The sequence below is a fragment of the Perissodus microlepis genome, chromosome 16 (genome assembly GCF_051167445.1).
Source record: "Perissodus microlepis isolate ML-2025 ecotype Zambia chromosome 16, ASM5116744v1, whole genome shotgun sequence".
Classification (NCBI taxonomy): Eukaryota; Metazoa; Chordata; class Actinopteri; order Cichliformes; family Cichlidae; genus Perissodus; species Perissodus microlepis.
In genome coordinates, this window is record NC_140476.1 from 35,349,712 (window position 1) to 35,421,800 (window position 72,089).

General features: G+C 42.8%; 1 protein-coding gene and 3 pseudogenes across 1 annotated transcript; all 4 read left to right on the plus strand.

The window, feature by feature from the left end:
* Window positions 1-5,096: 5,096 nt before the first annotated feature.
* LOC146371319 (uncharacterized) lies at window positions 5,097-7,792 on the plus strand (annotated as a pseudogene).
* A 10,549-nt stretch (window positions 7,793-18,341) lies between these two features.
* Window positions 18,342-21,037, plus strand: LOC146371320 (uncharacterized; annotated as a pseudogene).
* Window positions 21,038-31,596: 10,559 nt separating this feature from the next.
* Window positions 31,597-34,292, plus strand: LOC146371321 (uncharacterized; annotated as a pseudogene).
* Window positions 34,293-45,368: 11,076 nt separating this feature from the next.
* On the plus strand, window positions 45,369-52,428 carry LOC146371322 (heat shock 70 kDa protein 12A-like). Its single transcript, XM_084907811.1, has 4 exons — window positions 45,369-45,671; window positions 49,985-50,209; window positions 50,310-50,481; window positions 50,618-52,428. Exons 1-4 carry the CDS (start codon window positions 45,390-45,392, stop codon window positions 51,652-51,654), a joined length of 1,716 nt encoding a protein of 571 aa, XP_084763937.1. The 5' UTR covers window positions 45,369-45,389; the 3' UTR covers window positions 51,655-52,428.
* The last annotated feature ends 19,661 nt before the right edge of the window (window positions 52,429-72,089 follow it).

The window sequence follows — 72,089 nt, forward strand, 5'->3', positions numbered from 1 at the left end:
TGGGAATCCTCTTCACCATGAAGGAGGCTTACAATGACTGTGTCATCTGCGTATTTGATGAAATGCCTGTTGGCCTGTGTACTGCGACAGTCATTAGTGTACAAAATATACAGTAGAGGAGAGAGACAACAACCTTGTGGTGAGCCAGTAGAAGAGTTCAGCTGTTTGGAAAAACAACCGTTTACTCTCACACACTGAGATCTGTCAGTTAAAAAGTCTAAAACCCAACCAACGAGATTAAGATCAAGTTTAAACTGGTTAAGAAGCTTATCAACTAAAAGATGTGGCTGGATAGTATTAAAAGCTGAAGAAAAATCAATAAATAAGAGCCGAGCATGAGCTTTGGCGCCATCAAGATGGCGATAAAGGAAGTTCAACAGAGTGACCACTGCATCATCCACACCTCTACAAGGCCTGTATGCAAATTGTAGTGGATCTATAAGCTTCTCTACTTGCTGCAGGATCTCCTTCCTGACAAGTTTTTCAAAGGACTTCATCACTAAGGATGTTAGAGCGACAGGCCTAAAATCATTTAATGATGTAGGTTTTGTGGTCTTAGCAACTGGAGAAATAATTGATTTTTTCCATACCTCTGGAACCTTCTGTTGCTGAAGAGATAAAAGAAAGATGTAATAAAAAATACTGCATAATTGCTCAGCGCATGTTCTAAGCACCTGGCCACATATATTATCAGGGCCTGGACTTTTATTAGTCTTACTCATTTTAAAAAGATTTCCCACCCTTCTTTCATCAAAGAACAAAGCTGGGGGCCTCTGGTGCTCTCTATTAAGAAATCAAGTGTATTCCTTGGATTATAATTATCATTAAATCTCAAATAAAATCTATTCAGCTCATTGGCTAACTGAGAGTCTGAACTAAAACCAGGAAGACTTATCTTATTACAGTCACTGTAACAGTGACCAGTCATGTGTTTCATGCCTGCCCAGGCCACCCTTAAGTTATTGCTACCCATCTCCGCCTCTACCTTATCCTTGTATTTTATTTTGGCTTTTTTAATTTCTGATCTGATCTCCTTCCTAATTTCTCTAACTTTCAAGATATTCCCTTCAATAAAAGCTTTTTTCCTTTCGTGAATCAGCCTCATAAGAGCTTTTGAAGACCATGGTTTGTTATTAGGGAAAAAATGCACAACCTTTGAGGGGATAATCATGTCTCTGCAAAAGGAGATATAGCTGCAGACAACGTCAGTGAGTTCATTAATGTCTCTACATGATTCTGTAAACACCGACCAGTCTGTACAGTCAAAGCAGCCCTGCAGGGCTAAAGAGGCGTCGTCACTCCAAACCTTTATGCGGTGTTTCCTCACTTTCTCTCTTCTCAGTACAGTCTTGTAAACTGGCAGAAGATGCACCGTGTTGTGATCCGAGGATCCGAGGGCGGGGCCAGCCACAGATGTATACGCACCTTTTATGGAACCGTAACGTAGATCCAGAGTCTTATTGAAGCGTGTGGGACAGTTCACATACTGATAAAAACTGCTCAGTGTTTTCTTCAAGTCGCAGCGATTAAAGTCCCCAAGAACAATATTAGGGGCTTCAGGAGAGAGAGATTGTAGTGAGTGGATGACGTTGGAGATGGTGTCAGTCGCATTCTTAGGATTCGCTTTAGGGTGGATGTAAACGACGGTGACGTTGATCTGTGGGAATTCCCTCGGCAGATAAAACGGCCTCAAAGACACAGAAAGGAGCTCAATGTCAGGCAGACACACTTGTCTACGAACGGTCACGTTTTTACATCATTTCTGATTTATATACAAACACTTGAGATTTCTGGGTAGCTCCGGGGTCTCGATCCAAACGTATGGGAAACCCGAAGCCATTTAGTTCCAGAGAACAATCAGGGTCAGAATCCTTGAGCCAAGTCTCTGTGAATGCCATTAGACATGTATCCCTGTAGTCACGTAAATGTGCGACATTCAAATGCAGTTCATCCAATTTACTCCTCAGAGACTGCACATTAGCCAGGATTATTGATGGTAAAGGAATACGATTGTATCGTATTTGCTTCCGCAATCGCTGACGTCGGCCTCCCTTCTTGCCCCGCTTCCTTGCTTTGACTCTGTTAAAAACAAAAGTGCCCCTGTGGTTACTGGATAATCCAGAGCTGGAAAACACTGGAGGGTGAAAAGAGTCCAGAGACGGGCCTTTCCACCGAAGATCCAGAAGAAACTCCCGTGAGTATGTAATTGTTTGAGAGTAGCAATGACTCCAAACAACCGTCAGGATTGCCAATAAAACCATGCGAAATAAAAAACCCATCTTCATTAAAAGAAGTTCCACAAAGCACAAGCCGATGCTATAGGATTTCCTCAGGCAAAAAAATAAGATAAAATAAAATAAAGGAATAAAAGAATGAAATAAAATAAGTTAAAACACTGACACTGACAGACAGAGACAACCTGCTGGTCGCCGCAAGAGCAGCGCCCTAAAGCCCTTGGTGAAAATTTGTCTACTGTGATAATCTGAAATAAACAACAACCTCCAAATGAATAGAGCAGGGGAGACAAGTCTTAGTGGCAAAAAAGGGTGTTTTTGAGTACCTATCTATCAGAAAGTTGTTTAAAAAATAAACCAAAAAACCCGCTGTATGAAATATGCCTACTGGTAGGCTAGGTGGATGAGTGTCCTTGTCAGGAGCTGCTGTTGCACTTGCACTAAAGCCCATGAATGTGTACCAGCACACACAGTCCTCTTTATTGCAGATTAAATCTGATGCCAAAACAGAAGATGACGGTAGCTGGAAAGCCTTAAAGTGAAAAAAATCCATAACCTTATAGAAATTACCCTTAATATATCTTGTCATGTAGCTAATAGCTTTATTAATGTCTTGATGCATGCTCAATCATCCAGGTTAGGAAATCCCAAAAAGTTGATTCTGTTCATCTGGACTTAGTGTTTTCAGTGGGAGAAAATTTTTGTCCCTCATCCAAGTGGCTTATGCAGTCTCAGCTGACTGCAGGTTTCCCCAGTCTTATAAACAGTATATTTGCATAATGACTGAAACTAGCACCACTGGAGGAACAATGGGTGACCACTGATCAATGGCCATGAGCACCATTCACAGAGAGTTGGGAAATGGCTGCAATCGCAGCATTGTAAGATGGCGAAAGATGTACCTTTTGGCCCCCTCCTCAATTCAGAGATGGTCTTTCCCTTTTCACGTAAATGGCCTCCTTGACTCCGTGCTCAAACCGGCATTCCTCCCTGTCCAGGATGTGTACATCATCATCATTGAAACAGTGTCCACTGGCCTGTAGGTGTAAAATAGACTGCAGAGTCCTGGCCTGATGAGGTGGCTCTTCTGTGTTGTGCCATCCTCTTAGCCAGAGGTTGTTTGGTTTCCCCGATGTATAAATCCTTGCAATCCTTCTGGCACATATCAGTGTACACTATATTACTCTGTTTGTGTTGAGGCACACGGTCCAGCGTGTTTTGGGGTTTAAAAGCCACAGAGACGCAGTGTTAAAAAAAAAATGTGTCTCAGCTGTTCCGATACTCCAGACATGTACAGGATCACTACAGGTTTTCGCTTAGGCAGCTGTTGTCCTTCTCTCCTGGATCGGCTGAAGCTTTCTTTTGGTCCCTTTCCAGCTTTGACAAAGTCCAGCTAGGATAACCACATTTACTCAGGGCCTTCTTGATGTGATGTTCTTCTGCTTCTCTGGCTGCTGTGTCTGTGGGGATGGTGTTCTGTCACGGCGAGTGAAAAGAGCCGTGTGGAAAAGGAAAAGGAGGATCCAAACGCAGGCAGTCGTGAAGGTGTAAGGGTGATTTATTGAACACAAAATAAATATGGACAAACAGCAAATGGAGCACGAACTAAACTAGACTGGAAACAACTAAACTACAGAGCACAAACCTGGACAAGAATGAGAACGAGCAGAGGAGATTGACGATGGACAGCAGGGAGAACACACGGGTGAGACATGGTGGATACACAGACGGACCAGCAACTACAATGACAGAGGACACGACTTAAATACACACAGAAACACAGGGGAATTACACACAGGTGGTGGACACAGCTGGGAATAATCAACAAGACGAGACAGAGGTAAAACTGAACACACTCACATGAGACGCAGACCTTCACAATAAAACAGGAACAAGAAACCATCACACTAAGACGCAGACTCGACATAGAGAGACAGACAGAAAATGACACATGAAACTAAACCCACACAAAACATGAGAACACAAATCTTAAACCCAAATAAACAGAAACATGGAACTCTAATAATAATAATCATCATCGCACCCAAAACCACAACAATCATTCAAAAAATAAACTAACAATCAAAACTCAAAATACTGGTTCGAAACTGACCCAGAACCGTGACATGTTCGCTCTGTGTTGTAGCGTCCTGATGACACCCAGTTTGTGCTCCAGTGGATGATGAGAGTCAAACCTTAAATACTGATCTGTATGCATAGGTTTACGGCTTTTACATCAGCTTTTAGATGTCCCCCATTACTGATGAAAATCTCCCAGTCTAAGAAGGCTAACCTGCCACTTTTCATATCCACCCTGGTGAATTTGATGTGTTGATCCACCGAGTTAATGTGATCCGTGAATCCACTTCTTCCATGTAAAAATTAGCCACAATGGGTGAAACTGGGGAACCCAAGGCACACCCATGTGTACGTCTTACACTGATTTCTTTTCTGATTTCTCAGACTTTTTATCTGATTTAGTTCTGAGCTCAGATAAAAGAATTATTGTGGGTGATTTTAACATCCATGTAGATGCTAAAAATGACAGCCTCAACATCGCATTTAAGCTGTTATTAGAGTCAATTGGCTTCTCTCAAAATGTAAAAGAACCCACCCACCACTTTAATCACACTCTAGATCTTGTTTTAACATATGACATAGAAACTGAACAATTAACAGTGTTTCCTGAAAACCCTCTCCTGTCTGAACATTTCATGATAACATTTACAATAATTAATTACACAGCAGTGGAGAGTAGACTTTATCACAGTAGATGTCTTTCTGAAAACGCTCCTCCCCCTTTGTGAGTGTGGACGCTTCATCTCTTTGCTCGCTTCTTTTATTGATTTTTATTGATTTTTATGCTGATTTTTTTCCCTTTTTTCCATATGAGCTTACCTGCGATAGCTTCTGGACACTTATAGATCATTACGACTAAAGTGTTCTTAACAGAAACAGCAACATTTTTATAGTTACCTTATCCTCAGCGCTCCGTGTGTCTGTGGCCTAGACACAGCTGAAGCCTGATTACAGCGTCTGGGCACCGAGCAGCCTCAATAGCCTGGAAAGGTGCTAACCGCTAGGCTAACTAGCAACAAGATGCCTTCCCTCTCCACAGATGACTACCACAGCCTCCTGCAGAAGATTGCAGTACTGGAGACAAAAATTCATCGCTTAGAAGTAAACGTGGAGGTAAATGGACTGTGTGGAAATGAAACAACCTTGCCTTTGATTCAAAACAATGGCGATGAGCAAGCTAGTACACAGCTAAGGAGCACAGATAACATGACCAAGAAAGTAGACTTTGTGCACTATTATGAATCCTCAAGCGATAATCCCCCCTTGGACTGTCTTGGTGCAAAACCAAGACATAAATCATGTCTCCTAGAAGAGGGAGGACGTATCACAGGCAGGGCACAGCGAGCTGAAATCTCTGAAACCGACTGGCCTTCACTTCCTACGAGACAGAGAAGCTCTCCTACCCCTGTATACGAGAGGAAACAGGACTGGACAACCGTGAATAGGAAGGTTAACAACAAACCTTCAAAACAACTGATTGTGAAACTGCACAACAGATTTGCTCCACTATCAAAGGACCCTGGATCTATACCGGACAACCATCCATCTAAAAGTAGCGAAGTAAGGTCCGAAAATCTTTTGAAAAGTAAAAGGCCACAGGGAAAGCTAAAGGCTAGGCCTGAAACTCTGATTGTGGGTGACTCTGCCGTAAAGGATGTACAAAGGATGTGCGGTAAGAACACTAAAGTCCTCTGCTTTCCTAACGATATGGTCAACAACCTGAAGGAGAAAATTCTTCAAATTGCAGATGAATATCCAACTGTGACAAACATTGTTCTGCATACAGGGTCAAACGATGTGTCCAAACAACAGTCGGAGGTTCTGAAACGGGACTTTACTGGATTATTAAATACTGTAAACTCTCTGAATGCAGCTGTATTCATCAGTGGACCTGTACCGCCGGTCAGAGGAGGAGACGAGAGATTCAGCAGGTTGTTTACACTGAATAAATGGCTTATATCAGCATGTACTGACCACTCAGTGCATTTTATCAACAACTTTAATATTTTTTGGGAACGCAGGCATCTGTTTAAAGCAAATGGATTTAATTTTAACAAGTCAGGGGTGAAACCGTTCACCTCCAACTTGTTTTATTCCATACGTCATCCATCTGTGCTTGGTGCCAAGGCTGAGATAAACGAGGAGTTATCTCATAAAGAGGAACAAACAGTACTCCAAGAACAGACAAAGCCCAGCAGAAACCTTGAGGAGGAGCCTCATCTGCCCCCACCCGGGAAAAGCCTCAGAAAGGAGAGACATCTGAGGCAAGAAGAGGGGTCCCTATTTGCCTCCAACTCTCTCAACAACACCAACGACCAGGACCAGGACCAGGGACCACGATCTTCCCCAGTCCCCCAAACCCCTGACAGGCCATCACCCTCCTCCCCCTCCCTTTCTCCCTCCTCCCCACACCTGAAATTCACTGAGGAGATGATGGAGCGGGTCAATGCTGGGCTCAGATCTACCCCCCGGCCCAATCCCTTTTTGTCCCCCATAAACGCCCCACCAGAGCAGCCAAAGGTTCGCCACCGAGCCCCACCCTCAACAGAGCAATCGAAGTTACATTGCCCAGCCCCGCCCCCCCTTAGTTCCTCCTTACCACCTCCATGCTCTGTCTCCGCAGTCTGATGTGTGATGTGTGGAGGGTCCGGGCTGCGAGGATTATGGCAGTGGTGACTTTTCCCAGAAGAAGCTGGGACCCTGTTTACTAGAAGGTTTTAAAATCTCTGTACTTTCAGGTGACAGAAGGAGACATGTGGCCTGGTCAAAACACAGAGAGCTGCACTCTAAAAGATCTTTAAACATAGTAAACATACCTTGTGTGCCACAGACTGCTCCCAAACACGAGGGGACAAGTAATGCCTCTAAAACACTTAAGTTGGCTTTATTAAACGTTAGATCTTTAGCTGGGAAAACATTTTTAATTAATGATTTAATCACTGAGCACAGCCTTGATTTTATGTTTCTAACTGAAACTTGGTTGGACCAAAGTAACAGTGGAGCTGTTCTCATCGAGACGACCCCTCCTACAGTTTTATCAGTGAGGCCAGGGTGAGCAGGAGAGGAGGAGGGTTTGCTGTCTTATTTAATGAATCATTTCAATGTAAGCAGCTATCTCCTGGAAGTTTTCAGTCTTTTGAATATGTGGCTTTACAGCTGAAGGCCCCATCCAAAGTTGTGTTTCTTAATGTTTACAGGCCTCCCAAATACTGCACAGACTTTTTTAATGACCTCAGTGAACTGCTGTCTGTGATCTGTGTTGATTTCGACTGTGTAATTATTGTTGGGGATTTTAACATCCATGTGGACAACCCTCAGGACAAAGGGACTAAAGACCTGAGTAACACTCTGGGCAACTTTGGGCTGACTCAGCATGTAACAGAGGCCACACATAATAGAGGACACACTCTTGACCTACTGATCTCCAAGGGCCTGAGCATTTCAAAGGTTACTGTGTCTGATGTGGGCCTGTCTGATCATTACTGGGTTTTCTTTGAAAGTAAAATCTCAGCCCACACAAATATATCAACAGCAGTGATCACAAAACGGTGTATAACTGAAGACAGTAGTGAGATCTTTAACCAGGTCTTCCCATTAACACCTGACCTGTCCAGAGGTTCAGTCAATGAGCTCGTCAATAGCTTCAATGCAAAAATGTTAAATGTAATGGATACAATTGCTCCCATTAAGGTGAAGGTTATCTCTGGAAGGAAAAAGTCTCCATGGAGAAACTCCACACTGGTGAAAAATGAAAAAAGAGAGTGTAGGAAAGCTGAGCGCAGATGGAGAAAAACAAACCTCCAGGTTCACTATGACATCTATAAAGAGAAACTTCACAATTATAATTTACAACTGAGGAGTGCAAGGAGGTCCTACTTCTCTGACATCATCACTAAAAACAGTCATAATGCTCGGGTCTTATTTTCTACAGTTGACAGGCTAACAAACCCTCCTGTGTCAGTGGCAGCTGAACTTCATTCAACCATGGCCTGCAATGACTTCGCCAAATTCTTCACAGAAAAAATCCAAAAGATTAGACAAGCAATTGGTACATCAACAGCAGATCCAGACTATGTACTGTGTCCACCGAAAAACTGTTTAAACACCATAAAACAGTTTCACCCTATTAACAGCAAAGACCTGGAGGACATCTTAGGTCAACTGAACTCCTCCTCTTGCTGTTTAGATGTCCTGCCAACAAGTTTCTTCAAAAAGGTCTCAAAGACTTTAGAGTCAGACCTGTTACAGATCGTCAACTTTTCTTTAATGTCAGGTGTGTTTCCAGAACCACTAAAAACTGCTGTAATAAAACCTATACTGAAAAAGGACAATCTTGACAGGACACAAATGAACAACTACAAGCCGATCTCAAATCTCCCATTTTTAAGTAAGATCATTGAAAAAGCAGTTTCTCAACAGCTCAATTACTTCTTAAAACAGAATAACTGCTATGATGCCTTCCAGTCAGGTTTTAGACAGAACCACAGCACTGAAACTGCTCTGACCAAAGTGTTTAATGACACATGTCTGAACACAGACAGTGGAAAAATGTCAGTCTTAGTTTTACTGGATCTCAGTGCAGCATTTGATACAGTTGACCACAACATATTACTCAAACGACTGGAGAACTGGGCAGGTCTTTCAGGAACTGTACTAAACTGGTTCAAAACATACTTAGAAAACAGGAAATACTTTGTATCAATAGGTAACTTCACATCTGAGCAGACAAGTATCACATGTGGAGTTCCCCAAGGTTCCATCTTGGGACCCCTTCTGTTTAACATTTACATGCTCCCACTGGCACAGATTATAAAGAACAACAAAATAAACTATCACAGCTATGCAGATGACACACAAATATATATCACAATGTCACCAGGAGACCGAGGCCCTGTACAGGCTCTTGGTAAATGCATTGAGGAAATTAATGACTGGTTGTGCCACAATTTTCTCCAGCTAAACAAAAACAAAACTGAAGTAATAGTCTTTGGCGCCAAAGAAAAACGATTACAGGTCACCAGAGAACTTCAATCTATACACCTAAAAACCACAAACCAGGAGAGAAATTTGGGTGTAGTGATGGATGCAGACCTAAACTTAGAAAAACACATTAAGACAATAACAAAATCAGCTTACTATCACCTCAAGAATATTTCAAGGATAAAAGATCTGATGTCTCAACAGGACCTGGAAAAACTAGTCCATGCATTCATCTTTAGCAGGCTTGATTACTGTAAAGCATCTTTACAGGTCTACCTAAAAAATCAGTCAGACAACTACAGCTCATTCAGAACCCTGCTGCTCGAGTCCTCACTAAGACCAAAAAAGTGGACCACATCAGTCCAGCTCTGAGGTCTTTACACTGGCTGCCTGTCTGTCAGAGGATAGACTTTAAAGTTCTGATGCTGGTCTATAAAGCTCTGAATGGTTTAGGACCAAAATATATGAGTGACCTCCTGACCCAGTATGAACCTTCCAGGTCCCTCAGGTCATCTGGATCCGGTCTTTTATCAGTTCCCAGAGTCAGAACCAGACACGGAGAAGCTGCATTCAGCTTTTATGCTCCATATATCTGGAACAAACTCCCAGAAAGCCTCAGATCAGCTGAAACACTCAGTTTATTTAAATCCAGGTTGAAGACTCACCTGTTCTCAGCTGCATTTGAATAAAGCACCAAATCCACACTTTTAAGCTTAAATTTCAAAACGTACATTTTAACTACTGATTTTATCTATTGTTCTGATTTTATCTGTTTTGATTTTATATACTGTTTTGTTTGTTTGTTTGTTAATTAGTTTGTTTGTCTGCTTGTTTTAATCAATTTTAAATCATGCTTTTTATTTGTTTTTGTTTCTAATGTCTCTGTAAAGCACTTTGAATCACCTTGTTGTTGAATTGTGCTATACAAATAAACTTGCCTTGCCTTGTAACTAAGTTTAACAATATAATCCACCCACTGTTATCATCTTCAATGCCCTGTACCAACACAGAGCAGAGCAGCTATCTGAACACTACTCCAACAGAGGTCAATTGTCTTGTTAATAATTTTACCTCCTCACTACGTACGACTCTGGATACTGTAGCTCCTGTGAAAACTAAGGTCTCTAATCAGAAGTACCTGCCTCCGTGGTATAATTCTCAAACACGTAGCCTAAAGCAGATAACTCGTAAGCTGGAGAGGAAATGGCGTGTCACAAATTTAGAGGATCATCATTTAGCCTGGAGAAATAGTTTGCTGCTTTATAAGAAAGCCCTCCGCAAAGCCAGAACATCTTACTATTCATCACTGATTGAAGAAAATAAGAACAACCCCAGGTTTCTCTTCAGCTCTGTAGCCAGGCTGACAAACAGTCAGAGCTCTGTTGAGCCAACCATCCCTTTAACGTTAACTAGTAATGACTTCATGAACTTCTTCACAAATAAAATTCTTATCATTAGAGAAAAAATTACCAGTAATCATCCCACAGATGTAATATTATCTACAGCTACTCTTAGTACCATTGATGTTAAGTTAGACTCTTTTTCTCCAATTGATCTTTCTGAGTTAACTTCAATAATTACTTCCTCCAAACCATCAACGTGTCTTTTAGACCCCATTCCTACAAAACTGCTCAAAGAAGTCCTGCCATTGATTAATTCTTCGATCTTAAATATGATCAACCTATCTCTAATAATCAGCTATGTACCACAGGCCTTCAAGCTGGCTGTAGTTAAACCATTACTTACGTTTCAGTCAGGTTTCAGAGCTCATCACAGCACAGAAACAGCTTTAGTGAAGGTTGCAAATGATCTTCTTATGGCCTCTGACAGTGGCCTCTGTTGGCATAGCGTTCAGATAGCTGCTCTGCTCTGTGTTGGCACAGGGCATTGAAGATGATAACAGTGGGTGGATTATATTCTTAAACTTAGTTACAGCGCTTTCAGAGAGACATCTACTGTGATAAAGTCTACTCCCCACTGCTGTGTAATCCATCCATCCATGCATCCACTTCCGCTTCTCCTTTTCAGGGTCGCGGGGGGCGCTGGAGCCCATCCCAGCTGTCATAGGGCGAGAGGCGGGGTACACCCTGGACAGGTCGCCAGTCTGTCGCAGGGCCAACACACAGGGACAGACAACCATTCGCGCTCACATTCACTCGCACATTCACACCTAATGGCAATTTGGATTTTCCAATTAACCTATCCCCACAAGCTGCATGTCTTTGGGAGGAAGCCGGAGTACCCGGAGGGAACCCACACAAACACGTGTAATCAATTATTGTAAATGTAAATGCTATCGGGAAATGATCAGACAGGAGAGGGTTTTCAGGAAACACTGTTAATTGTTCAGTTTCTATGTCATATGTTAAAACAAGATCTAGAGTGTGATTAAAGTGGTGGGTGGGTTCTTTAACATTTTGAGAGAAGCCAATTGAGTCTAATAACAGATTAAATGCCACGTTGAGGCTGTCATTTTTAGCATCTACATATATGTTCAAATCACCCACAATAATTATTTTATTTGAGCTGAGCACTAAATCAGATAAAAAGTCTGAGAAATCAGACAGAAACTCTGTGTAAGGCTCAGGTGGACGATAGATGATAACAAGTAAGACTGGTTTCTGAGTTTCACAGCTGGGGTGAACAAGGCTAAGCATCAGGCTTTCAAATGAGTTAAAAGTCTGTTGTAACCGGGTGTCATTACTGCCGATGTGAATTATGATTTACTGTATTTACGTTTACCCGTAGTCAGCAGTTTTAAATTTCCTTCAATGTCGCCTGCTCTGGCCCCTGACTATGGTTGCCAGTGTCTCTAGCTTCACATGTCTGAGAACAGAATCACCAATTACCAGAGTCTGACCCCGGCGGGTGTGTCGCCGAGTGGGGAAAAACGGTTAGACACATGAACGGGTTGGTGGTGTACCTGGGGCTTCTGTTTAAGACTATGCTTCCTCCTCACCGTCACCCAGCCGCCCGCTTTCCCCAGCTGCTTGGGGTCTGCCGGGGAAAAGCTAACGGGGCCTATGCTATCTTCGGCTGCACCAGCTACAGGGGCCTGGCTAGCTACGGGTGAATGAAGGGTGCGAAGCCAAGTCTCCAATTCAGTAATTCTGGCCTCCAGAGCTGCAAATATGCTACATTTGTTACAAGTATCATTACTGCTAAAGGAGGCCGAGGAGTAACTAAACATCTGACATAGGGCTGAGTGATATGACCCAAAATTCATATCTCGATATTTTTTAGCTGGATGGCGATATAAGATATATATCTCGATATTTTTTAAGCCATAAAGTAAGAACAAAAAGAGAGTTCTTAGTTAAAGCTGTTTCCCAGATGTCACACAGGCACTTTTATTAACATACAGCACAGATGTACATGAAAAAATTACTCAAAAATAAATTGAGCATTTATTAATTGCCTGCACTGTTTACATTCCGCCTCACGCGGACTCGGACACTGCCTTATGTGAGCTACATGAGGCTCTCACACATCAACAAACACTTCACCAAGATGCCGCTGTCACGGTTCTGGGTCAGTTTCGAACCAGTATTTTGAGTTTTGATTGTTAGTTTATTTTTGAATGATTGTTGTGGTTTTGGGTGCTGTGAGTATTATTATTATGATAATGATTATTATTATTAGAGTTCTATATTTCTGTTTATTTGTGTTTAGGATTTGTGTTCTCATGTTTTGTGTGGGTTTAGTTCCATGTGTCATTTTCTGTCTGTCTCTCAGTGTCGAGTCTGCGTCTTTGTGTAGTGTTCTTGTTTCCTGTTTTATTGTGAAGGTCTGCGTCTCATGTTCAGTCAGCCACTCCACCATCTATTATGCCTCCACTACAACCGTCTCCGCTACCGGTAGGTCAGTCTGTAGCCGCTTCGCTGCCTATAGCTCTGTTGCCACCAGTTCAGCTGTCTGCCCACTCATTTACCCAGCCACCATCCTCACCTTCTCATTCAAAGCAGGGAACACACTTCACCACAATATCTGCTGGTTCTCTTAAGCTGGCCATCTCAGAGACAGTTGCTCCCTCTAGGGCCTCCCCAGAGGCTGGGTGTCAGTCACCAGCCAACTCTGGACCCCTAGAGGTCAAGACGCCAGCGCCAGCAGCTCACCCAGAGAACTCACCAGAACAGTCTCGGCTCTCAGCACCCCCTGAGAGTTCAAGTGAGTTCACTCGTCCGCCTCCGTCCTCTGCTGAGTGTATTGGGGAACTCTTACAGCCCTCCAAGGACTGCAACCCACTGTTGCTGCCTGACTCAAGCCACTGTGCTGCTCAGCCCCAGCCAGTGTCCACACTGCCAGAGGTCTCCTTACCTGCTGCTTCAGTGTCTGTCTCCACTGGAGGGCCTGAGGAGCCCGTCCAGCCTCAGGTCTCGTCAGCTGGGGGTTCGGGAGAACCCAGCCAGCCTCAAGTCTTGTTAGCTGGAGGTTCCGAGGAGCCCGTCCAGCCTCATGTCACGTCTGCTGGAGGGCCCGAGGAGCCCGTCCAGCCTCAAGCCAAGTTCGCTGGAGGGCCCGAGTCGCCCGTCCAGCCTCAAGTCATGTCTGCTGGAGGGCCCGAGTCACCCCTCCAGCCTCATGCCACGTCTTGTGTTTTTGGACTGATTTGGACTCTTGTGCTCCTTGTTTTTTGTTTCGGACCCTCCTTCCTTGACCCCCTCCGCCTGCCCTGGTCTGGTGTGCTGTTTTGTTGCGCTGTTTTTTCTTGTTTAGGGCTGTCAGGAGCCAGCCCTTGGGGGGGTACTGTCACGGTTCTGGGGTTCTGGGTCAGTTTTGAACCAGTATTTTGAGTTTTGATTGTTAGTTTATTTTTGAATGATTGTTGTGGTTTTGGGTGCTATGAGTATTATTATTATGATGATGATTATTATTATTAGAGTTCTATGTTTCTGTTTATTTGTGTCGCAGACACAAATAAATTGAGACGCAGACCTCACACTCACATGAGGTCTGCGTCTCATGTGAGTGTGTTCAGTTTTACCTCTGTCTTGTCTTGTTGATTACTCCCAGCTGTGTTCTCCACCTATGTGTAATCTCCCTGTGTTTGCCTGTGTGTATTTAAGTCGCGTCTTCTGTCTTTGTAGTTGCTGGTCCGTCTGTGTATCCACCCTGCTTCATCTGTGTGTTTCCCTGCTGTCTACCGGCATCTGTTTCTGCTCGCTCGCATTCATGTTCAGGTTCATGTTCCATAGTCAGTTTGTTCCCAGTATAGTTTAGTCTTTGTTCCGTTCGCCATTTGTCCATTTTTATTGTGTGTCTAATAAACCACCCTCACAACACAAAAGTGGACGAAAGTACAATTCTAATTATAACGTAACATATACTATATCGATATAAACGATATTGTCACACCTTAAATCTCGTATAAAGATATATCGATATTTTTAAAAAACTCGATATATTGCCCAGCCCTAATCTGACACAATGACCAGGAAAGTGCAGGAGGGATAGGTGAAGAGGCCATCGTGCTAGCGAGTCGGCTACGAGCTAAGCTAGCGAAACAGTACAGACACAGTGAGTGAATACTTTGGCTATAAATTAGGTAGTGAGTACAAAGAAAGTGTGCTTCGGATGAAGCACGTGAAGATTATACTATGAAAGAAGAATGTATTTAAAAGCTTTTAATTAAATTGCTAAGCAGATAAGCTACTCAGAAACACCACTATTTTTGAGCACGAACAAGAAGTGATACTCTACCACAGAGTGAGCGAACACCAAGTGACAGCGCCACCTCACTAACTTTGTGTTAATAGACCTCTCTTCATTGAATCATACCTGTTATTAATCACTTTCTCTCATCCACAGCATGTCTTTATCCTTTTTTCCTTCTCTCCTCCCAACCAGTCACAGCAGATGGCCCCGCCCCTCCCTGAGCCTGGTTCTGCTGGAGGTTTCTTCCTGTTAAAAGGGAGTTTTTCCTTCCCACTGTCACCAAAGTGCTTGCTCATAGGAGATCATATGATTTTTGGGGTTTTGTCTGTATCTATTATTGCACGATCTACTGTACAATATAAAGCGCCTTGAGGCGACTGTTGTTGTGATTTGGTTCTATATCAATAAAATTGAATTGAACTGAATTTGTCTTTCTGACTCATGCTGTGGGAGCACTGTGTCTATTGATTAACTGATCAAATAGCTACATTTGCATGCCTCACACAGGTTTAACCATGCCTGTTTTAAAAAGACTGTGTGGCATCTAACAGCCTCAAAAATGCCTTCAGTTATATCCTCATTCTTCTTTGGCATGTTTTTAGCCTCCAGAGAACGTCTTGTCTTAACAAAGTAAAAGAGAAGTCTGGGGCCAGGGATGTGCTGTGCTTTAAAAAATACTATCTCTGCTTCCTCCTTTTGAAACGGGTTCTCCCTGTGTTTGCAGAGGTTACTTCCTCCTAGAGTTTAAGGTCATAGCTGTGAATTGCTGTCTCTGTGTGTTAGCTACTGTGAAAATCTGAAATAAACAACAACCTCCAAATGAATGGAGCAGGGGAGACAAGTCTTAGTGGCAAAAAAGGGTGTTTTTGAGTACCTATCTATCAGAAAGTTGTTTAAAAAATAAACCAAAAAACCCGCTGTATGAAATATGCCTACTGGTAGGCTAGGTGGATGAGTGTCCTTGTCAGGAGCTGCTGTTGCACTTGCACTAAAGCCCATGAATGTGTACCAGCACACACAGTCCTCTTTATTGCAGATTAAATCTGATGCCAAAACAGAAGATGACGGTAGCTGGAAAGCCTTAAAGTGAAAAAAATCCATAACCTTATAGAAATTACCCTTAATATATCTTGTCATGTAGCTAATAGCTTTATTAATGTCTTGATGCATGCTCAATCATCCAGGTTAGGAAATCCCAAAAAGTTGATTCTGTTCATCTGGACTTAGTGTTTTCAGTGGGAGAAAATTTTTGTCCCTCATCCAAGTGGCTTATGCAGTCTCAGCTGACTGCAGGTTTCCCCAGTCTTATAAACAGTATATTTGCATAATGACTGAAACTAGCACCACTGGAGGAACAATGGGTGACCACTGATCAATGGCCATGAGCACCATTCACAGAGAGTTGGGAAATGGCTGCAATCGCAGCATTGTAAGATGGCGAAAGATGTACCTTTTGGCCCCCTCCTCAATTCAGAGATGGTCTTTCCCTTTTCACGTAAATGGCCTCCTTGACTCCGTGCTCAAACCGGCGTTCCTCCCTGTCCAGGATGTGTACATCATCATCATTGAAACAGTGTCCACTGGCCTGTAGGTGTAAAATAGACTGCAGAGTCCTGGCCTGATGAGGTGGCTCTTCTGTGTTGTGCCATCCTCTTAGCCAGAGGTTGTTTGGTTTCCCCGAAGTATAAATCCTTGCAATCCTTCTGGCACATATCAGTGTACACTATATTACTCTGTTTGTGTTGAGGCACACGGTCCAGCGTGTTTTGGGGTTTAAAAGCCACAGAGACGCAGTGTTAAAAAAAAAATGTGTCTCAGCTGTTCCGATACTCCAGACATGTACAGGATCACTACAGGTTTTCGCTTAGGCAGCTGTTGTCCTTCTCTCCTGGATCGGCTGAAGCTTTCTTTTGGTCCCTTTCCAGCTTTGACAAAGTCCAGCTAGGATAACCACATTTACTCAGGGCCTTCTTGATGTGATGTTCTTCTGCTTCTCTGGCTGCTGTGTCTGTGGGGATGGTGTTCTGTCACGGCGAGTGAAAAGAGCCGTGTGGAAAAGGAAAAGGAGGATCCAAACGCAGGCAGTCGTGAAGGTGTAAGGGTGATTTATTGAACACAAAATAAATATGGACAAACAGCAAATGGAGCACGAACTAAACTAGACTGGAAACAACTAAACTACAGAGCACAAACCTGGACAAGAATGAGAACGAGCAGAGGAGATTGACGATGGACAGCAGGGAGAACACACGGGTGAGACATGGTGGATACACAGACGACAGAGGACACGACTTAAATACACACAGAAACACAGGGGAATTACACACAGGTGGTGGACACAGCTGGGAATAATCAACAAGACGAGACAGAGGTAAAACTGAACACACTCACATGAGACGCAGACCTTCACAATAAAACAGGAACAAGAAACCATCACACTAAGACGCAGACTCGACATAGAGAGACAGACAGAAAATGACACATGAAACTAAACCCACACAAAACATGAGAACACAAATCTTAAACCCAAATAAACAGAAACATGGAACTCTAATAATAATAATCATCATCGCACCCAAAACCACAACAATCATTCAAAAAATAAACTAACAATCAAAACTCAAAATACTGGTTCGAAACTGACCCAGAACCGTGACATGTTCGCTCTGTGTTGTAGCGTCCTGATGACACCCAGTTTGTGCTCCAGTGGATGATGAGAGTCAAACCTTAAATACTGATCTGTATGCATAGGTTTACGGCTTTTACATCAGCTTTTAGATGTCCCCCATTACTGATGAAAATCTCCCAGTCTAAGAAGGCTAACCTGCCACTTTTCATATCCACCCTGGTGAATTTGATGTGTTGATCCACCGAGTTAATGTGATCCGTGAATCCACTTCTTCCATGTAAAAATTAGCCACAATGGGTGAAACTGGGGAACCCAAGGCACACCCATGTGTACGTCTTACACTGATTTCTTTTCTGATTTCTCAGACTTTTTATCTGATTTAGTTCTGAGCTCAGATAAAAGAATTATTGTGGGTGATTTTAACATCCATGTAGATGCTAAAAATGACAGCCTCAACATCGCATTTAAGCTGTTATTAGAGTCAATTGGCTTCTCTCAAAATGTAAAAGAACCCACCCACCACTTTAATCACACTCTAGATCTTGTTTTAACATATGACATAGAAACTGAACAATTAACAGTGTTTCCTGAAAACCCTCTCCTGTCTGAACATTTCATGATAACATTTACAATAATTAATTACACAGCAGTGGAGAGTAGACTTTATCACAGTAGATGTCTTTCTGAAAACGCTCCTCCCCCTTTGTGAGTGTGGACGCTTCATCTCTTTGCTCGCTTCTTTTATTGATTTTTATTGATTTTTATGCTGATTTTTTTCCCTTTTTTCCATATGAGCTTACCTGCGATAGCTTCTGGACACTTATAGATCATTACGACTAAAGTGTTCTTAACAGAAACAGCAACATTTTTATAGTTACCTTATCCTCAGCGCTCCGTGTGTCTGTGGCCTAGACACAGCTGAAGCCTGATTACAGCGTCTGGGCACCGAGCAGCCTCAATAGCCTGGAAAGGTGCTAACCGCTAGGCTAACTAGCAACAAGATGCCTTCCCTCTCCACAGATGACTACCACAGCCTCCTGCAGAAGATTGCAGTACTGGAGACAAAAATTCATCGCTTAGAAGTAAACGTGGAGGTAAATGGACTGTGTGGAAATGAAACAACCTTGCCTTTGATTCAAAACAATGGCGATGAGCAAGCTAGTACACAGCTAAGGAGCACAGATAACATGACCAAGAAAGTAGACTTTGTGCACTATTATGAATCCTCAAGCGATAATCCCCCCTTGGACTGTCTTGGTGCAAAACCAAGACATAAATCATGTCTCCTAGAAGAGGGAGGACGTATCACAGGCAGGGCACAGCGAGCTGAAATCTCTGAAACCGACTGGCCTTCACTTCCTACGAGACAGAGAAGCTCTCCTACCCCTGTATACGAGAGGAAACAGGACTGGACAACCGTGAATAGGAAGGTTAACAACAAACCTTCAAAACAACTGATTGTGAAACTGCACAACAGATTTGCTCCACTATCAAAGGACCCTGGATCTATACCGGACAACCATCCATCTAAAAGTAGCGAAGTAAGGTCCGAAAATCTTTTGAAAAGTAAAAGGCCACAGGGAAAGCTAAAGGCTAGGCCTGAAACTCTGATTGTGGGTGACTCTGCCGTAAAGGATGTACAAAGGATGTGCGGTAAGAACACTAAAGTCCTCTGCTTTCCTAACGATATGGTCAACAACCTGAAGGAGAAAATTCTTCAAATTGCAGATGAATATCCAACTGTGACAAACATTGTTCTGCATACAGGGTCAAACGATGTGTCCAAACAACAGTCGGAGGTTCTGAAACGGGACTTTACTGGATTATTAAATACTGTAAACTCTCTGAATGCAGCTGTATTCATCAGTGGACCTGTACCGCCGGTCAGAGGAGGAGACGAGAGATTCAGCAGGTTGTTTACACTGAATAAATGGCTTATATCAGCATGTACTGACCACTCAGTGCATTTTATCAACAACTTTAATATTTTTTGGGAACGCAGGCATCTGTTTAAAGCAAATGGATTTAATTTTAACAAGTCAGGGGTGAAACCGTTCACCTCCAACTTGTTTTATTCCATACGTCATCCATCTGTGCTTGGTGCCAAGGCTGAGATAAACGAGGAGTTATCTCATAAAGAGGAACAAACAGTACTCCAAGAACAGACAAAGCCCAGCAGAAACCTTGAGGAGGAGCCTCATCTGCCCCCACCCGGGAAAAGCCTCAGAAAGGAGAGACATCTGAGGCAAGAAGAGGGGTCCCTATTTGCCTCCAACTCTCTCAACAACACCAACGACCAGGACCAGGACCAGGGACCACGATCTTCCCCAGTCCCCCAAACCCCTGACAGGCCATCACCCTCCTCCCCCTCCCTTTCTCCCTCCTCCCCACACCTGAAATTCACTGAGGAGATGATGGAGCGGGTCAATGCTGGGCTCAGATCTACCCCCCGGCCCAATCCCTTTTTGTCCCCCATAAACGCCCCACCAGAGCAGCCAAAGGTTCGCCACCGAGCCCCACCCTCAACAGAGCAATCGAAGTTACATTGCCCAGCCCCGCCCCCCCTTAGTTCCTCCTTACCACCTCCATGCTCTGTCTCCGCAGTCTGATGTGTGATGTGTGGAGGGTCCGGGCTGCGAGGATTATGGCAGTGGTGACTTTTCCCAGAAGAAGCTGGGACCCTGTTTACTAGAAGGTTTTAAAATCTCTGTACTTTCAGGTGACAGAAGGAGACATGTGGCCTGGTCAAAACACAGAGAGCTGCACTCTAAAAGATCTTTAAACATAGTAAACATACCTTGTGTGCCACAGACTGCTCCCAAACACGAGGGGACAAGTAATGCCTCTAAAACACTTAAGTTGGCTTTATTAAACGTTAGATCTTTAGCTGGGAAAACATTTTTAATTAATGATTTAATCACTGAGCACAGCCTTGATTTTATGTTTCTAACTGAAACTTGGTTGGACCAAAGTAACAGTGGAGCTGTTCTCATCGAGACGACCCCTCCTACAGTTTTATCAGTGAGGCCAGGGTGAGCAGGAGAGGAGGAGGGTTTGCTGTCTTATTTAATGAATCATTTCAATGTAAGCAGCTATCTCCTGGAAGTTTTCAGTCTTTTGAATATGTGGCTTTACAGCTGAAGGCCCCATCCAAAGTTGTGTTTCTTAATGTTTACAGGCCTCCCAAATACTGCACAGACTTTTTTAATGACCTCAGTGAACTGCTGTCTGTGATCTGTGTTGATTTCGACTGTGTAATTATTGTTGGGGATTTTAACATCCATGTGGACAACCCTCAGGACAAAGGGACTAAAGACCTGAGTAACACTCTGGGCAACTTTGGGCTGACTCAGCATGTAACAGAGGCCACACATAATAGAGGACACACTCTTGACCTACTGATCTCCAAGGGCCTGAGCATTTCAAAGGTTACTGTGTCTGATGTGGGCCTGTCTGATCATTACTGGGTTTTCTTTGAAAGTAAAATCTCAGCCCACACAAATATATCAACAGCAGTGATCACAAAACGGTGTATAACTGAAGACAGTAGTGAGATCTTTAACCAGGTCTTCCCATTAACACCTGACCTGTCCAGAGGTTCAGTCAATGAGCTCGTCAATAGCTTCAATGCAAAAATGTTAAATGTAATGGATACAATTGCTCCCATTAAGGTGAAGGTTATCTCTGGAAGGAAAAAGTCTCCATGGAGAAACTCCACACTGGTGAAAAATGAAAAAAGAGAGTGTAGGAAAGCTGAGCGCAGATGGAGAAAAACAAACCTCCAGGTTCACTATGACATCTATAAAGAGAAACTTCACAATTATAATTTACAACTGAGGAGTGCAAGGAGGTCCTACTTCTCTGACATCATCACTAAAAACAGTCATAATGCTCGGGTCTTATTTTCTACAGTTGACAGGCTAACAAACCCTCCTGTGTCAGTGGCAGCTGAACTTCATTCAACCATGGCCTGCAATGACTTCGCCAAATTCTTCACAGAAAAAATCCAAAAGATTAGACAAGCAATTGGTACATCAACAGCAGATCCAGACTATGTACTGTGTCCACCGAAAAACTGTTTAAACACCATAAAACAGTTTCACCCTATTAACAGCAAAGACCTGGAGGACATCTTAGGTCAACTGAACTCCTCCTCTTGCTGTTTAGATGTCCTGCCAACAAGTTTCTTCAAAAAGGTCTCAAAGACTTTAGAGTCAGACCTGTTACAGATCGTCAACTTTTCTTTAATGTCAGGTGTGTTTCCAGAACCACTAAAAACTGCTGTAATAAAACCTATACTGAAAAAGGACAATCTTGACAAGATACAAATGAACAACTGCAGGCCGATCTCAAATCTCCCATTTTTAAGTAAGATCATTGAAAAAGCAGTTTCTCAACAGCTCAATTACTTCTTAAAACAGAATAACTGCTATGATGCCTTCCAGTCAGGTTTTAGACAGAACCACAGCACTGAAACTGCTCTGACCAAAGTGTTTAATGACACATGTCTGAACACAGACAGTGGAAAAATGTCAGTCTTAGTTTTACTGGATCTCAGTGCAGCATTTGATACAGTTGACCACAACATATTACTCAAACGACTGGAGAACTGGGCAGGTCTTTCAGGAACTGTACTAAACTGGTTCAAAACATACTTAGAAAACAGGAAATACTTTGTATCAATAGGTAACTTCACATCTGAGCAGACAAGTATCACATGTGGAGTTCCCCAAGGTTCCATCTTGGGACCCCTTCTGTTTAACATTTACATGCTCCCACTGGCACAGATTATAAAGAACAACAAAATAAACTATCACAGCTATGCAGATGACACACAAATATATATCACAATGTCACCAGGAGACCGAGGCCCTGTACAGGCTCTTGGTAAATGCATTGAGGAAATTAATGACTGGTTGTGCCACAATTTTCTCCAGCTAAACAAAAACAAAACTGAAGTAATAGTCTTTGGCGCCAAAGAAAAACGATTACAGGTCACCAGAGAACTTCAATCTATACACCTAAAAACCACAAACCAGGAGAGAAATTTGGGTGTAGTGATGGATGCAGACCTAAACTTAGAAAAACACATTAAGACAATAACAAAATCAGCTTACTATCACCTCAAGAATATTTCAAGGATAAAAGATCTGATGTCTCAACAGGACCTGGAAAAACTAGTCCATGCATTCATCTTTAGCAGGCTTGATTACTGTAAAGCATCTTTACAGGTCTACCTAAAAAATCAGTCAGACAACTACAGCTCATTCAGAACCCTGCTGCTCGAGTCCTCACTAAGACCAAAAAAGTGGACCACATCAGTCCAGCTCTGAGGTCTTTACACTGGCTGCCTGTCTGTCAGAGGATAGACTTTAAAGTTCTGATGCTGGTCTATAAAGCTCTGAATGGTTTAGGACCAAAATATATGAGTGACCTCCTGACCCAGTATGAACCTTCCAGGTCCCTCAGGTCATCTGGATCCGGTCTTTTATCAGTTCCCAGAGTCAGAACCAGACACGGAGAAGCTGCATTCAGCTTTTATGCTCCATATATCTGGAACAAACTCCCAGAAAGCCTCAGATCAGCTGAAACACTCAGTTTATTTAAATCCAGGTTGAAGACTCACCTGTTCTCAGCTGCATTTGAATAATGCACCAAATCCACACTTTTAAGCTTAAATTTCAAAACGTACATTTTAACTACTGATTTTATCTATTGTTCTGATTTTATCTGTTTTGATTTTATATACTGTTTTGTTTGTTTGTTTGTTAATTAGTTTGTTTGTCTGCTTGTTTTAATCAATTTTAAATCATGCTTTTTATTTGTTTTTGTTTCTAATGTCTCTGTAAAGCACTTTGAATCACCTTGTTGTTGAATTGTGCTATACAAATAAACTTGCCTTGCCTTGTAACTAAGTTTAACAATATAATCCACCCACTGTTATCATCTTCAATGCCCTGTACCAACACAGAGCAGAGCAGCTATCTGAACACTACTCCAACAGAGGTCAATTGTCTTGTTAATAATTTTACCTCCTCACTACGTACGACTCTGGATACTGTAGCTCCTGTGAAAACTAAGGTCTCTAATCAGAAGTACCTGCCTCCGTGGTATAATTCTCAAACACGTAGCCTAAAGCAGATAACTCGTAAGCTGGAGAGGAAATGGCGTGTCACAAATTTAGAGGATCATCATTTAGCCTGGAGAAATAGTTTGCTGCTTTATAAGAAAGCCCTCCGCAAAGCCAGAACATCTTACTATTCATCACTGATTGAAGAAAATAAGAACAACCCCAGGTTTCTCTTCAGCTCTGTAGCCAGGCTGACAAACAGTCAGAGCTCTGTTGAGCCAACCATCCCTTTAACGTTAACTAGTAATGACTTCATGAACTTCTTCACAAATAAAATTCTTATCATTAGAGAAAAAATTACCAGTAATCATCCCACAGATGTAATATTATCTACAGCTACTCTTAGTACCATTGATGTTAAGTTAGACTCTTTTTCTCCAATTGATCTTTCTTAGTTAACTTCAATAATTACTTCCTCCAAACCATCAACGTGTCTTTTAGACCCCATTCCTACAAAACTGCTCAAAGAAGTCCTGCCATTAATTAATGCTTCAATCTTAAATATGATCAACCTATCTCTAATAATCAGCTATGTCCTACAGGCCTTCAAGCTGGCTGTAGTTAAACCATTACTTACGTTTCAGTCAGGTTTCAGAGCTCATCACAGCACAGAAACAGCTTTAGTGAAGGTTGCAAATGATCTTCTTATGGCCTCTGACAGTGGCCTCTGTTGGCATAGCGTTCAGATAGCTGCTCTGCTCTGTGTTGGCACAGGGCATTGAAGATGATAACAGTGGGTGGATTATATTCTTAAACTTAGTTACAGCGCTTTCAGAGAGACATCTACTGTGATAAAGTCTACTCCCCACTGCTGTGTAATCCATCCATCCATGCATCCACTTCCGCTTCTCCTTTTCAGGGTCGCGGGGGGCGCTGGAGCCCATCCCAGCTGTCATAGGGCGAGAGGCGGGGTACACCCTGGACAGGTCGCCAGTCTGTCGCAGGGCCAACACACAGGGACAGACAACCATTCGCGCTCACATTCACTCGCACATTCACACCTAATGGCAATTTGGATTTTCCAATTAACCTATCCCCACAAGCTGCATGTCTTTGGGAGGAAGCCGGAGTACCCGGAGGGAACCCACACAAACACGTGTAATCAATTATTGTAAATGTAAATGCTATCGGGAAATGATCAGACAGGAGAGGGTTTTCAGGAAACACTGTTAATTGTTCAGTTTCTATGTCATATGTTAAAACAAGATCTAGAGTGTGATTAAAGTGGTGGGTGGGTTCTTTAACATTTTGAGAGAAGCCAATTGAGTCTAATAACAGATTAAATGCCACGTTGAGGCTGTCATTTTTAGCATCTACATATATGTTCAAATCACCCACAATAATTATTTTATTTGAGCTGAGCACTAAATCAGATAAAAAGTCTGAGAAATCAGACAGAAACTCTGTGTAAGGCTCAGGTGGACGATAGATGATAACAAGTAAGACTGGTTTCTGAGTTTCACAGCTGGGGTGAACAAGGCTAAGCATCAGGCTTTCAAATGAGTTAAAGTCTGTTGTAACCGGGTGTCATTACTGCCGATGTGAATTATGATTTACTGTATTTACGTTTACCCGTAGTCAGCAGTTTTAAATTTCCTTCAATGTCGCCTGCTCTGGCCCCTGGAAGACAATTGACTATGGTTGCCAGTGTCTCTAGCTTCACATGTCTGAGAACAGAATCACCAATTACCAGAGTCTGACCCCGGCGGGTGTGTCGCCGAGTGGGGAAAAACGGTTAGACACATGAACGGGTTGGTGGTGTACCTGGGGCTTCTGTTTAAGACTATGCTTCCTCCTCACCGTCACCCAGCCGCCCTCTTTCCCCAGCTGCTTGGGGTCTGCCGGGGAAAAGCTAACGGGGCCTATGCTATCTTCGGCTGCACCAGCTACAGGGGCCTGGCTAGCTACGGGTGAATGAAGGGTGCGAAGCCAAGTCTCCAATTCAGTAATTCTGGCCTCCAGAGCTGCAAATATGCTACATTTGTTACAAGTATCATTACTGCTAAAGGAGGCCGAGGAGTAACTAAACATCTGACATAGGGCTGAGCGATATGACCCAAAATTCATATCTCGATATTTTTTAGCTGGATGGCGATATAAGATATATATCTCGATATTTTTTAAGCCATAAAGTAAGAACAAAAAGAGAGTTCTTAGTTAAAGCTGTTTCCCAGATGTCACACAGGCACTTTTATTAACATACAGCACAGATGTACATGAAAAAATTACTCAAAAATAAATTGAGCATTTATTAATTGCCTGCACTGTTTACATTCCGCCTCACGCGGACTCGGACACTGCCTTATGTGAGCTACATGAGGCTCTCACACATCAACAAACACTTCACCAAGATGCCGCTGTCACGGTTCTGGGTCAGTTTCGAACCAGTATTTTGAGTTTTGATTGTTAGTTTATTTTTGAATGATTGTTGTGGTTTTGGGTGCTGTGAGTATTATTATTATGATAATGATTATTATTATTAGAGTTCTATATTTCTGTTTATTTGTGTTTAGGATTTGTGTTCTCATGTTTTGTGTGGGTTTAGTTCCATGTGTCATTTTCTGTCTGTCTCTCAGTGTCGAGTCTGCGTCTTTGTGTAGTGTTCTTGTTTCCTGTTTTATTGTGAAGGTCTGCGTCTCATGTTCAGTCAGCCACTCCACCATCTATTATGCCTCCACTACAACCGTCTCCGCTACCGGTAGGTCAGTCTGTAGCCGCTTCGCTGCCTATAGCTCTGTTGCCACCAGTTCAGCTGTCTGCCCACTCATTTACCCAGCCACCATCCTCACCTTCTCATTCAAAGCAGGGAACACACTTCACCACAATATCTGCTGGTTCTCTTAAGCTGGCCATCTCAGAGACAGTTGCTCCCTCTAGGGCCTCCCCAGAGGCTGGGTGTCAGTCACCAGCCAACTCTGGACCCCTAGAGGTCAAGACGCCAGCGCCAGCAGCTCACCCAGAGAACTCACCAGAACAGTCTCGGCTCTCAGCACCCCCTGAGAGTTCAAGTGAGTTCACTCGTCCGCCTCCGTCCTCTGCTGAGTGTATTGGGGAACTCTTACAGCCCTCCAAGGACTGCAACCCACTGTTGCTGCCTGACTCAAGCCACTGTGCTGCTCAGCCCCAGCCAGTGTCCACACTGCCAGAGGTCTCCTTACCTGCTGCTTCAGTGTCTGTCTCCACTGGAGGGCCTGAGGAGCCCGTCCAGCCTCAGGTCTCGTCAGCTGGGGGTTCGGGAGAACCCAGCCAGCCTCAAGTCTTGTTAGCTGGAGGTTCCGAGGAGCCCGTCCAGCCTCATGTCACGTCTGCTGGAGGGCCCGAGGAGCCCGTCCAGCCTCAAGCCAAGTTCGCTGGAGGGCCCGAGTCGCCCGTCCAGCCTCAAGTCATGTCTGCTGGAGGGCCCGAGTCACCCCTCCAGCCTCATGCCACGTCTTGTGTTTTTGGACTGATTTGGACTCTTGTGCTCCTTGTTTTTTGTTTCGGACCCTCCTTCCTTGACCCCCTCCGCCTGCCCTGGTCTGGTGTGCTGTTTTGTTGCGCTGTTTTTTCTTGTTTAGGGCTGTCAGGAGCCAGCCCTTGGGGGGGTACTGTCACGGTTCTGGGGTTCTGGGTCAGTTTTGAACCAGTATTTTGAGTTTTGATTGTTAGTTTATTTTTGAATGATTGTTGTGGTTTTGGGTGCTATGAGTATTATTATTATGATGATGATTATTATTATTAGAGTTCTATGTTTCTGTTTATTTGTGTCGCAGACACAAATAAATTGAGACGCAGACCTCACACTCACATGAGGTCTGCGTCTCATGTGAGTGTGTTCAGTTTTACCTCTGTCTTGTCTTGTTGATTACTCCCAGCTGTGTTCTCCACCTATGTGTAATCTCCCTGTGTTTGCCTGTGTGTATTTAAGTCGCGTCTTCTGTCTTTGTAGTTGCTGGTCCGTCTGTGTATCCACCCTGCTTCATCTGTGTGTTTCCCTGCTGTCTACCGGCATCTGTTTCTGCTCGCTCGCATTCATGTTCAGGTTCATGTTCCATAGTCAGTTTGTTCCCAGTATAGTTTAGTCTTTGTTCCGTTCGCCATTTGTCCATTTTTATTGTGTGTCTAATAAACCACCCTCACAACACAAAAGTGGACGAAAGTACAATTCTAATTATAACGTAACATATACTATATCGATATAAACGATATTGTCACACCTTAAATCTCGTATAAAGATATATCGATATTTTTAAAAAACTCGATATATTGCCCAGCCCTAATCTGACACAATGACCAGGAAAGTGCAGGAGGGATAGGTGAAGAGGCCATCGTGCTAGCGAGTCGGCTACGAGCTAAGCTAGCGAAACAGTACAGACACAGTGAGTGAATACTTTGGCTATAAATTAGGTAGTGAGTACAAAGAAAGTGTGCTTCGGATGAAGCACGTGAAGATTATACTATGAAAGAAGAATGTATTTAAAAGCTTTTAATTAAATTGCTAAGCAGATAAGCTACTCAGAAACACCACTATTTTTGAGCACGAACAAGAAGTGATACTCTACCACAGAGTGAGCGAACACCAAGTGACAGCGCCACCTCACTAACTTTGTGTTAATAGACCTCTCTTCATTGAATCATACCTGTTATTAATCACTTTCTCTCATCCACAGCATGTCTTTATCCTTTTTTCCTTCTCTCCTCCCAACCAGTCACAGCAGATGGCCCCGCCCCTCCCTGAGCCTGGTTCTGCTGGAGGTTTCTTCCTGTTAAAAGGGAGTTTTTCCTTCCCACTGTCACCAAAGTGCTTGCTCATAGGAGATCATATGATTTTTGGGGTTTTGTCTGTATCTATTATTGCACGATCTACTGTACAATATAAAGCGCCTTGAGGCGACTGTTGTTGTGATTTGGTTCTATATCAATAAAATTGAATTGAACTGAATTTGTCTTTCTGACTCATGCTGTGGGAGCACTGTGTCTATTGATTAACTGATCAAATAGCTACATTTGCATGCCTCACACAGGTTTAACCATGCCTGTTTTAAAAAGACTGTGTGGCATCTAACAGCCTCAAAAATGCCTTCAGTTATATCCTCATTCTTCTTTGGCATGTTTTTAGCCTCCAGAGAACGTCTTGTCTTAACAAAGTAAAAGAGAAGTCTGGGGCCAGGGATGTGCTGTGCTTTAAAAAATACTATCTCTGCTTCCTCCTTTTGAAACGGGTTCTCCCTGTGTTTGCAGAGGTTACTTCCTCCTAGAGTTTAAGGTCATAGCTGTGAATTGCTGTCTCTGTGTGTTAGCTACTGTGAAAATCTGAAATAAACAACAACCTCCAAATGAATGGAGCAGGGGAGACAAGTCTTAGTGGCAAAAAAGGGTGTTTTTGAGTACCTATCTATCAGAAAGTTGTTTAAAAAATAAACCAAAAAACCCGCTGTATGAAATATGCCTACTGGTAGGCTAGGTGGATGAGTGTCCTTGTCAGGAGCTGCTGTTGCACTTGCACTAAAGCCCATGAATGTGTACCAGCACACACAGTCCTCTTTATTGCAGATTAAATCTGATGCCAAAACAGAAGATGACGGTAGCTGGAAAGCCTTAAAGTGAAAAAAATCCATAACCTTATAGAAATTACCCTTAATATATCTTGTCATGTAGCTAATAGCTTTATTAATGTCTTGATGCATGCTCAATCATCCAGGTTAGGAAATCCCAAAAAGTTGATTCTGTTCATCTGGACTTAGTGTTTTCAGTGGGAGAAAATTTTTGTCCCTCATCCAAGTGGCTTATGCAGTCTCAGCTGACTGCAGGTTTCCCCAGTCTTATAAACAGTATATTTGCATAATGACTGAAACTAGCACCACTGGAGGAACAATGGGTGACCACTGATCAATGGCCATGAGCACCATTCACAGAGAGTTGGGAAATGGCTGCAATCGCAGCATTGTAAGATGGCGAAAGATGTACCTTTTGGCCCCCTCCTCAATTCAGAGATGGTCTTTCCCTTTTCACGTAAATGGCCTCCTTGACTCCGTGCTCAAACCGGCGTTCCTCCCTGTCCAGGATGTGTACATCATCATCATTGAAACAGTGTCCACTGGCCTGTAGGTGTAAAATAGACTGCAGAGTCCTGGCCTGATGAGGTGGCTCTTCTGTGTTGTGCCATCCTCTTAGCCAGAGGTTGTTTGGTTTCCCCGAAGTATAAATCCTTGCAATCCTTCTGGCACATATCAGTGTACACTATATTACTCTGTTTGTGTTGAGGCACACGGTCCAGCGTGTTTTGGGGTTTAAAAGCCACAGAGACGCAGTGTTAAAAAAAAAATGTGTCTCAGCTGTTCCGATACTCCAGACATGTACAGGATCACTACAGGTTTTCGCTTAGGCAGCTGTTGTCCTTCTCTCCTGGATCGGCTGAAGCTTTCTTTTGGTCCCTTTCCAGCTTTGACAAAGTCCAGCTAGGATAACCACATTTACTCAGGGCCTTCTTGATGTGATGTTCTTCTGCTTCTCTGGCTGCTGTGTCTGTGGGGATGGTGTTCTGTCACGGCGAGTGAAAAGAGCCGTGTGGAAAAGGAAAAGGAGGATCCAAACGCAGGCAGTCGTGAAGGTGTAAGGGTGATTTATTGAACACAAAATAAATATGGACAAACAGCAAATGGAGCACGAACTAAACTAGACTGGAAACAACTAAACTACAGAGCACAAACCTGGACAAGAATGAGAACGAGCAGAGGAGATTGACGATGGACAGCAGGGAGAACACACGGGTGAGACATGGTGGATACACAGACGACAGAGGACACGACTTAAATACACACAGAAACACAGGGGAATTACACACAGGTGGTGGACACAGCTGGGAATAATCAACAAGACGAGACAGAGGTAAAACTGAACACACTCACATGAGACGCAGACCTTCACAATAAAACAGGAACAAGAAACCATCACACTAAGACGCAGACTCGACATAGAGAGACAGACAGAAAATGACACATGAAACTAAACCCACACAAAACATGAGAACACAAATCTTAAACCCAAATAAACAGAAACATGGAACTCTAATAATAATAATCATCATCGCACCCAAAACCACAACAATCATTCAAAAAATAAACTAACAATCAAAACTCAAAATACTGGTTCGAAACTGACCCAGAACCGTGACATGTTCGCTCTGTGTTGTAGCGTCCTGATGACACCCAGTTTGTGCTCCAGTGGATGATGAGAGTCAAACCTTAAATACTGATCTGTATGCATAGGTTTACGGCTTTTACATCAGCTTTTAGATGTCCCCCATTACTGATGAAAATCTCCCAGTCTAAGAAGGCTAACCTGCCACTTTTCATATCCACCCTGGTGAATTTGATGTGTTGATCCACCGAGTTAATGTGATCCGTGAATCCACTTCTTCCATGTAAAAATTAGCCACAATGGGTGAAACTGGGGAACCCAAGGCACACCCATGTGTACGTCTTACACTGATTTCTTTTCTGATTTCTCAGACTTTTTATCTGATTTAGTTCTGAGCTCAGATAAAAGAATTATTGTGGGTGATTTTAACATCCATGTAGATGCTAAAAATGACAGCCTCAACATCGCATTTAAGCTGTTATTAGAGTCAATTGGCTTCTCTCAAAATGTAAAAGAACCCACCCACCACTTTAATCACACTCTAGATCTTGTTTTAACATATGACATAGAAACTGAACAATTAACAGTGTTTCCTGAAAACCCTCTCCTGTCTGAACATTTCATGATAACATTTACAATAATTAATTACACAGCAGTGGAGAGTAGACTTTATCACAGTAGATGTCTTTCTGAAAACGCTCCTCCCCCTTTGTGAGTGTGGACGCTTCATCTCTTTGCTCGCTTCTTTTATTGATTTTTATTGATTTTTATGCTGATTTTTTTCCCTTTTTTCCATATGAGCTTACCTGCGATAGCTTCTGGACACTTATAGATCATTACGACTAAAGTGTTCTTAACAGAAACAGCAACATTTTTATAGTTACCTTATCCTCAGCGCTCCGTGTGTCTGTGGCCTAGACACAGCTGAAGCCTGATTACAGCGTCTGGGCACCGAGCAGCCTCAATAGCCTGGAAAGGTGCTAACCGCTAGGCTAACTAGCAACAAGATGCCTTCCCTCTCCACAGATGACTACCACAGCCTCCTGCAGAAGATTGCAGTACTGGAGACAAAAATTCATCGCTTAGAAGTAAACGTGGAGGTAAATGGACTGTGTGGAAATGAAACAACCTTGCCTTTGATTCAAAACAATGGCGATGAGCAAGCTAGTACACAGCTAAGGAGCACAGATAACATGACCAAGAAAGTAGACTTTGTGCACTATTATGAATCCTCAAGCGATAATCCCCCCTTGGACTGTCTTGGTGCAAAACCAAGACATAAATCATGTCTCCTAGAAGAGGGAGGACGTATCACAGGCAGGGCACAGCGAGCTGAAATCTCTGAAACCGACTGGCCTTCACTTCCTACGAGACAGAGAAGCTCTCCTACCCCTGTATACGAGAGGAAACAGGACTGGACAACCGTGAATAGGAAGGTTAACAACAAACCTTCAAAACAACTGATTGTGAAACTGCACAACAGATTTGCTCCACTATCAAAGGACCCTGGATCTATACCGGACAACCATCCATCTAAAAGTAGCGAAGTAAGGTCCGAAAATCTTTTGAAAAGTAAAAGGCCACAGGGAAAGCTAAAGGCTAGGCCTGAAACTCTGATTGTGGGTGACTCTGCCGTAAAGGATGTACAAAGGATGTGCGGTAAGAACACTAAAGTCCTCTGCTTTCCTAACGATATGGTCAACAACCTGAAGGAGAAAATTCTTCAAATTGCAGATGAATATCCAACTGTGACAAACATTGTTCTGCATACAGGGTCAAACGATGTGTCCAAACAACAGTCGGAGGTTCTGAAACGGGACTTTACTGGATTATTAAATACTGTAAACTCTCTGAATGCAGCTGTATTCATCAGTGGACCTGTACCGCCGGTCAGAGGAGGAGACGAGAGATTCAGCAGGTTGTTTACACTGAATAAATGGCTTATATCAGCATGTACTGACCACTCAGTGCATTTTATCAACAACTTTAATATTTTTTGGGAACGCAGGCATCTGTTTAAAGCAAATGGATTTAATTTTAACAAGTCAGGGGTGAAACCGTTCACCTCCAACTTGTTTTATTCCATACGTCATCCATCTGTGCTTGGTGCCAAGGCTGAGATAAACGAGGAGTTATCTCATAAAGAGGAACAAACAGTACTCCAAGAACAGACAAAGCCCAGCAGAAACCTTGAGGAGGAGCCTCATCTGCCCCCACCCGGGAAAAGCCTCAGAAAGGAGAGACATCTGAGGCAAGAAGAGGGGTCCCTATTTGCCTCCAACTCTCTCAACAACACCAACGACCAGGACCAGGACCAGGGACCACGATCTTCCCCAGTCCCCCAAACCCCTGACAGGCCATCACCCTCCTCCCCCTCCCTTTCTCCCTCCTCCCCACACCTGAAATTCACTGAGGAGATGATGGAGCGGGTCAATGCTGGGCTCAGATCTACCCCCCGGCCCAATCCCTTTTTGTCCCCCATAAACGCCCCACCAGAGCAGCCAAAGGTTCGCCACCGAGCCCCACCCTCAACAGAGCAATCGAAGTTACATTGCCCAGCCCCGCCCCCCCTTAGTTCCTCCTTACCACCTCCATGCTCTGTCTCCGCAGTCTGATGTGTGATGTGTGGAGGGTCCGGGCTGCGAGGATTATGGCAGTGGTGACTTTTCCCAGAAGAAGCTGGGACCCTGTTTACTAGAAGGTTTTAAAATCTCTGTACTTTCAGGTGACAGAAGGAGACATGTGGCCTGGTCAAAACACAGAGAGCTGCACTCTAAAAGATCTTTAAACATAGTAAACATACCTTGTGTGCCACAGACTGCTCCCAAACACGAGGGGACAAGTAATGCCTCTAAAACACTTAAGTTGGCTTTATTAAACGTTAGATCTTTAGCTGGGAAAACATTTTTAATTAATGATTTAATCACTGAGCACAGCCTTGATTTTATGTTTCTAACTGAAACTTGGTTGGACCAAAGTAACAGTGGAGCTGTTCTCATCGAGACGACCCCTCCTACAGTTTTATCAGTGAGGCCAGGGTGAGCAGGAGAGGAGGAGGGTTTGCTGTCTTATTTAATGAATCATTTCAATGTAAGCAGCTATCTCCTGGAAGTTTTCAGTCTTTTGAATATGTGGCTTTACAGCTGAAGGCCCCATCCAAAGTTGTGTTTCTTAATGTTTACAGGCCTCCCAAATACTGCACAGACTTTTTTAATGACCTCAGTGAACTGCTGTCTGTGATCTGTGTTGATTTCGACTGTGTAATTATTGTTGGGGATTTTAACATCCATGTGGACAACCCTCAGGACAAAGGGACTAAAGACCTGAGTAACACTCTGGGCAACTTTGGGCTGACTCAGCATGTAACAGAGGCCACACATAATAGAGGACACACTCTTGACCTACTGATCTCCAAGGGCCTGAGCATTTCAAAGGTTACTGTGTCTGATGTGGGCCTGTCTGATCATTACTGGGTTTTCTTTGAAAGTAAAATCTCAGCCCACACAAATATATCAACAGCAGTGATCACAAAACGGTGTATAACTGAAGACAGTAGTGAGATCTTTAACCAGGTCTTCCCATTAACACCTGACCTGTCCAGAGGTTCAGTCAATGAGCTCGTCAATAGCTTCAATGCAAAAATGTTAAATGTAATGGATACAATTGCTCCCATTAAGGTGAAGGTTATCTCTGGAAGGAAAAAGTCTCCATGGAGAAACTCCACACTGGTGAAAAATGAAAAAAGAGAGTGTAGGAAAGCTGAGCGCAGATGGAGAAAAACAAACCTCCAGGTTCACTATGACATCTATAAAGAGAAACTTCACAATTATAATTTACAACTGAGGAGTGCAAGGAGGTCCTACTTCTCTGACATCATCACTAAAAACAGTCATAATGCTCGGGTCTTATTTTCTACAGTTGACAGGCTAACAAACCCTCCTGTGTCAGTGGCAGCTGAACTTCATTCAACCATGGCCTGCAATGACTTCGCCAAATTCTTCACAGAAAAAATCCAAAAGATTAGACAAGCAATTGGTACATCAACAGCAGATCCAGACTATGTACTGTGTCCACCGAAAAACTGTTTAAACACCATAAAACAGTTTCACCCTATTAACAGCAAAGACCTGGAGGACATCTTAGGTCAACTGAACTCCTCCTCTTGCTGTTTAGATGTCCTGCCAACAAGTTTCTTCAAAAAGGTCTCAAAGACTTTAGAGTCAGACCTGTTACAGATCGTCAACTTTTCTTTAATGTCAGGTGTGTTTCCAGAACCACTAAAAACTGCTGTAATAAAACCTATACTGAAAAAGGACAATCTTGACAAGATACAAATGAACAACTGCAGGCCGATCTCAAATCTCCCATTTTTAAGTAAGATCATTGAAAAAGCAGTTTCTCAACAGCTCAATTACTTCTTAAAACAGAATAACTGCTATGATGCCTTCCAGTCAGGTTTTAGACAGAACCACAGCACTGAAACTGCTCTGACCAAAGTGTTTAATGACACATGTCTGAACACAGACAGTGGAAAAATGTCAGTCTTAGTTTTACTGGATCTCAGTGCAGCATTTGATACAGTTGACCACAACATATTACTCAAACGACTGGAGAACTGGGCAGGTCTTTCAGGAACTGTACTAAACTGGTTCAAAACATACTTAGAAAACAGGAAATACTTTGTATCAATAGGTAACTTCACATCTGAGCAGACAAGTATCACATGTGGAGTTCCCCAAGGTTCCATCTTGGGACCCCTTCTGTTTAACATTTACATGCTCCCACTGGCACAGATTATAAAGAACAACAAAATAAACTATCACAGCTATGCAGATGACACACAAATATATATCACAATGTCACCAGGAGACCGAGGCCCTGTACAGGCTCTTGGTAAATGCATTGAGGAAATTAATGACTGGTTGTGCCACAATTTTCTCCAGCTAAACAAAAACAAAACTGAAGTAATAGTCTTTGGCGCCAAAGAAAAACGATTACAGGTCACCAGAGAACTTCAATCTATACACCTAAAAACCACAAACCAGGAGAGAAATTTGGGTGTAGTGATGGATGCAGACCTAAACTTAGAAAAACACATTAAGACAATAACAAAATCAGCTTACTATCACCTCAAGAATATTTCAAGGATAAAAGATCTGATGTCTCAACAGGACCTGGAAAAACTAGTCCATGCATTCATCTTTAGCAGGCTTGATTACTGTAAAGCATCTTTACAGGTCTACCTAAAAAATCAGTCAGACAACTACAGCTCATTCAGAACCCTGCTGCTCGAGTCCTCACTAAGACCAAAAAAGTGGACCACATCAGTCCAGCTCTGAGGTCTTTACACTGGCTGCCTGTCTGTCAGAGGATAGACTTTAAAGTTCTGATGCTGGTCTATAAAGCTCTGAATGGTTTAGGACCAAAATATATGAGTGACCTCCTGACCCAGTATGAACCTTCCAGGTCCCTCAGGTCATCTGGATCCGGTCTTTTATCAGTTCCCAGAGTCAGAACCAGACACGGAGAAGCTGCATTCAGCTTTTATGCTCCATATATCTGGAACAAACTCCCAGAAAGCCTCAGATCAGCTGAAACACTCAGTTTATTTAAATCCAGGTTGAAGACTCACCTGTTCTCAGCTGCATTTGAATAATGCACCAAATCCACACTTTTAAGCTTAAATTTCAAAACGTACATTTTAACTACTGATTTTATCTATTGTTCTGATTTTATCTGTTTTGATTTTATATACTGTTTTGTTTGTTTGTTTGTTAATTAGTTTGTTTGTCTGCTTGTTTTAATCAATTTTAAATCATGCTTTTTATTTGTTTTTGTTTCTAATGTCTCTGTAAAGCACTTTGAATCACCTTGTTGTTGAATTGTGCTATACAAATAAACTTGCCTTGCCTTGTAACTAAGTTTAACAATATAATCCACCCACTGTTATCATCTTCAATGCCCTGTACCAACACAGAGCAGAGCAGCTATCTGAACACTACTCCAACAGAGGTCAATTGTCTTGTTAATAATTTTACCTCCTCACTACGTACGACTCTGGATACTGTAGCTCCTGTGAAAACTAAGGTCTCTAATCAGAAGTACCTGCCTCCGTGGTATAATTCTCAAACACGTAGCCTAAAGCAGATAACTCGTAAGCTGGAGAGGAAATGGCGTGTCACAAATTTAGAGGATCATCATTTAGCCTGGAGAAATAGTTTGCTGCTTTATAAGAAAGCCCTCCGCAAAGCCAGAACATCTTACTATTCATCACTGATTGAAGAAAATAAGAACAACCCCAGGTTTCTCTTCAGCTCTGTAGCCAGGCTGACAAACAGTCAGAGCTCTGTTGAGCCAACCATCCCTTTAACGTTAACTAGTAATGACTTCATGAACTTCTTCACAAATAAAATTCTTATCATTAGAGAAAAAATTACCAGTAATCATCCCACAGATGTAATATTATCTACAGCTACTCTTAGTACCATTGATGTTAAGTTAGACTCTTTTTCTCCAATTGATCTTTCTTAGTTAACTTCAATAATTACTTCCTCCAAACCATCAACGTGTCTTTTAGACCCCATTCCTACAAAACTGCTCAAAGAAGTCCTGCCATTAATTAATGCTTCAATCTTAAATATGATCAACCTATCTCTAATAATCAGCTATGTACCACAGGCCTTCAAGCTGGCTGTAGTTAAACCATTACTTACGTTTCAGTCAGGTTTCAGAGCTCATCACAGCACAGAAACAGCTTTAGTGAAGGTTGCAAATGATCTTCTTATGGCCTCTGACAGTGGCCTCTGTTGGCATAGCGTTCAGATAGCTGCTCTGCTCTGTGTTGGCACAGGGCATTGAAGATGATAACAGTGGGTGGATTATATTCTTAAACTTAGTTACAGCGCTTTCAGAGAGACATCTACTGTGATAAAGTCTACTCCCCACTGCTGTGTAATCCATCCATCCATGCATCCACTTCCGCTTCTCCTTTTCAGGGTCGCGGGGGGCGCTGGAGCCCATCCCAGCTGTCATAGGGCGAGAGGCGGGGTACACCCTGGACAGGTCGCCAGTCTGTCGCAGGGCCAACACACAGGGACAGACAACCATTCGCGCTCACATTCACTCGCACATTCACACCTAATGGCAATTTGGATTTTCCAATTAACCTATCCCCACAAGCTGCATGTCTTTGGGAGGAAGCCGGAGTACCCGGAGGGAACCCACACAAACACGTGTAATCAATTATTGTAAATGTAAATGCTATCGGGAAATGATCAGACAGGAGAGGGTTTTCAGGAAACACTGTTAATTGTTCAGTTTCTATGTCATATGTTAAAACAAGATCTAGAGTGTGATTAAAGTGGTGGGTGGGTTCTTTAACATTTTGAGAGAAGCCAATTGAGTCTAATAACAGATTAAATGCCACGTTGAGGCTGTCATTTTTAGCATCTACATATATGTTCAAATCACCCACAATAATTATTTTATTTGAGCTGAGCACTAAATCAGATAAAAAGTCTGAGAAATCAGACAGAAACTCTGTGTAAGGCTCAGGTGGACGATAGATGATAACAAGTAAGACTGGTTTCTGAGTTTCACAGCTGGGGTGAACAAGGCTAAGCATCAGGCTTTCAAATGAGTTAAAGTCTGTTGTAACCGGGTGTCATTACTGCCGATGTGAATTATGATTTACTGTATTTACGTTTACCCGTAGTCAGCAGTTTTAAATTTCCTTCAATGTCGCCTGCTCTGGCCCCTGGAAGACAATTGACTATGGTTGCCAGTGTCTCTAGCTTCACATGTCTGAGAACAGAATCACCAATTACCAGAGTCTGACCCCGGCGGGTGTGTCGCCGAGTGGGGAAAAACGGTTAGACACATGAACGGGTTGGTGGTGTACCTGGGGCTTCTGTTTAAGACTATGCTTCCTCCTCACCGTCACCCAGCCGCCCTCTTTCCCCAGCTGCTTGGGGTCTGCCGGGGAAAAGCTAACGGGGCCTATGCTATCTTCGGCTGCACCAGCTACAGGGGCCTGGCTAGCTACGGGTGAATGAAGGGTGCGAAGCCAAGTCTCCAATTCAGTAATTCTGGCCTCCAGAGCTGCAAATATGCTACATTTGTTACAAGTATCATTACTGCTAAAGGAGGCCGAGGAGTAACTAAACATCTGACATAGGGCTGAGCGATATGACCCAAAATTCATATCTCGATATTTTTTAGCTGGATGGCGATATAAGATATATATCTCGATATTTTTTAAGCCATAAAGTAAGAACAAAAAGAGAGTTCTTAGTTAAAGCTGTTTCCCAGATGTCACACAGGCACTTTTATTAACATACAGCACAGATGTACATGAAAAAATTACTCAAAAATAAATTGAGCATTTATTAATTGCCTGCACTGTTTACATTCCGCCTCACGCGGACTCGGACACTGCCTTATGTGAGCTACATGAGGCTCTCACACATCAACAAACACTTCACCAAGATGCCGCTGTCACGGTTCTGGGTCAGTTTCGAACCAGTATTTTGAGTTTTGATTGTTAGTTTATTTTTGAATGATTGTTGTGGTTTTGGGTGCTGTGAGTATTATTATTATGATAATGATTATTATTATTAGAGTTCTATATTTCTGTTTATTTGTGTTTAGGATTTGTGTTCTCATGTTTTGTGTGGGTTTAGTTCCATGTGTCATTTTCTGTCTGTCTCTCAGTGTCGAGTCTGCGTCTTTGTGTAGTGTTCTTGTTTCCTGTTTTATTGTGAAGGTCTGCGTCTCATGTTCAGTCAGCCACTCCACCATCTATTATGCCTCCACTACAACCGTCTCCGCTACCGGTAGGTCAGTCTGTAGCCGCTTCGCTGCCTATAGCTCTGTTGCCACCAGTTCAGCTGTCTGCCCACTCATTTACCCAGCCACCATCCTCACCTTCTCATTCAAAGCAGGGAACACACTTCACCACAATATCTGCTGGTTCTCTTAAGCTGGCCATCTCAGAGACAGTTGCTCCCTCTAGGGCCTCCCCAGAGGCTGGGTGTCAGTCACCAGCCAACTCTGGACCCCTAGAGGTCAAGACGCCAGCGCCAGCAGCTCACCCAGAGAACTCACCAGAACAGTCTCGGCTCTCAGCACCCCCTGAGAGTTCAAGTGAGTTCACTCGTCCGCCTCCGTCCTCTGCTGAGTGTATTGGGGAACTCTTACAGCCCTCCAAGGACTGCAACCCACTGTTGCTGCCTGACTCAAGCCACTGTGCTGCTCAGCCCCAGCCAGTGTCCACACTGCCAGAGGTCTCCTTACCTGCTGCTTCAGTGTCTGTCTCCACTGGAGGGCCTGAGGAGCCCGTCCAGCCTCAGGTCTCGTCAGCTGGGGGTTCGGGAGAACCCAGCCAGCCTCAAGTCTTGTTAGCTGGAGGTTCCGAGGAGCCCGTCCAGCCTCATGTCACGTCTGCTGGAGGGCCCGAGGAGCCCGTCCAGCCTCAAGCCAAGTTCGCTGGAGGGCCCGAGTCGCCCGTCCAGCCTCAAGTCACGTCTGCTGGAGGGCCCGAGTCACCCCTCCAGCCTCATGCCACGTCTTGTGTTTTTGGACTGATTTGGACTCTTGTGCTCCTTGTTTTTTGTTTCGGACCCTCCTTCCTTGACCCCCTCCGCCTGCCCTGGTCTGGTGTGCTGTTTTGTTGCGCTGTTTTTTCTTGTTTAGGGCTGTCAGGAGCCAGCCCTTGGGGGGGTACTGTCACGGTTCTGGGGTTCTGGGTCAGTTTTGAACCAGTATTTTGAGTTTTGATTGTTAGTTTATTTTTGAATGATTGTTGTGGTTTTGGGTGCTATGAGTATTATTATTATGATGATGATTATTATTATTAGAGTTCTATTTGTTCTATTTGTGTCTGCGACACAAATAAATTGAGACGCAGACCTCACACTCACATGAGGTCTGCGTCTCATGTGAGTGTGTTCAGTTTTACCTCTGTCTTGTCTTGTTGATTACTCCCAGCTGTGTTCTCCACCTATGTGTAATCTCCCTGTGTTTGCCTGTGTGTATTTAAGTCGCGTCTTCTGTCTTTGTAGTTGCTGGTCCGTCTGTGTATCCACCCTGCTTCATCTGTGTGTTTCCCTGCTGTCTACCGGCATCTGTTTCTGCTCGCTCGCATTCATGTTCAGGTTCATGTTCCATAGTCAGTTTGTTCCCAGTATAGTTTAGTCTTTGTTCCGTTCGCCATTTGTCCATTTTTATTGTGTGTCTAATAAACCACCCTCACAACACAAAAGTGGACGAAAGTACAATTCTAATTATAACGTAACATATACTATATCGATATAAACGATATTGTCACACCTTAAATCTCGTATAAAGATATATCGATATTTTTAAAAAACTCGATATATTGCCCAGCCCTAATCTGACACAATGACCAGGAAAGTGCAGGAGGGATAGGTGAAGAGGCCATCGTGCTAGCGAGTCGGCTACGAGCTAAGCTAGCGAAACAGTACAGACACAGTGAGTGAATACTTTGGCTATAAATTAGGTAGTGAGTACAAAGAAAGTGTGCTTCGGATGAAGCACGTGAAGATTATACTATGAAAGAAGAATGTATTTAAAAGCTTTTAATTAAATTGCTAAGCAGATAAGCTACTCAGAAACACCACTATTTTTGAGCACGAACAAGAAGTGATACTCTACCACAGAGTGAGCGAACACCAAGTGACAGCGCCACCTCACTAACTTTGTGTTAATAGACCTCTCTTCATTGAATCATACCTGTTATTAATCACTTTCTCTCATCCACAGCATGTCTTTATCCTTTTTTCCTTCTCTCCTCCCAACCAGTCACAGCAGATGGCCCCGCCCCTCCCTGAGCCTGGTTCTGCTGGAGGTTTCTTCCTGTTAAAAGGGAGTTTTTCCTTCCCACTGTCACCAAAGTGCTTGCTCATAGGAGATCATATGATTTTTGGGTTTTTGTCTGTATCTATTATTGCACGATCTACTGTACAATATAAAGCGCCTTGAGGCGACTGTTGTTGTGATTTGGTTCTATATCAATAAAATTGAATTGAACTGAATTTGTCTTTCTGACTCATGCTGTGGGAGCACTGTGTCTATTGATTAACTGATCAAATAGCTACATTTGCATGCCTCACACAGGTTTAACCATGCCTGTTTTAAAAAGACTGTGTGGCATCTAACAGCCTCAAAAATGCCTTCAGTTATATCCTCATTCTTCTTTGGCATGTTTTTAGCCTCCAGAGAACGTCTTGTCTTAACAAAGTAAAAGAGAAGTCTGGGGCCAGGGATGTGCTGTGCTTTAAAAAATACTATCTCTGCTTCCTCCTTTTGAAACGGGTTCTCCCTGTGTTTGCAGAGGTTACTTCCTCCTAGAGTTTAAGGTCATAGCTGTGAATTGCTGTCTCTGTGTGTTAGCTACTGTGAAAATCTGAAATAAACAACAACCTCCAAATGAATGGAGCAGGGGAGACAAGTCTTAGTGGCAAAAAAGGGTGTTTTTGAGTACCTATCTATCAGAAAGTTGTTTAAAAAATAAACCAAAAAACCCGCTGTATGAAATATGCCTACTGGTAGGCTAGGTGGATGAGTGTCCTTGTCAGGAGCTGCTGTTGCACTTGCACTAAAGCCCATGAATGTGTACCAGCACACACAGTCCTCTTTATTGCAGATTAAATCTGATGCCAAAACAGAAGATGACGGTAGCTGGAAAGCCTTAAAGTGAAAAAAATCCATAACCTTATAGAAATTACCCTTAATATATCTTGTCATGTAGCTAATAGCTTTATTAATGTCTTGATGCATGCTCAATCATCCAGGTTAGGAAATCCCAAAAAGTTGTTCATCTGGACATAGTGTTTTCAGTGGGAGAAAATTTTTGTCCCTCATCCAAGTGGCTTATGCAGTCTCAGCTGACTGCAGTTTTCCCCCAAAATTGGTCTAAAAACCTCTCATGTTCAGCTGTTTTTTTGTAAAAAGATAACAATGTTAGCCTTTTCTGCAGCTATGGGGCATATATGGTATCACTCTTGGCTTGAAGCAGTGCTTAAACAATGGAAAAAAAACAAACTTTGTCCAAAAACCTCTCATGTTTAACTGTTTTCCACTTTTTCTTTGGTCATTTTAGCCTTTTTGGCCAGGGTGAAGGGAGCATCTGCCATCAAACAAGAAGACAGCTGCATGTAACTACGACGGTGTTTGCTAGTTCACCTTACGTGCATTAATGTAATAACGTGGTTAGCCTACTCAACGTAAATTACACACGAACAACATTAAGCTACTCACGCAGAGAAGAACGGCTGCTGCTGCATCATCATCATCAACATTTCTGCTACACTGGCAGGGCTAGGGGCCAGGACTCTCCTCTTCGGGTTTTTGGGGGATGTTGCTAACTCCGGGTCCGATAACAGGCACCACACCCGCAGTAGATGTGCTCGGTGTGAGGTCTCGCAGCAAGCTATCAAATATGGTGCATTTCTCGGCTTTTAAAAAAAACGCTATGCGTCGCCAGGTGTTTCATCGGATTTGAGGTGTTACCTCCTTTGACAGTATCACAGTATCAGCTTAAAGCACTTGTTGCAGGCTGCTGAGTTTGCATATTTTGCTGTGAAGTACAGCCAGACTTTTGACCGCTTCGCCTTGGGCATTTTAATCTATCTGCTGTACACTAGTTTAAAACTTACTGGCTACATCATTGTTCCGCAATTGTAGACCAATACAACACAGATAAAAACTCCCATGAATTCTAACAAAGCTTCTTTTTTTTTTACTCTGTCAGAGAGCTGTTTATTCCTGTGTTCTGCTCTTACGCTTCTTATTAACGTCTATCCTATCTTGCTTTTCTTATTCACGTTTATGTGATCATGTGTTCACATTGTCCCCAAAAAGTTGCTCTCATTTAGCACCCAGTATAAATAGATAAAGCATGAACATGAACACAATGTGGGCTTGAGACATGCTTCAGCAACTCACATATGCAGGAACTGCAAAGAATCTGCAACGGTGAGCTGTTGTGATTTGGGAAGAGTTTTTCTGACGGGGACCACTGTAGGGACACCTCAAAGTACGACGATTGTTGTAAGAAGGAGTCCGATAGCATTAACTGTCCTTAGGAAACGATGCCTGATTTAAGGATTTTGGTAGGAAGGACCCTATCCTTAGGTTTATGGTTTTTAGCACTTTGTACCAAAGCAAAGGCTGCAGTGGGTGTTGAGCTCAGCAGTACGGCTAATGGAGCTGTAGGAGGTGTCCGTGGAGGTAGACAAGGTGCAAACCACATTTTTGATTCAGTGGTCAAAGAGGTTTGGAATTGAATGCATGGAGTATGATGTGTGAGAGAAAGAGAAATGTTGACAAAGAAAAGAATTGTTTCGGCCGATGTGTGTAGGATGAATGATGAAAGAGATGTCTTAAATGCATAGAAGAATCAAAGAGGGAAGGTGTTTATGCATATATATATATATATATTCAGTTCAATTCAATTTTATTTATATAGCGCCAAATCACAACAAAAGTCGCCTCAAGGCGCTTCATAGAGACAGAGAAAAACCCAACAATCATATGTCCCCCTATGAGCAAGCACTTTGGCGACAGTGGGAAGGAAAAACTCCCTTTTAACAGGAAGAAACCTCCGGCAGAACCAGGCTCAGGGAGGGGCGGCCATCTGCTGCGACCGGTTGGGGTCGGGTTGGGGATATATATATATATGCAAAGTGCAGATCAGCTATTTAAAAAAGCAAACACTTTTTATCCATAACAAGAACACCATAATAGCAAAGGAACTATACAACAGAAAATGCAAATGCTATTTATGGTTTCCTCACAACAATGACAAGAAAAAATGAACTGGGCCAATATGACATGTTTGTTAATACAGGGATAAACACGTTAATGTAATCCCTGCCCCTGCTTTGTATTTGCCGGTTCTGTTATCTGGGGATCACACTCGTAACTTTAAGGAGCACACAGCTCTTAGAGTGTCCAGCAGTCAGACGGCTACGAGAGGCGCTTAGGACTCTCTTCATGTGAGAGAAAATCTCCTCACATAGATATGTAGAGCAAAATACTGTTAATAAGGCCTGTGCAATTATTTTGAGACAGTTAAACTTATCTGGTAATGTCCAGCAGGCAGGTAAAACTAAGAGCTTTCCACTCTTAAATTCAGTCTTAAGGAGAACAACCGACACTTCATGGATTTGGTTAAGCTAACTGCTTTAATCTCTGTGACAACAGAACACCATTAGAGACAAATACAGTGACACATAACAAACCAGGAATTGACAAAAAGATGTGTTCCTGTAGTTTCTCTGTGTGAAGACTGTAATGCTGACTGCACTCACAACATGCTGAGCCTCAATTTCCTGTTATTAGTTCTTAGCTGTGTGATGACTCATATCATTTTTGTCTTACGCAGAGTGAATGTGGTCACTTACTTTGTCAGTCTGACACACTGAATGGGGGCAGAGTTTTAGTGTGAACCACCTCCTCTTTTGATAATAAATACACGGTGAGTGCGGCATTTCAGCACTCATTTTTTTGCTCACACTGACAAGCTGCACCGGTTTCTACAATGAGTAACATATACATCATAGCAATAGACTTTGGCACTGCATACAGTGGATATGCATTTAGTATGACAGCCACAGAAAAAGAAGCTGAACCCCATTTAAAGGTGTGGGGTGAAGAAGTTGGACTAGAGACTGAAAAAACTCCAACTTGCATCCTTTTTGACGAGCAAGAGAAATTCATGCACTTTGGCTATGAGGCCAGAAAGGCTTATCGTGCCATGCCAACTGATGAAACCAGGAAAAAGTTCTTCTTTGACTGCTTTAAAATGTCTCTCTACAATGAAGTAAGTAAAATTTATCAACTGATGAATATTATTCATAATACAACTAGTTTCAACCAGTTTCTAGTAATCTTTTGCCACTGATCTGGGTTTGGGTTGAGGAGCCAGCAGTCTAACCAGAGAAGCCCAGACCTGCATTTCTCAGCTACATCCTCACAGCTCATCTGGGGTGTCACCAAGACATGTTGATTTTAAAACCCTGTCACCTCCTGTATTGCATGTTTATCTGTTGTTTATTTTTGATAAAGTCGAATTTATTTTGTTGAGACACAATCTGAGATCTACATTTACACATACGAGTTTTTTTAAATTATGATCACACTGTGAAATTATTATCAGAAGTTAAATTTTAGTTGTTACTGTTTTTCTGAAGTCAGTTGTGGAAATTTCTGTGGAAAATACACCATTATAGGGTATTAGTGTGTTGCCTCGAAGCCATAGTAATTTTCTTAAATTAGCTGAAGAAGGGCTGAAACATCATGTAAATCAAGGGTGTCAAACTCAGTTGCACAGGGGGCCAAACCTCAAGGCACACTTTAGGTTGTGGGCCAGACAAGATAAACATTTATTGAAAATACTAAAACAATGTTTTTTTAAACATAAATATGAATAAAAACAGACAGGAATATAATTCCAGAAAAAAAAATAACTTAAAAAAATAAACTTTAACTTTAAATATTTTGCTCTTCGTAAAAATATATCCTGTCAAAATTATGCAAGTTAGAACTATGAACATGCTGCCAAAAACCCCAGAAAAAAAATGAAAACATACACAAGGTTGGAGCCACATGTAGACGGAGCTGGGCGTTGCTGCAGGAGTGGAGCTAATAAACTGTGCGGCCATTCAGTGTCTTTGCCCTGAGTGCATCATTGCACTGCAGCTCCATCTGAATCTGCACAGGTGCAGCTCAGCAAAGTGCGCTGACTTGGTTCAACATTACTTGGCAACAGGGAAAGTGAGGCAGGTTTCACTGCTGCATTTGTGACAGCTTGAAATGCCTTCACCGCATCATACATGTCCATGAACTGACAGGTTTCCTTGCTGAGCTCCAAAACTCTGTTGAGAACTTTTATCCCAACTCAGCCAACAGACCTCTGTATGAAGGAATGTCTGCAAACTCTGAATCTATTTCCCACATAAAAGACTGAAACTGACGGTGATTTAAACTTTTAGCTCAGATAAAATTTACGGTCTGCGTCACGGTGATCATTACATGCTCCATTTTTAGGACTTTACCACACAGCCTTTCCTGGTGTGTGATGCAGTGATATGCTGTTAACTCACCGGTACAGTTCTCCTGCATCTTTACTCGCATCCTGCTGACTAGTCCGCTTTTTTCACCGCACAGCACCGGCGCTCCATCTGTTGTTTGTCCCAGGGCAGTTTCATGACAGTTACACTTTGAAATACATTTTCAAAAATGTCTTTTCCTGTCGTTGTCCCGTGCATCGATTTAATGTTCAATATTTCCTCTCCACGGATGAAGATGGTCAGCTGTGCAATGTCCATCATGTCTGTACTTTCATCCACAGCCGAGTATGCAATAAAGTTTTTGCTTCTTTCACACAACTGTGTTCTTAAATCAGTGGCCATCTCACAAACCCGATCAGCAATGGTATTTCTGCTCAGGCTCACATTTGCCAAAATTTGCGTTTTATCTGGACACAAGACGTCGCACAGCTTCATCCTGCAGCTCTTCAGAGCGGTACCGGGCTGATTTGGCTCCTCTGCTACGATAAAACTTGCTTTCACAACAGCTTCACTTTGTGATTTTGCTCTGGTGACAAACGTCTGCTGAAATGTCAGATTCTTCTTTAGCTCTTCTACTTTCTGTACTTTCTGCATTTAGGTTTTTCAGCTTGTGTTTCGTCTCGTAGTGCCGTCTTAAATTAAATTCCTTCATTACAGCCACATTAGCTCCACTAATAAGACACACGGCTTTACCAGCATGTCTGTAAACATATATTCACCCTCCCACCGGTGCTGAAAGGCTCTGCTTTCAGAATCAACTTTTCTCTCCACGATTGTGAGGCAGGGGCGGATCTAGAGAAATTTTCTTGGGGTGGCATGAGGGTGGCAAAGAAATCAAATGGGGTGGCAAAATCAAAGCCTTTTTTTCCCCCCAAACACATATGCAGGTGGTTACATATGGTTAAAATAATTCAAATGCAGTAAGTATACACGTTTTTCATATAAATATAGTCTAGAACTTAATTATTGTCTGTAGCCCACATAATTACACAGTTTAGTTAAATAAAACATGTGAGTTTTGATGTTATGTACTGTATAGCCTGTATAATAAATAAATATGTAACCCAATAAGTATAAAATCCAGAAAGCTACACAACACGGGGCGGTTCATTTACAAACACAAGTCTAACTTAAGTTTCACTGTTTTTTGTTAGAAAACAATCACATTGTTACAGCTTAAATTACACAAAATGTCAGAAATCTGCACTGTCATGAACAAACATGTAAACTTAATTTTTCATGATTTGTTGGATTAACCCTCTGAGGTCTGAAATACAACCGGACATTTTTGACTCCTTTTGAGTTTCCGTTTGTATTTCACCCTCAGATTGTTTCATTTTATTTTTTCCCCGTTGCCTTTTTTGGTATCTTTTCAGCTCAACTGAATTTAGTTGTTTTTTTTCCACTGACATACTGCATTAGTATTACTGATCTGAAATCACACAAAGAACCTAAAATAGTAGTAGTAATTTTTACTGTAAAAAAACCCCCACAGACATGTTGAGTAAATATAAATTGTACATTTATCTAAAAATGCAGCCAATACACCTGCCTTTTTTTTCATTTTCTACAACCATTTAAAAATATTACTAAAACTAAAATAAGAGAACAATCAGGTTTCGCAATATGATGCCCCACAAATGATGTGTGCCACTAAAAAAACAAGTTTGTCCACCAAAAGACAGAACAGCACAGGGATAAACCTGCAGGCCTGACAACAGGTGTATCACTGGTTTTCTACTTAGTGACAGTGTTTACACCGCAATGTGCCTCTGTGACATTCATTAGTGCCCTCACTGACACACAAAACAAAACGACGACTACACAACAGAACAACTACACAAGACCACACAACACACCAAGTATACGCTCCACACTAAACGTCACAAATCTCCCACATCTAAAAACTCTCTCTCTCTCTCTCACTCGCTGGCTCTGTCTCGCTGCCGTTACCGTCACTCCCCAAACTTTTCCCTCTTCCTAAACAACCAAATCCCACATGTTGACTTTTTTTTTAAATTGGTCGACATGGTGCGACGTGGCTTTTTTTCTTTCTTTACTGTTTTCGCGCTGTCCTTAGAAAACACTTGAAACACACCCACACAAAAACGTGACGACAGTGTTTAGAAAAAAGTGTGGCTGATATATATTATCATAACTCTGGATTTATTGGCCTGTAATTAAAATTTAAAAACTTTGAAGTCCGAACTTTCAATGTGGGCTGAAACAGAGACTCAGCGTGGCTGCAGCTTATGTCAGCTTAGATCAGTCATGTGATTTGGAGGTGGGCGTGTCCGTGGACCACAGAGGGTTTAATAACACTCACCTTCCTTCCATTTCCAGAATGTAACATCCACCCACCTGTGTAAAAAGCGAAATTCCCATGGTGTTGTTCAGAATGTGCTCTGGCACAATCATAAGCATCGCTTGCTACTGAAAACAAGAAAAAAGCTGGTCCTGCTATGGGCTGAACCATTTGTTAATGCTGGAGGGGGGAACACTATCCAATATATTCAGTTTTAGCATTTATATTCACTGTTGACTGTAACTACGCTAAAACTGTTAATACTATCTTATTTTAATAAACAACACTGTCATATGCAAAACTGGGGTGGCACTTGGGGTGGCAAGAGATCATTTTAGGGTGGCACTTGCCACCCCATGCCACCCTTCTAGATCCGCCCCTGTTGTGAGGGGCTAGCTTCGCAATAACAGAAGTTTGACTTGATTGACGCGGGAATGTTGCCAGCTAGCTAGCGTTTGGCAACAAGGCTGCAGCGCTGCATTATGGGATCTGTAGTTTGTGTGTTATTAGCACCTCATATCACCGGGCCATGCATAAGAATAATAATAAATCTATATAAAATTATCTCGCGGGCCGGATATGAATGTACGCCAGGCCGGATGTGGCCCGCGGGCCTTGTCTTTGACACATGTGATGTAAATAAAAGAAATGTAAGCAGTGCACACCCTTTTGTTCGCTGTCTCATTCACTTATACCCATTTCCCATATTTAAACATGTAAATTTTCTTTTATGCACTAATATATTGGAATCATCACCAGAAACTCTACAGTGATGTTACAATTAAAGCTGCAAATGGGAAGTCAATGAACGCTTTGAAGGTGTTCACTGAGGCACTGAGATACTTGAAGGAAGGTGCACTGAAAAGCATCGCACAAAACACATCACAGCAGACGTTCACAGCCTCTGACTTCACCTGGGCGCTGACTGTACCTGCCATCTGGAATCATCCAGCAAAGCAGTTCATGAGAGAAGCTGCGACTCAGGTAAGATTAATGACGAGGTATTGTTTTTGAAATACAGATGTAGTTATGTAAAATGCATTGATTTTACTTTTTTTTTTTTTTTTAACTTTTACAATACCAGGCTGGTATTGTGACTATATCAACACAAGACAAGCTGGTGATAGCACTGGAATCAGAAGCAGCCTCAGTTTGGTGCAAGACGCTCCCACGTGAAGGTTTCATAACACAACACCTTGTAAAAAATGCACTAGATCAGAAGAAAGGAACAAAGTACGTTGTTGCTGATTGTGGAGGTACTGTATGACTTATAATATATATATATATATATATATATATATATATATATATATATATATATATATATATCACAATCTTATATAAAGCTCTTCTTTTCCAAAATGTTGATTGACGTTGCTTTTTGCTTTGCAGGTGGAACCATTGACATCACTGTTCATGAAGTCCTGGATGGAGGAGCCCTGAAGGAACTGCACAAGGCCTCAGGAAATGATTTGGGGGGACAATCTGTGGATAAAAAATTCAAAGAGTTCCTCAGAAAAATTTTTTGTGATGGTGTTTGGGATCAATATGAAAAAAAATATCCCAATGAAGTTCAGCACATCATTTATGAATTCGCAGCATTAAAAAAAAAAGATGCAGATGTTGAATTCATATGTCCATATAACCTGGGAGCACTGGCTCAGAAAAAGAAAGAAATAGAAAAGTTCTTTGAATTAGTAGATGGTGCTTCCTGGGATGAAGGATCCATTAAAATCTCTAAAAAGAAACTGAGGTCTTTCTTTGCTGAAAGTCTGGATGGCATCACTGAAAGTCTTAATTTAATCCTGAAGAAACTTGACAAAATCGAGTATATTCTGTTAGTAGGGGGCTACGCTGAAAGCGAGATACTACGTCAAGACATCATTGATAAATTTGGTCATCAGTATAGCATTCTGTGTCCCTGTAGGCCCCAGGAAGCAGTCCTGAAGGGAGCCGTGATGTTTGCAAGAAACCCTGCAGTGGTGGCATTTCGAAAAAGTGCCTATACTTACGGTGTTGGTGTGGCTGAGGAATTTGACAATTCCCAGCACAGGAAAGACAAGATGTACAAAAATTCCGGTGGTCTGTGGTGTGGTGACATTTTTATGAAACTGGTGGGAATTGATGAGGATGTAGCCTGGGATGATATTAAAAATTACACCTTACAACCAACATACCCAGAACAGACAAAAATAAAATGTGTGTTTTATCTAGCAGATGAAACAAATCCACATCCAAAGTATGTGGATGAAAAGGGAATAGAGAAGTTGCAATTTTGTGGTATTAATTCACCTGACACCACACATGGCATGAAACGTGACATTCAACTGGAAATCAAGTTTGGCTTCACAGAAATGATAGCCACAGTCACTGACAAGGATTCTAAAAACAATTTTACACTCAAACTTCACTTCGATTCTAAACCATAAACATGTCCTCACCCTGGAAAATGCAGTTACATGAATGATTACATTAGAGTTAAAAGGGTGTTGGTTTTTCTTTAATGTGGTGACATGTTGGATTTTGTCTTTTTTTTCTTTTTTGAACAAGTTGAATTCAACTTCTAATTAATGAGATGATTATGATTTTATTAGAAACATTAAAGCATGTCCCCATCACTAGCCTCGGTAGCTGGGGTCTGCCAGGGTCTCCACCCTGCCACCCTAATACACAATACACCCTATCGTGCCTGCTGTGGGTCGTGGGCCTACAGCAGGAGGGTCCACCGGGAAGACGCCCCGGGGCAGACCCAGGACACGCTGAAGAAATAATATATCTCTCGGCTGGTCTGGGAACGTCTTGGTCTTCCCCTGAATAAGAGGAGATAGGGTTAGGGGAGGGAGGTCTGAGTTTCTCTGCTTGGGCTGCTAACTCCGCGTCCTGGCCCCAGATAAGCGGAAGTAAATTGATTGATGAATGGACATTAAAGCATTTTAATTATTTTTTTTGTGTGTTTTTCAAAAATATTTTTATGGTGTGATTTTAAATATAACTGAAAATGTAAATGAGGACAGAATTTGATTGCAAATATGAAATATTATACACTTCTAATATATGCTTTTGGGTGACAGTGAAATTTTCTCTAACATGAATTTTAGTACAACACAAAAGTGTGGTGTTTACAATGAAATATTTTAAAGTTTTAAGATCACTGTAAACTTTTACCGTTATGGAATATTAGAACTACTAATATTGTTTATTGAATATAGAGAATGCATTTAATGACATTTGATTTTAAGTCAAAGGTACTCAATAAAATCTCAAGTCTTAAAAATGTTGGTCTATATTGAGTTTATTTATTTATTTAGCGCTTTCATATGGGCACAAATTGTGGTCATAAACATTTTGTACTTATAAATCACGATTTGTATGTGTAAAAAGAATTTTTGTGTGCGTAAAAAAGATTTGTGTGTGGACTTACGAATTTTGACCCTATTTTTCTTCCTTTCATCTGATTGGTCAATGTCATGTCAATCACAAATTTAACTATCCAATCAGAGAACAGATGGGTTTGGCTGTCGGAGGGGCGCTTTTTTGAACTGCAGGTCCTTGAAGGGTAATACAGTTTGAAATGGAGGCTCTCTATATAAATATCCGATAGAAGCTAGGTCCCCTAACTTACAGTAGCTTTTAAAAGGATAAAGTTGTGGTATATCAGTGGTTAGAAACACCATTATTACTTAAGGATTAGTTTAACACAAAGTTAGTGCTGACCCGGGACCATTGCTGTGAGTCACAGTGCGTAGCATAAAGGTCCTTTCACATCAGACGCAGCATGTGCTATGTTAAATCCTCTCAATTCTTTGATCTTTGGGCTGAAGGAAGAACAACACTCGGTGTATAAATCCTCAATCAACAATCTCTTTATTCCATACAAACACTTTTGAGCATTAACCATCCAGATGGGGAGATGTGCATGAAGATGGTCACAGCAGATCTCGAAGTTTCTGACCATTTCTCACATTCTTATAGCTTCAGCCCCCCTCCAAAGTCATAAAACCTAAACATCCACATTCTTTCTCTCTCTCAGTGAGCCTACGTTATGACCTTGGCTTTCTGTGCAGTATGTTCTGTTCTCTTTGTAATCAGAAAAATAAGGCCACGATTCTCTGAAAACAGTATTTCTTATAAAAGCAGTATCATGCATCATAAAACAATATCATCCATTCACAATTAATCAGCAGTCTAATGTAATACAGATCAGTTTAATAAATGTAATAGTTATCACCTTCTTCTAAGTCAGAAGAAAAATGCAAACTAAAACTACATAATGATTTCACAATCTTTAATTAGGGGTATAACATGGCATAAGATAATATTATAATCTCACAATTCCCCCTTTGATCTCTTTTTAAAGAGATCACTTGCACCTTATGATCCAGTTTTGCGAGGTCCATTTCTTCTTACCCCTGAGGCCCTCTGTCCCCCTTTAACAGGTGAACCATATGTGGGTTGACCTCTGTGTTTGGGCAATTCAGATGCAAGGAAAACAATGGTTACAACAACAACAGTAGTTACAGATGACACTCCCATCACTCTCCAGTTCTTCCACAGCTTTATTTTGGTGCTCCCGTTTTCCCCAACCTCATCTTGGTGCTACCTTAAGCCTTTCAAATGTACTCAGACTAGAACCTCTGTCCGAGGAGCTTTTAATCTTTTTTTTTTTTTCTGCAGCTACCAGTGTCTTCCAGTCAGGTAATTCTCTGTTCTTCTTTCTTCGACCTCAGGGGTTGGACTACCCTTCAGCCGTGCACAGATCAGGGGATTATTCTGCCCCTATTTTCATAAAATCTGTGTGTTCTGGAGTCACAGCCATGTCCCCCTTTTTACCAAGAGCCTCTCAAACCTCCTTGGTCTGGTTTACCTGGATTTCCACCAATCCCTTCGTGGTTATTGCTTTGATTCTGGGATCCTCTCGAGGTGACTTGCAGGAGCCCAAACGGCATGACCCCTGACCCCAGTTGCTGTCTTGGCAGTCTCTTTGTTTCTGCTGCGAAGGATCCTCGTATCTCCTTGACCTTGTCTAGTGTCTGCTCCTTCCTCTATAAAAGACAGAAAAGGAAAACACCTCTCTGCCTAGCCTTGATAATCTAATGTTGTTATCCATTGTTCTTCTCGTGATTCAAAGTTGGTTTAGCATATCATGTTCAGGACTCTCTGACCCAGAGACTTATTCTAATCATAATCTATGTGTGTAAGCCTGTTTTCATTTACCCCTCTGCACTCTAAGTCAATACCTACAATATATCAGTCTGGACAGTCACGCCGAACAAAGCTTATGACTTTCAGACGACTCAGTGCCAACTCTTATGAGCACATTCGCAATGTGTGCAGGAAAATGATTGTAACCGCTTATTTTAGTAAAAGAAATCAAAAACAAATTAATAATTTTCAATTTGAACATTTTTCCTCCTTTTCACAAAAAGCATGTGTTCCATTCAGCCTGCCGTCCCACGGTTTCCCCTTCAGTGTGATACTCAGCTTCTCATGAACACAGGCATTTTGTCTTCTAAACACTATTCAGTTTATTTCAATCATTAATGCTTAAACATGAAAATACAGTGGAACCCCGACTTACGAAATTAATTTGTTCCCGAGGGTCGAAGCACCTATCGCGCCTTCTGAGTGAACGATAGGCTAATTGCTAACTACAACAACAATACGTCGTTCACGTGGAACAGCAAAGCCCAAGTACCAAAGCCAAGGGGGTTGTCACATGATTTGGAAGGCATTGTGGTCATTCTGGGCTCAGCCAATCAGAGCCACGAGCAGAAATATTGCCGTTAAGTGCCTTCGTAACTTCAATTTTTCGTTAAATGGGGTATTCGTAAGTTGGGGTTCCACTGTAATGATTTATGCTTTATTAAATTCGGTTCTTTTTCTGAATTCTTTTACCGACAGAGAAAGACCGGACTCAGTGTGGTCAAGCTCAAAAAATTATCTTTATTGTACATTTCCGGAAACGGAGAGCTGTAGACATGAGCACGCATCCACAGGTCTTAAAGCATTGCAAGCCAAAATGCATATATATAGTTCTGCTATACGTCACACACAGTTTCGATCAAAACAACTCTGGAGTGCACTCTGCTTAGTTTCACTTTCTCTCTACAACGCTTCCTTTTCTCTACACAAAGCGTGCCGTCTCCTGTCAGTACTCTGTGACTTTTGGCACACATTCTAACTCACAGGGGCATTTTCCTACACTGGCCTCTATAAAACAATATAAACAGAAAATAAGCACTAAGAATAACGTAACAGTCTCCCCCTTTTTAACTAATTTTATGAGTTAACCTAATTAACTGACTCCCTCAATAACTACTGTGAACTAAAAACAGATATAATTAACTTTGTCCTAGTAAAAGGTCCTACATTTCATTTATCAATCTCTGGAAACAGTCTCTACTGGTTAACCCGTTTCCTCTTTAAAACTTACTCCTGGTTTCTAAGCACACACTTACAGTTCAGTTAATTGTCCCTTTGCCCCCTTTAACGGGTAGAGCATATCCTGGCATGACCACAGTGTTTGGGCAATTGACATAACATAGAAATCATACAAACTATTACGAAAGCTAATCCTCCCATTACCCTTCATTACTTTGTGCTCATACTATAACCTCTGTCTAACCAACTTTTGGCCTTTTTTTTTTTTTTACAATCTAAACAACTACTACAGAGGTTTCTCTGTGCTCTGTGATTTTTTGGGTGCCCCTTCTCTTGGTTCCTGGATTCTCGGCAACCCCTTCGTGGTTTTGCTGTGGTTCTGGAACCTTCCCCTGTAAAGGACAGGAAACAAAACACCTCTCTCTGCGACGCCTCATCAATCTAATGTGCTCATCCATTGTTCTTTTAATTATCCAAAATTAGTTCAGACTATCATGTTCTGGGCTCAATCCTTTATGTATTTAGTCTCAATATTATTTATGTGTGTAAGCGACACCGTTGACAACCTTTAACACACTTAAAGAGCTGCTTTCAACATCTTGCCTCCAGGTGTTTCCTGTTATTGTTCTTTTCACGCTTATTTCTGAAACATCATGAGCACATCCTGTACCAAAAAACTGTTGCTATGCAAGTGCAAAATGCAGTTTACAAGCAAAATGTGTCTTAACCCTGACCTAGAAATGAATCTAAATGTTATCTGTGTCTGTAAGCATGTTTGCATTGACCTATTACTACACTCTGTCATCTTTCACAATAGGTCATCCCTTTATGAGCACATTTTGCAATATGTATAAAAAATGATTATAACCGCTTATTCTATTAAAAGAGATCAAAGAGAAATCAGACATTTTCAATCAGTTAAGCTTAAACATAAATTACTTATGGATTACTTATGGGTAGGTTTTACCATACCTAAATTATCAAACACCCAAAAAGTCATAAAATCATCATAGAACCCCTTATTTCAAATTAAACCTGAAATTCCCCCCCTTTTGACACAATCTCATGTGTCACACAGAATGAAAATGCTTCACCACATCTTAGGAAATTAAAAGAAAAAGGTTAGTCATATTATTTCTCAGAAATCCTCAGCGATTCTCCTCTCAAGTATATTTGCTCCGGGCCTGCAAACCTGTGTTTAAGGAATAAAATCAGTTTAATTATCTTGTTAGATCTTTTTAACTCCTGGCTCCACCCAGAGCCTGCATCCCCAGAAATACCTAGAAACAAAACCTGTGTGTTAGCATCAACTTGACATTTGGAATTCAGTTTTCCCCACTGTCCTTCCCTCACTCATCACAGCAGGGGAATTTATGTCTTTATTCAGCCATGAATCCAGCTTACCTGATTCATCCCTGAGCCCAACCGTCACTGGCATCTGACAGTGTGGCACTGCATATTCTTCCCTCAGACACTATCTTTCAATTTGTCAATTAGAGTCCTTAAACATGAAATAGTCTGCATCCACAGCTGTGAATTTGGCCCATTTTGCGTGAACACTCATGGTGTGATCCAATCTGTCCTATAAGAAACAAAACTTAAGACAGAACAGTTATCAGTCATGTGCTTCATACTAAATTTTCATATGTTTTAATTTCATGTTCATTCTCGGAGTGTAATGGTACATTTTAATTTCAATTTATCAGAGCTAACCAAAATAGGTTTGCTTTCTTTACTTTGCTCCTGTTTTCCTTCAGTACCACATCCTATCACATGCCCTTACTGGTTGTGCTCTTTTTTAATAATTTACTATTTTAAAGGGAAAAAACCTCAGTCACTTGGACCAGTGTTTGTTATTCCATAACTGTATTTTGAATGTGTACACCTCACCCCTGGTGTCGTTGCCCACCTCTCAATTTTAAATACACGTAGACATTGAGGGCTATCAGGAGGGACTATGCGCTTACCTGCTGCTCTCTGGCAGGTAGCTCCACGCCCTCCTGGGTTTAAATGCACCTTAGAACACACATGCATCAACACTACATATGAGCGGGCGGAGGGAGGTTTGGAGACTTCTCACACCCCTGTTCTCTGCAACCTGCTGGAGCGGGGGGCCAGGAGGAGGAGTTGTCCGTCCGACTGGGGTCTGGAATGTGGGGCCTCCCTGCTGCTGCGGAGTCGGGGCGGTCTGCTTCTCCCCACCGCAGGGAAAAGGGTAACACCACCTGGGTCTGGGTGCAGTTCCCCCCTCCAGGGGCAAAGGTACCTAGACCCGGTTCGTAGAGTACGCTTGGGGAGTGTGATCGTGTGTACAGTTTCTCTCTGTGTCTGTCTCCACTTTGGGTGAGTGTTTAGTTGCATATGAGAGCATGAGAGTGGGAATGGATGTTTGTATCTGTGTGTGCCTGTATGTCTGTGTCTATATGTCAGGTTGAGTATCAGACGCCACCTCTCTGGGGACATCTCAGGCCCTCCAAGGTTTGGAGGCCTATCTCCCCCCACCACCACTTCCCCTGCCAGTGGCAGATGCCCTCAGACATCGATGCGTTGGTGGTTCTTTGTGTCCGGGCATGGGCGTCCAGGTACACACCGGCTCACTCCTTGGTGGCTGCTTATCGGGGCCTGGAGCCTGGGGCTCGCTCGGGCCACTTCGGGTGTGAGGTGCCCTCGGCCTCTCGGCCTGGGGCTCGGTCACTCAGGCACAGCTGGCTGCCGGCGGAGCTCACAGGCACGTCACTGCAACCCCCCCTGGCTTCTGCTCCGCGGCTGCTGAGTGACCCCTCATCTGGGACTCTCCTCAGCTCTTTCTGGGACAGTGGCGCGGCTGCCCCTCTGTTGGTCTTCCTTGGTCTCTTGTGTTCTGGGGGCTTTTCTTTTCCTCATTCAAGTCTGACCCGTATCTAGCAAGTGAAAATAAAAAATAAATAAAATAAACAATAAACGGTGAATCAAATACACCATTACGGCAAGGCTGGGATGGTCAATTTGGTAAAGTAAATCCGTTGGGCATCTTTCCTCGCCTTTAGACAATAATTCTGATGGCAAAAAAAAAAAAAGAAAAAAAAGAAAAACAATTGTTTATGATTTTGGGCTGGATTGGCTCGCTGCAATCCTTTTAGACAGGGACTCACACTCCTCAGCCCATTGTAATCTGGAAAAGCTCACCTTATATTTGCTCTCACGAAAATGTTTTACAGCGCTGTTAATTCAATCTTTCAGGCCTGCTTAGAACAAAAATGAGAAAAAGAGAGCTGATTGTTAACTCATCAAAACACAAAACATCATCACCATAAGGGTGACACCTGACAGGTTTTCCCTAAGTGCACTGTTACAAAAATATTGGGCCCAGTTTCTGACATGCCCATGTATAGAAAAACTCTCCCTCTTAGAAAGAGAAAAACAACCCAAACCTAACTGGCAGAATTAACCTATCACTAAAAAAAACAAAAAAAAAAACAAAATCTGCCAGATTAACCACAGAAAAGTTTTGCTTACTAGCATAACAATAGTCAAAGGAGTTTGCAAAGAAAAGCGTCTGGACTTCTTTAAGTTGCTTGAAGATGTTTCACCTCTCATCCGAAAAGCTTCTTCAGTTCTAAGGTTCTACGATGACCTGGATGACTGAGAACCTTCACAGACATAGCATAACAATATGTTGTGGGAATTAGAACTTTCGGGGCCATAAAAGTTTTGCCCTACTCCTGGCCTAACTACTACTTACATGGTCTGAAATCAGACTTAAAAATCACTCCCTCTGTTCATTTTCCCAACATCATATTTCAGTGGTTGCCCTCAGGTTCTTCAGCGTCCTGAAAGTCTGAGGTCAACTAACGTAGTTTCACCTGCTGAATACACAGAAAATCTTTTTAAAAAGCCACACAGTTCGCACAAAACTAATATTGCCCATTACGCACTTTCTAAACACTTTATGACAATGTATCATCACGAAATTATACATTTCTTCTCAGATCAACTCATCTGTATGGAAGCCCGTTTCCGCCACTAAATAAAAACAAAACAGCTAGTATCCATAACTCAAAATTTCGAGAAAAGTAACTCGAAATTTCGAGAAATATAACTCAAAATTTTGAGTTATGGATCCTTTTTTTTTTTTTAGTGGCGGAAACGGGCTTCCATACATCTGTTCCTAATCCAACAACGCTCAACTAATTTAGCATTTATGTGATATATTAACATTCATGTTAAGCATTCATGTAAGCTGGTCTTCATTGCATGTATGTGTTTTTCTAGTCAGATTATTTCGTGCATATTTTCGCTGAGCTGTGGATTCAAACTGTCTCACTCCTGATTCTCTCCAAAAACAATTTCACATGTTTCTACTGGTGCATGTATGTTTTCTATTCATTTATATAATTATGAGTTTATTTCTTTCTTTACCTCTCTCTTTTTTAAAATTTTATTTATTTACCTTTCTGTTGCAATGATCTGGACCCTTCTCAACGTCCACAAGTTCAGCCTCAATTTTCAACCCATTTTTCCTATTGTGGGATTATAATATTATTTTATGCCATGTTAGACCCCTAATTAAAGATTGTGAATTATTATGTAGTTTTAGTTTGCATTATTCTCCTGAATTAGAAGAAGGTGATAACTATTGCATTTGTTAAACTGATTTGCATTACATTAGACTGCTGATTTATTGTGAATGGATGATATTGTTTTATGATGCATTATACTGCTGAGTTATGAGAAATACTGTTTGCAGAAAGTCATCGCCTTATTTGTCTGATTAGAAGAGAACAGAACATACTGGAGTTTTCTGCCCCATCTCAGCAGGAGCAGATAAACAGGGAGCCAAGGTCGTAGCTTAGGCACTGTGTGAGAGAAAGGATGTGAATGTTTAGGCTTTTATGATTAGGTGGGGGCCACTAGAGGCTATAAGAGTTTGATCAATGCTCCACCATTTAGAGATCTGATGCTGTCTGCGTACGGTGTCCATCTCCCACGCGTGTGATCATTAAAATCATCGTTTGACTCAACCCGGCCGGACCAGTGTTGTTATTGTGGTTTTTCCTCTCGTATCCATCCACAATATTTGAATCCGTGACAGTTTGGGGGCTCGTCCTGTGGTATTGGGGTGGAAGTTGGAGGTTTGGACGGTCCGAGGTTGTCGAACGGACAGGCACAAGGCAGTGGTCTGACGTGAGTGGGCATAAGCCGGCTTATCCAAAGGTAAGGCACTACCTGTTGAATTATTTCCAAAGTGTGCCAAATTGGACATAAAAAAATTAAAGTCTACTCATTGAAATTACTGGTAGAAGTCCGTTTTGAGTTTGATGAGAATTGAAAGTTGAAGTAATGATAATGGAAGTTTGTAAGTTAGAGGCCCAAGGAAAAGGAAAACAGTGAAATTGGGTTAGAGGCCCAAGTAGTTTGATAGGGAATTGGTCATTTTGTGGGTTAGAGGCCCCATTGGTCATAAGGTTGGACCTGGGTCAGTCATACACTTGTTTTGGGGTGTTGACTGTTGTTTCAAAGTATTATAAATTATTATAGAACGGCGGTGGGACCGCTAAGAAGCGCAGTGCTCAGAGGTAACGCTTGCCAAGGCCGGGGACGCCTAGGCCTTGTCCTCTTTGAGGGATAGTCAGTTGGTCACTGTGGAGCTTGGGGCACTCCAGAATAACTAGTGGTTGCACCACTTTGCCGTTTGGAACGGTATCTGCGCTTTTTTGGGCAGCAAAGGTTGGACCTTGGGTGTTGGACACTTTTAAATTGAGTTAGGGACTTTAGAGATGAGGCCAGAGACTGTTGGACAGATACTGGTTAATTGATCACAAAAAAGTTGGACTTTCTTCGGTTGGACCGTTAACTTAAATTTGTCGAAGGTATAAAGTGTGTAGGCGCTAAAGCTGTCAGGCCTGAGAGTGATTGTAAATATAAGATGTCTTTGTAATATAAAATAATAGAGCCGTGTTTGAGGCGAGGCTGTGTGTGACGTGCAGCTGCAGCGCTGCGAGCTATTTTTAGACGGTGTGTGAACATGCAAATGAGGTGGCTGCTGTGAAGCGCACAGAGGACTTTTGCTTCCTGTTTAGCGTGTTTTTGAGTTTTATAATTATGATTTGCAAATACTGTTAAAGACCTGTAAATAAGACACTGATTTTGCTGATTATAATATTACAAATAAGGTTTTGAATGACTAGGGTGAATGTTTGATGTTTGTCTGGGTTTTGATATAGAAGAGACAAATCGTGCATGATTTAGACCGGCACCTCAGTCGGCAGGGTGAGATTGAGTGATAAATACGGGGGTGATTTGTTTCAGTTTTGCGGTATGAAGCAGGATTTATAAGATTTTTAAGTGGTTCTTGGTTCAGTTCAATAATATAAGCGGTTACATTTGATTTACTTTTGGTTTTATCATAATATAGGGTGTGATCAAGCACGAATTTCAGCACCAGATGTGGCGTAGTAATTTAATTTTTCTTAGATAAAAGGCATGCTTATTTCGGGGTCGTGCCGAGTTGAAATTTCACCTATAGGGGATCTTCTTTACATGAATTGCATTTGTCACAGTGAGTACGAATAGATGATTAAATACAGCGAATTTTCTTGAAGGTGTGTGTTTCTAGGGATAATTATTACTGGTTTTATACACTTATATTAATGGAGCGGAGGATTGTGGCTGAGAGTGTGGAGAGAGGACGTGAAGACGGCTTTGCAGCTGCTGGGGGTGAGTAGCTGTGTGTGTGACAGGAACTCTGCATGCCCATAAAAAGCAACTGCCTGACTGTGAGAAGTATGCACAAGAGAGAGAGAGAGAGAGTAAAATCTAGGCAGATGAAGTAAGTGGATGTTTTCAGAAAATAAATAGTAAGTGAATGTTTTAGTGTGTTAATACAGGTGGATTTCTCTCAACCTGGAAACCTGAGTACAGCGGCAAAAGGATAGATTAACAGAATTGGGACGACAGACAGGCCAAGCTTTGGCCCAAAAGTTTACAGCTTGGCCCCAGCTTTGTCCCCACCCTGAAAATAAGCTTAAAGGACATCTTCTCCTCCAGTTATCGGTTACCACCACTGGAAATTTGCAGGCAAGTTTTTGGCTGAATTGTTATTGGCACCATGTGTCCCTGAATCTCACAAGCAAGCTCTGACTCCTGGCTGTAGACATGGAATGCTGTTATTTAAGGTGGGAAATCACAATTTGGGAAACAAAATAAAAACACACACACAACCAGAGAAATGTATGAGAAAGGCACGTGTTAGAGAAATGCCTCATTTGAGAAAAAGTTAAAATAACCCACCTACAAATGCACACACAGGCAATGAAGAAACAGCTTACATTCATGAACACGTGAAGATTCTCCAGCAAGGTTAAAGCAGCGAAACTTAACATACACCTGTTGTTGAATGATGAAGTTTATCCACTACTAACAAATAAACTCTCTGGGTTGCAGGACAACAACTTAACTTCAAAAAAAGACACTGGTCTGACCAACCAGTGATGACACAACAAATTTAGTGGTTAGAAGATTCAAATTGTGACATGTTTTCTGCTGATTGATTAATACAAGTGATTACTGAATGAAAGAAAATTCCTTTTTTGGGCTTTTAAACATGATCTTAAGAATTTTAACATGTACCTGTGTTGTCCTGTCAGCTTGGTGGGTTATGAGTTGATTATATAGTGAGAAAAAACAAAAAAAGGGGGAGAGAAGGCTGACACAGGGCCTGGCCCGGTGTTTCTCCCCTCTCTGAATAACACAGCCAACACAACATCATTTTCCTGTTCGTCTGTTTTTGTTTTGTTTTTGTTTTGTTTTTTCTCTTTATGCTTGATTACAGGCTGCTTTGTCGGCCCAGAAAGCCGAGGCTGACCTGGACTCCTGCTCTCCCCTCTACCATCTTTGCTCTCTCCTCTACCATCTTTGATGTGACCCTGACCAAATGCTACAGCAGCTGGACCCACAACAACAACCTGCAAATGTCAACACTGCTGCAGGAAAACGATCTCATGCAGCGGAGACGGAGAGCGTTAAATCCAAGGCCCGTTTCACTACACGGGGGAGATTTCCAGACAGCTTCAGCTGACAGAGCTGTGACGAGACGCCCATTAAGCCCAGATGAAAAGTGAGGGTGAGCAAAAGAATGCTGACCTTAACAACTCTGCATTAAAACTGTGCAGGACAGTGACGGACCAACACGGATGATCGGGCAGCAAAAAGGGCGTGCCAGAGACAGGAGGAGTAACTGAGGTCAGGAGGCACCTCAGAATGGACAAAAGCACAAGAAGAAAAGCTGAAGGCACAGGTGTCGGGGCTCGGCCAGGAGCTAACCTCTGAGAAGAGCCGGACAGCAGAGCTGCAGAAGGCCGTGGAGCAAAGCAAGGAAAACATCAATAAACTTCAATCTGACGTGTACGGAAAAGACTCTGAGGTTTCTGCCCTCAGTAAGAGCTCAAGGCATCAGAGCAGAAACTGAGCATGGCTCAGGAGGAGCTGGCTGCTAATCGAACCCATCAGTCAGGCTTAGAGTCCCAGACACAGGACTTGAAATCAGGCCGGAGCTTGCTGGAGCAGGAGGTCGCCAAACCTGACCAGAAGCTCCAACAGCAGGAGCAAGCCCTGAAGGAGCTACAGAAGCAAAAGGGTCAAGTTAAGGAGGAGCTGGACAAGGAGAAGATGCAGGACACTGGAGAAAAGGACTGCCTCAATTGGGGCCAGAACCAGTATGGACAGAACTTTGAGCAGCAGCACCAATGGATGCAAACGGACTGAAATGGAGGAGGGCAGGACCCCAGGGCACGCCTCAGGCCGTGGTTTACCCAGAACACCAGAACAGGAAAGTGATGAACACAAACACACACAAACACACACATCTACATGCACTGACTCAGAATGAAGAGAAACACACATATGAACACATATGCACTCGTTGATTGAGTGAGAAATGACACACACACACGCACACAAATCGAAATGCTGATTCAATTCACTGAGAAGTGATCCACACACACACACACACACACACACATGCACACGCTGCTGCAATGAAGAATGCTTTACTAACAAATGCTTATGCTGACACGCAAAATGCTGCACACAAACATCCAAATACAGAATCTGTTACAACAACAAGAAGCCATTGATTGTTTATTGGTTTAATGCATTTCATGTCACCCAGAGGGCGTTTGTGTAGATTTAGGGGACAGGGTCTAAGGCAGTTTGGTTATGAAAACAATGTCTGTGCGTGATGTCTGTTTATGGCTCAAGGCCTCGACTGAATTGTTTACTGTGCTTCACACAGCCTGATAAGGAGCAGTGGTACAGAGTGAAAATGATGAATTAACGGTGTGAGTCTTATTTCGGAGCGCCACATTTTTGTGAGTGAGATTTAATTGAAGGAGGAACACACTGAAAAAGAAAAAAAGAAAAAAGGGGCCAGCCCTTGGATTTACGTAAGCATCTCGCGTGTGTTTAACACAATTGCCTCAGGCTTTAAAGATCTGTAGGAAATTCAACAACTCAATTTGTTCTCGTTGAGATGAAATCAAATCAAATCAAATCACTTTTATTGTCACATCACATGTGCAGGTACACTGGTACAGTACATGTGAGTGAAATTCTTGTGTGCGAGCTTCACAAGCAACAGAGTTGTGCAAAATACAATAACGTAAAACAAGCAAAATATAAGAATGGCTAAATCTGAAACTAATAAATATATATACAATATATATATGCATACAGTATATGCATTTCTGGATGTGTATACTAAATATGTTTTTCTGCGTGTGTGTGTGTGTGTATACATATTTTACAAATTAAATAGAGTAAACAATAAAATAAAATATATAAAAATATACAGAGTTGAGACGTGCAAAACAGTGGCATTTATATACAGTACGGAGTGCATAATGTTGAAGTTCCAGTAGTGAAGCTGAGGTGTCTATGAAGTGTTCAGCAGTCTGATGGCCTGGTGGAAGAAGCTGTCTCTCAGTCTGCTGGTACGGGACCGGATGCTGCAGAACCTCCTTCCTGATGGAAGCAGTGTGAACAGTTTATGGCTGGGGTGACTGGAGTCCTTGATGATCCTCCCCGCTTTCCTCAGGCACCGCTTCCTGTAGATGTCTTGGAGGGAGGGAAGCTCACCTCCAATTATCCGTTCAGAGCACCGCACTACTCTCTGGAGAGCTTTGCGGTTGTAAGCGGTGCTGTTGCCATACCAGGTGGTGATGCATCCAGTGAGGATGCTCTCAATGGCACAGCGATAGAAGGTCCTGAGGATGCGGGGGCTCATGCCGAATCTTTTCAATCTCCTGAGAAAGAAGAGGCGCTGTTGCACCTTCTTCACTGTTTTGTTTATGTGTCCTGACCATGTAAGATCCTCAGCCAGATGTACCCCAAGGAACCGGAAGCTACTCACTATCTCCACAGCAGTGCCGTTGATGGTGATGGGGGTGTGTGCTTCTCTGCACCTCCGGAAGTCCACTATCAACTCCTTTGTCTTTGCGACGTTGAGGGTGAGATGGTTGTCTTGACACCAGTGGGTCAGGACGCTGACCTCCTCCCTGTAAGCCGTCTCATCACCGTTGGTGATAAGACCCACCACTGCAGTGTCGTCCGCAAACTTCACACTGATGTTGGAGTTGTTAGTGGCCATGCAGTCGTAGGTGTAGAGTGAGTACAGGAGAGGGCTCAGTACACACCCCTGTGGAGCACCAGTGTTCAGTGTGATGGGGGATGAGGCGATGCTGCCCAGTCTGACCACTTGGCGTCTGTCAGACAGGAAGTTAAGGATCCAGCTGCAGAGGGAGCTGCTCAGTCCTAGATCCTGCAGTTTCCTGTACAGCTTCGAGGGAACGATGGTATTGAATGCTGAGCTGTGATCTACAAACAGCATTCTCACATACGTGTCTCTCTTCTCCAGGTGTGACAGGGCAGTGTGTAGTGTCAGGGCTATGGCATCATCAGTGGACCTGTTGTGGTGGTATGCAAACTGGTATGCAAAGGGTCCAGTGAGTCGGGTAGTGCAGAGCAGATGAAATCCCTGACCAGCTTCTCGAAGCATTTGCTTACGATGGGGGTCAGGGCTACAGGTCGCCAGTCGTTCAATGAGGAGATGGTGGAGGATTTGGGTACAGGGACGATGGTGGCCATTTTGAAGCAGGCTGGGACTACAGACAGAGAGAGGGAAAGGTTGAAGATGTGCGTAAACACTCCAGCCAGCTGATCCGCGCATGACTTGAGGATGCGGCTGGGAATCCCGTCCGGACCAGTAGCTTTGCGTGCGTTCACCTTCCTGAAGCACTTCCGCACATCCTCCTCAGACACAGTGTGCGCACTGACGTCATCCGCGGTGCGCACACTGTCCGGTCTCATGGTGTTCGCTGTGTCAAATCTAGCGTAGAATACGTTTAGATCCTCACACAGAGAGGCCGTGGTCTGCGGTGTGCTGGTTTTCCCTCTAAAGTCTGTGATTGTGTTTAGTCTCTGCCACATACTCCGAGGGTTGTCAAACTGTGACACATTACAATCAGGTAAGAGTGGTTAATTGCTGAACTCATAGAATTGAATAAGATTTCAAACTGCAGGAAAATCACTGGAGTTATAAGAGGCAGACAACGACACGCACACCACATGCATGCTATCGCTATTTATTGTGAATTAACCTGTCAAGGGCAAGAACAAAAGAATTCTGCATCAAATACAGGAAATCATAGCTTTCCTGTATTTCCTAGATTGTTGGCATTCTGGTGCTGTTGCTCCACATTAAGAAGGTCCTGGGTTCAAGTCCACAGTCTGGTTAGTTTGCAGTGGTTTCTCTCTGGGTGTTCTGGTTTCCAGTGTGAGAGAAAAAGACATGCAGTTATTAGAGCTAGGTTAATTGATGATTCTAAATTATCCGTGAATGTGAGTGTGAATGGTTGTTTCTATCTGATAGACTGGTCAGCTGTCCAGGGTGTACCCTGCCTGGTAACCTATCACTTCAGGGTTATTTCCCAGCTCTCCTGCAACCAGGATAAAGATAGGAGGATGGTAGTGGTTGTAGACCCATTAAATTTATGGTAACTAGGATCTAGACTTTGTTGAAATGAAGACAACATGTAGTTGACCAAGTAGAATTTGAATAAAAGTTATTGAATAGTGTTGATATAAAATGACAGAATTGTGAAGGATTAAAATATTCCAGGAGCTCAACTTACCCCATCTGAACATGTTCCAATCGTGTTTTATGAACACAAAATGCAGGTTTACTGAATATGAAAAGGTTGTGTTGATTTAACTCAGTTGTTTAAGTTTCTGCCAAAGCAAAACATTTGTGTGCAACCAGTGTCCACTATTGAATCAAGTAAATCCAACATGTTTTTTTTTCAGTGCAAAAAGGAGTTACGGTCCCTGTATTCCTACACAATATTGTCCCAGGAGGGAGAAAAACTTTCTGGTGAAGTTTTGGTTGATTTCTGGGTTTTGCTTAACACCAGGTTGATTTCATCAGTGAGGTTTGGATTGTCTTCTTTCTCTAAGAGAGAGAAAGATGGTTTTATGCTTGGACATGTTTGCAATGGGCCCCAGTATTTGTTATTATATGAGTATTTTTTTTTTTTTTTTTTTTTTTTTTTGTGTCCCGTTTGGATCTTTAGCCATCAGAATTGTTGTCTTAAGGCCAAGAAAGATGCCAAGCGGATTTATTTTACCAAGTGGATCATCATGGCCTTGCCATATTGGTCCATTTGATTGACCTTTATTATAATTATGTATTTATTTTATTTTCGGTTGATACAAACGGGACAGACGTGACTGGGGGATAGGACAGGGAGAAAGAATGAAAGAAAGAGAGGGAGAGAAAGAAAACCAAAGGGAGAAGAGACGGTGAGAAGGGGGGAAGAAAGGAAAAAACAAACAAACAAACAAAACGCCTGGATCACCTGTATGGAGAAAAAAAACAGAAGAGAAAGCAAACAACAAAGAGCAACATAATAAAAACAGCACCATCACAATAAACTAGCTAGCAGTAGATAACAGTAGATACTAAATAATAAACGATATTGTGCAGCACGCAAGATAGACAGCGCACAATAAGCTTTGAGGCAGCAGCCAAGAAAGGTGTAGTCCGCGTCTGTGAACACCCGTGTGTACACCTGTGTGCACACCTGTGTGGATCAGCATGCTTGTATTCCAAAGGTTTCTCCATGTAACGATCTGCTAGGGAGTGTGGGGAGCCATAGCCCCGTCCACCAGGGTATGAAGCAGGTATGGAGGAGATCCAGGCCCCAGATATCCAGAGGCCCCAGAGTACAAGGACCCGAGGAGGACCACCAAAGGGGGGGGGAACCGTGCCACCCTCCTGGGAAGAGCTGAGTAGAGCCCCAAACGAGAGGTCACCCCGCAGCTACGGAGCAGAGGCCAGAGGGGGTTGCAGTGGCGTGCCCGCGGGCTCCGCCGGCAGCCAGCTGTGCCAGAGAGGACCGAGCTTCAGGCCCAGAGGCCAGAGGCCTGAGGGCATCCCACCCCCCGGAAGGAGCCCAGCCGGGCCACAGGCGCCCGGCCCCGCCAATCGGCCACCAGGAGTGAGCCGGTACATGCATGAGCGCCCAGCCCCAGATGACAAGGACCACCAACACACCAACGTCTAAGGGCATCAGCCACCGGCAGGGAGTGTGGTGAGGGGAGATAGGCCTCCGTACTTTAGAGGGCCTGAGATGTCCCCAGAGAGGTTGAGTCTAAGACCCAACCTGACATATAGACACAGACAAACAGGCACACGCGGACACAGACGTGCATTCCCACCCCCATATGCACAACCAAATACTCGGCACTCACCCAACGTGTAGACAGACACAAATAGACACTGCACAGACAGTCGCACTCCCCAAACATACTCTATATCCCAGGTCCAGGTACCCCCACCCCCAGAGGGGCAAGCCGCACCTAGACCCAGGAGATGTAACCCTTCTCTCTGGGGTGGAGGCAAGCAGACCACCTCCTTATCTGCAGTAGCAGGGAGGCCCCACATCCCAGACCCCAGTCTGACGGCCAGCACCTCCTCCCAGCCCCCCAGCCCTGGCGGCTAACAGAACCGGGGTGAGTGAAGACCTCAAACCTCCCTACGCCCGCTCATATGTAATGTTGTTGTGTGCTGTTCTAAAGTGCATTTAAAACTCAGGAGAGCATGGTACTAGCTTCCTCTCAGAGAGCAGCACGGCTCCTCCCGAAAACCCTCAGTGTCTAAATGCATTTAAAATTGAGGGTAGGGCACCAGCGCCAGAGGTGGGTTGGAGTACAACGACCATCCTCTGGATGCTGTAAAACGTGCCCACCCCCAAGGCCCTATATGTATGTGTTATGTGAGAGTGTGAGTAATGTGGATGTCTAGGTTGCAGAATAAAATTGAGGCACAGGCGGCCAGAAGGGGACAGAGGGGGAGTGCCTCCCCTGCACCCTGGTGACATACCTGCACCCCAAGCCCTGCGTGTGTGGGTGGGTGTGGTAGAGCGGGAATAGGGAGGCAGCTGAGGATGGGGAGGGAAGAAAGGGAGGGGCAAGCGGCCCCTCCCTGGGGCCAGCTCCCCCGCTGACCCCAGTAGGCACCCCCACGCTCTGGAACCCACCAGGGCAAGGAGGCCCAGGCCCATCCGGACCGGGGCCCGCAGCAGCAGCACTGCCCAGCCCCACAGAGTCCGGGGCAGCCCACCCGACTCCACCCCAGAGAAAACTGCACCCACCCCATCATCCAATCATCTCCCAAACTACACAAGACAATAGACACCCAGGTTGAGTTCATTCTCCCCCTCTCCTATATCTCTCCCCCCACCTGCAGAGTGAGCTCCTGTAGTGAGGAGACCACCTGCAAAGATGTAACATTATATGAGTATTTTATTGGTTACGTTTGTTTTTGCTTTTGTTACAGTGCACTGAAATAAGAACATCTGAGAGGTGTGATCCACCGGTGGTGATATTTTGGTATTTTGTGAGTTCCTGATTTAACAAATCAGCTCTTTAATCCAGGCCTGAGAGATTGAACTTTAAAGCGCTATAAAATATTCTTACTGGAAACAGTCGCAAAGTGTTTTTCTCCATGATTATAATGGGCTTGGGAGAAATTCACTTATATGGGACATTGATCACATGAGAAGTCCTGAGCCTAAAAGGATTGCAGCGAGTCAATCCAGTCCAAAAACAAGGAACTGTTTTCCTTTAAAATGATGACGTCATCTTGCTGGTGAGGGAGGCTCGAATAGGTTGCGCATGAGACTCCATTATCAGCAACTTCTGGTATGAATGTGTGTGGATGTATGCATGTGGCTGGACTGTGATGGACTGACGACTAAAAGTTTTAACTGATTTGATACTGAGACAAAAACGGTGCCGACTTTAGGATTAGTAAATGTCCACAAACAATTCACCCAGCCTGTAAAAGAAGGGTGGATGTTTTGTCTTGCTTTGTTTTGTTTTTGCAGGAACAGAAGGATGACAGAGACTAAAGGGGGAGGCTGTATCTTCACATGAGCGTGAACTGCAGACTGAATCCTTTGGTTGCTAATTTTGAGTTACTGATGTTTGCAATAAGAAAATTGTGTTTTATTAGCTGTGTTTCGATTAATGTATCACATTATATGGTTGGGAATGTTAAATGATAAAGTGAAGAAAAGGTTTGATTTCACTCATGACTGAACATGTTATTGTTAACCATAGCAGCCCACTGTAAAAAGTCAATTAACTTTTATAGAGGAAAAAAAAGCCAAAAAACTCTAATAATATCTATGAATAACAGGGAAATGGTAGATTTGTCACATTCAAAATGGAGATATGTAAAAACAAACACGGGTCCACGTGATTTAGGTTCTTTCTTGAAATGGTCAGCAATTTAAAAAGTAGAGATATAGCCAACAGCGGCATGTGATAGGATGTGGTGCTGTAAAAGAACAAGAGCAAAGTAAAGAAAGAAAACCTATTGTGTTTAGGGAAGTTTATAAATTTTTGATGAATTCAGATTAAAATGTACCATTACACTCAGAGGATCAATATAAAATTCAATATATGCAAATTTTGCATGAAGCACATGACTGATAACTGTTCTGTCCAGAGCTTTTGTTTTTACAGCACCCACTTGACCACACCAACAGTTTCTCGCCACCAAAAGGGGGTACTTGCAAAGAATAGGAAGGAATATCATCAGAAGTGGGGAAGGTAAGCCCCCATGGGGGTGATAACACCATAACTTTCACTTATGGTCAAATTCTCAAAATTTGACCCCAAACATGAAAAATTCTTCAAACATTTAGAGACAGAGTGGAGTTCTAGATAAACATAATGTAGCAAACCACATAAGGATGGAGCGTTGGAATCGATAAGATGGTGAAATAACACGCAGGAAAAATGTTGACCATGTTGATTATGTTTATTCCAGTGTGCAGAGATTGGCTAATCTGACCAGGAAATGTTATAAAATGGATTGTCGGAACAGTCAGCGTTAAAGTCACCTTCGACAGTCCAGACTAAGATGGTGTTGGACATCTTC

What these genes read in the sequence shown, in the direction of transcription:
- LOC146371322 (XM_084907811.1), top strand. Translation starts at nt 45,390, where the DNA reads ATGAGTAACATATACATCATAGCAATAGACTTTGGCACTGCATACAGT. An exon ending in AAATGTCTCTCTACAATGAA is followed by an intron (nt 45,672 to 49,984) that starts GTAAGTAAAATT and finishes AATCATCACCAG; the next exon opens with AAACTCTACAGTGATGTTAC. An exon ending in TGAGAGAAGCTGCGACTCAG is followed by an intron (nt 50,210 to 50,309) that starts GTAAGATTAATG and finishes TTACAATACCAG; the next exon opens with GCTGGTATTGTGACTATATC.